Below are 64,497 nucleotides of genomic sequence, written 5' to 3'. Positions count from 1 at the left end.
GAAACTAGAAAATAATTGTTACGAACCTGAAACTCAATTGCGTTTAAACGCAACTCTAAAAATCAAATGCAAGTCCATCAAACCACACGCAACGATGTATTTAAACGCAAGAGCGTTGCAGAGAAGACTTGCGGTTTTTGTACGAAACTAGAAACTGCGTTTAAATAAATCTCTATACATCTACGGAAATGACGGAAGTGCGTTATTGTTGAAAAGACTTGCATTATTTTTTTCATTTCGTATAAGCAAAATTAAAAATTAAACGCAACTCTGAAAATCAAATGCAAGTCCATCAAAACACATGGCACGCTGAAAAGACTTGCGTTTGATAATCACACGAAACTAGAAAATTGTAGGAAACTTAAACTCAATTGCGTTTAAACGCAACACTAAAAATCAAATGCAAGTCCATCAAATCACACGGAACGCTGAAAGACTTGCGTTTGATAATCACACGATACTAGAAAATTGAAGGGAACTTTTTTTTTAAACTCAAGTGCGTTTAAACGCAACTCTAAAAATCAAATGCAAGTCCATCAAATCACGTAACGGTGTATTCAAACGTAAGAGCGTTGCAGAGAAGACTTGCGGTTTTTGTAAGAAACTATAAGAAATTGCGTTTAAACGCATCTCTAAACATCTACGGAAGTGTGTTATTGTTTAAAAGACTTATCGTAAGCAAAATTAAAAATTAAACACAATTCTGAAAATCAAATACAAGTCCATCAAAACGCTGAAAAGACTTGCGTTTGATAATAACACAAAACTAGAAAATTGTATGAAATTTAAACTCAATTGCGTTTAAACGCAACTCTAACAAGAGACCCGCGGGTCTAGCGCTCACCTGAGTATCGCAAGTTCACCTTTCACGCAGTCACTAATCGAAATTATTCACACCTCTACCAAAATTTGACCAGGCATTCTGAAGTAGAAGATGAAAATGTACAATAAGGGCCAAAATTTTTAAAGATTCCTTAATTTGGGGAATTGGGGGCCCCCTGGGGCCCTCTGGGTGGGGCATGGTGCCCATTTTGATAAATTGAGATCCTGACCCCCTAAGGATGCTACCTGCCAAGTTTGACGAAAATCTATCATGAGGTTTTCAGGAAGAAGATGACAATGTACGATTCAGGCCCCCATTTGGACCTTCCTAACCAACCCCCCCCCCCCCCCCCACCCCTGCCCCCAAGAGGGGCACCCCTGGATCTCCTATGAACAAACTCGAAACTACAGTCATTAATGTACTCACTCATAGTATTATCTTAGCTGTATAACTTCTGATTCTAGAGAAAATTTTTAACGATTCCTTCATTTGGGGGGTTTGGGCCCCCCTGGGGGCCCCCTGGGTGGGACATGGTGCCCATTTTAACAAATTGAGATCCTAACCCCTTAGGGATGCTACCTGCCAAGTTTGGTGAAAATGGGTGATGGGGTTCTAAAAAAGAAGATAAAAATGTACAATTTAGGCCCCATTAGGACCCCTCCTCACCTCCCTCCCCTGGGTCCCAAGGGGGGCACCCCTGATTCTGCCATGAACAAACTTGAAACTGCAGTCATCAATGTACTAACTCATAGTATTAACTTAGCTCCATCACTTCTGGTTCTAGAGAAGAAGATTTTTAAAGATTCCTTAATTTTGGGGGATTTGGGCCCCCTGGGGGTCCCCTGGGGGCCCCCTGGGTGGGGCATGGTGCCCATTTTAACAAATTGAGTTCCTAACCCCCTAGGGATGCTACCTGCCAACTTTGGTGAAAATGGGTCATGGGGTTCTCAAGAAGAAGATGAAAATGTACAATTTAGGCCCCATTAGAACCCCTCCCCACCCCCCCTCCCCTGGGTCCCAAGGGGGGCATCCCTGATTCTGCCATGAACAAACTTGAAACTACAGTCATCAATGAACTAACTCATAGTATTAACTTAGCTCTATCACTTCTGGTTCTAGAGAAGAAGATTTTTAAAGATTCCTTAATTTTGGGGGGTTTGGGCCCCCCTGGGGGCCCCCTGGGTGGGTCATGGTGCCCATTTTAACAAATTGAGTTCCTAACCCCCTAGGGATGCTACCTGCCAAGTTTGATGAAAATCGGTCTTGGGGTTTTCAAGAAGAAGATGAAAATGTAAAAAGTTTACGCACGACGCACGACGGACGACGGACGACGCACGACGCACGACGCACGACGGACGCCGGACGAAGGGCGATCGCAATAGCTCACTTGAGCCTTTGGCTCAGGTGAGCTAAAAATCAAATGCAAATCTGTTTTTAAAACGCAAGAGCGTTGCAGAAAAGACTTGCGGTTCTTGTCCGAAACTAGAAACTGCGTTTAAACGCATAAAAATGTACGGAAGTGCGTTATTGTTGAAAAGGCTCGCATTATTTCTTATTTCGTAACGGAACTTTCGCCGTGACCGAACTTAGTCTGCACTTGCAGAGGAAAGACATCGCAACATTTACACGTTTCAAACTATCGAAACGCATGCTGCTTCACAAAATGTCAATGAAAAAAATGATAACGAATTATTGTTAAAGTTCGCTATGCCGAAGTTTTAAATCTCAGTCCAAAGTTAAATTAGTCCGACAATGGTAAGAGGTTTGTTTTTACGGAGGTTATAGTAGTCCGAAAGATGTCGTTTTCGGATGAACAAACTTTTCTTCTTCTTATTTCAGACAGGCCCGCGCCGTACAGAGCGGTAGTTATAATGTTGCGAATCGGAGCAGAACAAATATGGCGACTTAGGGAAGGAAAATCACACATATTTCAACTCAGTCGGCACTGAAAAATAATCTCGACAGAATCATGCGAAATCACACGCATATCTTCCCAGCAACGCACTTGAATTTAAATCGCAAAGTTTAATTCAATTTTGGGGAATTTGCCTTTGATATTTCAAATCAAGTTTAAAACGTTAAGTGTCTAGAAACGGGCCTAGGTTTCCGATCCCGCTCTCTCAAAATCTCTCTAGAGATTTGGGAATTGTGCGTTGTCGTCGTTACTAACCCGCGCAAGATTTATGCATGAACTAAAACATCATTGTTGCTCATGTCAGTAGGCATGTTTTGGCGGCAAAAGGAGTAAGATATATGGGTAGCGATCTGCATCGTGATCCAAATCTTACTCTGTACAGAGGAAATTAATTTTCATTTATAAGTCGACAAAATGTCGACTTACGCGTAAGTCGACGTGTTTTGCTCAGTCCTGATTATGTCGACTTACGCGAGGTTGACTGTATATATATTATGTATTGGGGGGGGGGGGTTGTTGTTAGAATATGAAAAAAAAACAAATTCTTGCAACGTCGCAAAAATCACCCTTTAAAAAAACACCCAACATGCCCTTTTCAATGTGGCCTTGGTGCCCCTCTGACTGACCTAAGTGCCCTTTCATGGCTGGCCTCTTGGAAAAAGTGCCCTTTTCTAAATGGCCTTACCCCTCCAAAATCCTATTTCAAGGCCTGGAATAATAATGATAAAATAATAATAGTGGCTACTTGTATAGCGCACAGGTCCACTTTTCAGTGCTCGTGGCGCTTCAAAAATGAAAAGAATATTTTCAAATTATTATTTTTGTTGGCATAATGTAAGAACTGGCCATTATGGATTTATGCGTTACCAACATAATGATGGGGATATTTCTCATCCATGGTCACCCGAGTCCTGAAAAGGGACATTGGGTTTGATAGCCCTGAAAGGGCAGTTGCATGTTGATTTTTTTTCCCTTTATGCCTTTATGGAAAAATCTAGACTATTGAGCTGACCAACCCTTATTGACTGAGCTGTCAATGTGCACACATTTCAGGCATCCAAAAGAATCTGAATCTGTGATCGTTGGTCGCACTGGACAGGCGTACATAGCGAACAGGTTCTCAACTACACATTCCCTTTGTGGGGGATTTCCATGTGGTCACTATGGACAGGCAGTCATGCAACACAGGCGGTCACTAGAGCAGGTTTATAATATAACATGGATGCCAATACAAAAACACAAGCTGACAGGCTACACAACTACAATACACCTTGATACAAACTCTGAATGCAACTTCAGTTTCCAGCCCCCAGCCCATCATGCCTATGAAAAAAGCCCCCCCCCCCCAAAAAAAAAAAAAAAAAAGAAAAAAAAAAAAAAAAAGAGGAGAAAAAAAAAAAGAGGGTATCCTACAGGGCAAATACTCACCTTAAAGCTCTCTCCCCTGTCCAGGAACTTGGCACTGATGGCGAGGGCCTTACGACGAAAGGAGATGGAAGGGCGCAGCTGGGGAAACATCTTGCTGGTGATCCAGTCATGAAGGGTGAGCAGCTGGTGGAAAAAAAAACAAAAACACATGCCATGAAGTGTCCTTTATTTACTCCTCATTTTTTCCTTTAGTTTTGTTACGTTTGCAATGAATATAAAGTGAGTGAAAAGTGAAATGAACATACACTACAAACAAACAACCATCATTCCAGTCTATCAATGCACTTTAATATGTAATTCCATTTGCTAAGCAGTAATCGATTCATAATGAGACATACTAAGGGTTCTTGTCACTGCTACCAATATCTTTTCATTCACAATTGATTCAATCAGAGGTAGTGTGAGGCAATCGTAGTAAGGCTATATTACCACCACTGGTTTTAAATTTATAATCATACTCATTTTGGTGACTGGGCAATCTCCATATGAGAACTCTCATATGAATATTTGCCCCTAGATTTGTACCTTGAGCCACTCATGTTGGTGGTTGGCAGGGGCGGATCCAGGAATTCTGTAGAGGGGGCGCCTTAACAAAATAAAAGGGGGGCACACGCACCTCTCCCCCAATTTTTTCTTTTTATTTCTTTTGTTAAAGAAATGAAAAATGAAAATAAATAAAGGGGGGGGGGGCCCTGGATCCGCCACTGGTTGGGAATCTCCATACAAGAACTATCGCATGAATATTCACTGCTAGATTCATACTTTGAGCTACTAATTTTGGTGACTAGGCAATCTCTATATAAGAACTAACACATAAATATTTGCCACATGATTTATACTTTGAGCCACTCTTTTTGGTACTGGGCAATCTCCATACGAGAACTCTCACACAATATATGCCCCCAGATTTATACTTTCTCCTTGGAGCAAGCAAAGTGCTGTTTGTTTCTTCTTCCTTCTGTCCTCTGGGGAGAAAATACATGATAAAAACGGCAGCCTCATACTGTACCTCATTGTTCCAGCTGGCGATGAGGTCATAAAGAACCATCAAGCGCTCCTCCCGAGCCCCAAGCTCATCTGTCTCCAGACTCACTGCCCTCTCAAGGATGGAGTAGCCTGTCTCCAGCTGGGCAGCCTGCATCCTACAGTGTACAATACCATCAACAAACAAAAACTGTCAATAATGATAATAATCATAATAATAATCATAATAATCATAATCACAATCATATTAATCATAATAATAATCATAATAATCATAATCACAATCATAGTAATCATAATCATAATCATAATCATAATCATAATCATAATCATAATCATCATAATAACGAGAAAAGCACTCTGAGAGCACAGACCTCCGCCAAGCAGTTACTTTCCACCGATGATCTTGCTCTCCCATTAAGATCATTGATTTCCACCCACTGAAAAATCACCCGATTTCCCAATATACAAGCCTTTGTTACGTCATAAACCCTCAGTTGCGTGGCACGCCTTGACCCAGCAGAAACTAGAGCACGCACTTTAGTGCGTGCATGAAAATTTCAAAAATGCGCAGCTTGATCTCCCAAGTTCATTGACCCTACGTGGCAAAATATCGAAAATCCTTCATATTATCCACAATAATTACCAGATCACTACCAAAATTTAATCATCTGTTCTTTGTGTCATTCTCAACCTTTCCTGCAAGTTTCATCCAAATCCGTTAACTACTTTTTGAGTTATTTTGCACACGGACAAACAAACTAACTAACTAACAAACAAACCAAAGGTAATGAAAACACAACCTCCTCCCTTGGTGGAGGTAATAATGATAGTGGCCTCTTATAATGTGCTGAAGTCCATCAAGAATGATGCTCATGGCTCTCTTACATAACCAGCATGAACAACACATAATACAATGCTTTCCTACAGTTTCAATTTGACTTTTATAATCATCTATGTCTCTTCTTGTAAGCACAAGTGAAGATCTATGTCTACAAGACCTTTGTTCTGATTACAACTGACTTGAATGTATTTCTTCATGAAATAATGAAAAAAATTGACTTTAATGCATCAATGTCAAATGGCCACACATATGTACATGTGATATGATATGAGGTACATGAATTTAAAATGTTTTTCAAGTGTTTTTACAAACATAGATAACATCTGTATACTTATCATCATCTGGAGACATGTTTCTATATTTCTATGTTAAAAAAGGTGAAGCATCAATACATTTTAAACTTTGCATAAAGTTGACAAAAACATCTCAAGATATGGCAAACATGGTAAAAGCTTCCAAACTGCCACACATGTCAACATGTTTAAAGGCATTGCCTTTGTGTATTCACCTTCATCATCACTTTGGCATCAACACTTTGGCACTCATCCTAAATCACAAGACAGCTTACTAGAATCTTTCAATTATTAACGTCCTGCATATTTCTTAAATGAAACGTTCTGCATACAACTGCAATGCTCTGACAGTAACTGTCTTGTAAACAAAGTACAGAAACATGTCACCCTCCCAAAACAGTGCTGATGGAATGACCATTTCCCACTTACACAACACGGGCAACCTTCTCATAGCGAATGGCCAGCTCTTCCCTCGGAAATTCTGGGTCACTCTCCAAGCTCTCCAGGGCTTTCCTGTAGCGATCCTCCATGTTCTTAGGACCACCAGCCTGAAGTTAGCACAGGACATACATTAGTATTTAATATCCATGTAGATAAACTGGGAGTCAGTGCAAAGACATGCAATGCAAGGTTGCTCATGTATGTCCAAAAAAATAAAATAAAATAAACAGAAACAGAAACACAAATACACCATGAATATGTCAATGGAACACTTGTTGGCTTGACAATGAAATGCCATATTAAAATGATGGACTCAAAGTTTCCAAAGCACTTTAAAAACACACACACATGCGCACTATTAAACAGATTGATATGATATATTGATTTTCCAGAATGTATTCCAAACCCCTTATTGCTGTTTGCAGACCTTCCTAAACAGCACAAGGAAAATGAAAATGAGTTCTCTCATCAATTAATCATGCCAGCCATCACATCCAGTCATGCACACTAACGCACTCAAATAATGTCAGTCCATCTAATTTCTTTAGAACAAACAGCCCTGTAACAAGATGCTCACAGGTGTTACATTCAAAGAAAGACACTTTTCTTTGGTCCTACCTTCCTCCAGTACGCCAGCAGGTCAGCACTGAATTCCTGCTGGTAGAAGTTATCAAAGACAGGCCATTCCGTCAGGAAGTCAGCAAGTCGCTTCTCATCATTGATGACACTCAGGTGGAAGGGATACTCCTGGAGGTGATGAGTGAAAAAAGAACACAAGACAGAGATATGGTCAATTCACTAGCATGTGCTACAGTGGTCTTCCCTCTTAGTCTCAGTTTGAGACTACTGTAAAATGAGGAATGTTCGTGTGTACTTTAATTTTGCAAATTTCGCGAGTGCCAACATTCGCGAAATTAAAATGCATGCTTGCCTACACAATATTTACTGGATGTCAGTGGCAATTCGCGAAAATTTCATGCCGCGAGAAAGGTCATCGACTCCACTTTGCGAAATTTTCATGCCGTGCATATATCATGTTTTACAGTATCAGCACATGAAGATTACTATTGAAAGCTCACTTTTTTGGTCTACTGGCTTTATGTGTGATGTAGAATCTATCTCTCCAAAAAATCGGTCACTGAACAGTCTGTGTCACTAAATCCTCATGGCTAATCTTGTAACTGTCACTACATTGCTATATATTTTGTTTGGGTCCAAAAGAGAAAGACACTTAATGTGATAGTTACCACTCTAACACAGTGACTAGTGAACTAGCATGACTAAATTAATGTTTTTGGCCAATGTTCATGAGGCAAGAAAGAATGAAAAATAATGGTCTGTTACTATAAATTAATAGAATACCTTGATATTACTAGGAAATAGAAACAAAAACTTGCATGAGTTCAAGAATGCTGCTTGGCTTTGGGTTATTACACAACACACACAAGTAGTTATTTCACATATGGTGAATTTAACATGTGTCAATAAATTGCATCTGTATGTGAAGTTCACTTCTGAATTACCAACTTCTAAGTCAACCTGACGGAATAACTAAGAAGTCATAACATGTTTTCACGCAGAATATTGTGAAAACTTTGATATGAGGGAATCGCATAGGTATGGGGCAGAGCACTAGTATTCTTGAGGCAGAAAGGACAAAAACAAAATGTTGAACACACACTTGTTCAAATGTCAAACCAAATGAGCATTACAGTTATCTTCAGACATCGGTGAATGATGCTGTAGTCGCTTGATACAAGCACAAAAATAGCCCTAATTGTGGTGACACAGGTGTCTCACATTGGCACAGGCGCAAAACATAAAGAATGATGAAACAATGGCTGATAAGCTACACCATAAAACTGGGGACGGCAAGCAGTCTCTTGCAATATGTATTTATCCAGTGAAGACTAGTCCAGAGTAGGCAAGTGTCTATAGGAAATGCATGTTATAGCAAAATCATGCCATCCTCAATGGGTTAAAGTCCTGCATCCCTTACCTCACATTTACGCTCTATTGCTGTGGTTCGTTGGAAGTAATCGGCCAGTTTTGTATGCCACCAGTTATACTGCTTGTCATCATCAGCTCCAAGTGTGGTCTTGAAATACCTAGAGGAGACAAGTCAGTACATTAGGAGCATCGAAACATTGCAACAAAGTTTCAGTACTTGACTGCATTGGTTTTATCTATCTGTTTATATTATCAGTACACCTGCTAGAATAGAGAGATAGTATGATAACAATAAGATTGTGATATAATATATCAGGGCCCTGTTTTATGTAGAGTTAAAATTAATGGCAGCCTGTGTGGTGAGGAAATTTAAAATTGATATTATGTTTTGATAAAACGGGGCCCAGATGATATAGTTGCAAGCATAATGACAAGACTAGCAATTAGCAAAATATCAAAGTCAACGATTCAGATACTGGTACTATAGCAGTAGCAAAACAGTTTGGAGTTTGTGTTTTCCCTAAACAACTTTGTAAAACTCATGAATTAACTAGAAATGTCACTATGGCGACTGATGCCTCCGCCATAATGCATGATTCTCCCAATAGGTGTATGGTACAATGTCTTCACAATGTGTTATGACAGTTTCACAAAACTGACAAAATACTGAAATGACAGGTTTGTCAGAAATATCTTGAATGTTCACTTTCCTTGAAATAGGTTTGCTATAATTGTCTAAGAGTGCAGGTACCTGTATTTGGGGAATTGAGAATTTTTACTTAACTTCTGACCTACCCTTTTATAAGTTTATGCATTGAGTAATTTTCAACGTATGAAGAAAGAGTGTAATTACAGTATAAAATATATATATTTGCATTTAAACCCGACCTTTGACCCTCAACCTTTGACATCTGACCTTCTGGCTGGAAATTTCTCAGAGAATCTCCATTAGGGAATACATGTATATATCAAGTTTTAGTTGTAAAAATAATAATGTAAGCATTGCATATAATAGTATATGAGGGAAATAGTAAAATTTTGAGGAGTTGACCTTGACCTTTGACCCCCTGACTAGTGACCCATGACCCCTACATTCCCTAGAAAATCCCTGCCAGTCAGTACATGTGTATGTACCAAGTTCCATGAAGATACATTGAACCATTTGAAAGAAAAGTGAAATTGTAACATATTCACCTAACCTTTGACCTTTTGACCTTTGACCTTATGACATGAAACTCTCTCTGGAGAATCTTTATGCAGTAGTACATGTCTACACTAAGTTTTAAGATAATACCTTCGGGCATTGCATGGATATGAGGGAAATAGCAATGTTTTTAGCATTTGACCTTGACCTTATGACCTTTGACCTCTTGCCAATGTCACGAAAATCTACTCAACTAATTGCCTCATCATACATCATCCTTGGACCAAGTTTGGTGAAAGCTGCTTCATCCAGTTTTGAGTTATCACGTAAACAGATAAATTTTAGGATTTGACCTTGATCTTTGACCTTTGATCTCTGTCCAATTTCACTCAAAAACTAATCAAGTAATTGTCCCATCATACATCATCCTCAGACAAAGTTTGGTGAAATTTGCTGAATCTAGTCTTGAGTTATCGCGTAAACAGATACAATTTAATGATTTGACCTTGACCTTTGACCTTTGACCCAAAATCTAATCAATTAATTGCCCCATCATACTTTATACTTGGACCAAGTTTGGTAAAATTCCAGTCAATATTACTCAAGTTATCGCGCAAACGAATGCGGACGGACGTACGTACGGACGTACGGACGTACGTACGGACGGACGGACGGACGGACAACCCGAAAACATAATGCCTCCGGCACCACTTCGTGGCGGAGGCATAAAAAAATTGGATTGGCTTTCACATCAATTTACCTTCTAGTTTTGTCTTGTTGGAGACACAAAGGCACATTTACAAACAAAACTTGGTGATATGTAACAGATTGGTTATTGGATCATGCATAGATGAAAACAAAAACATTATGCCTCCGGCAACATCTTGTGGCAGAGGCACAGAGACAAACAATTAGAACTACATGTGTGACCCTGCATCACAAAACAAAACAAAAGTCGCCAGACATGGATTTTTAGTAAAGAGTAGATTCTGAAAGAGCAGTCTCTAAGCTTTAAAATGATGTATAACTCAATTCAAATGGACTCTCCTAACCTATCTAAATAATGGAAAGAAAGGACACACTCTGGAAAGTGTAAACTGAGAAAACAGGCTCTGAAGTACAGGGTGTATTCAGGCACTTAATCTTTACCAAGCTATGCTAGCTGTGGGGTGAATTGAACAAAAAACAGGATGTTGACCACCGGAGCCACAACAATGAAGGGATTATCAGATTAAGCTGAAATTAAGCATGCTTCATTAGCACATTCTGTACATGATTAATACCAACTTTCAATGCAGTAGCATCATTCTCTCCAAAGTTATTGCAGTTGAAAGTGAAGTGTATGGACAGGGTTTTTGAGAAATGGGAAGAGGGTTCTATGAGAAACAACTCATCACACTATTCCACCAAAAAGTGTTCCGAGAAAAACTGCTGAAAACACAATTTCCTGTTTGTTTTATGATCCCAAACTTTGATATAATATAGAAAAAGACTTGCTCTTTCAGAAAATATGAAAAACTCAAGATTGGTTAGGTTGACCCATTTCATCTATTTCTAGTCCTCACACAAAATCACTGTGTGCGACTTTTTGTTCGTTTTGTGGTGCACGGTCACATATGTTACGGTTTCTATTCGCAGAGCTCACTTTCTTCGAACCGCCTTGCTGAGGGAACGATGGTAGAAGTCCAGACGGCCCTCTCCACTCTCTCCAAATGGCCTGAGGAATGGCTTGAGGCCCCGGAACACACGTGACCACTTGTGGGCTGATAGAGGCCCAATATCACTTTCCTTCTTCTCTCTCTTGTCTGTTGGTTAGAAGAGCAGAATAAAGCAAAGACAGAAAGACTTAAGATTCCTCCACAGTTTCAGAAAAAAAAAAAAATGCTTAACCCTATTCCCACCGGTGGGGGGGCATTTTGCTCCCCCCCCCCCCCCCCCCCCCCCCGATGTTTCGCGTGATTACTCTGCAACGTGTGATGCTCTTGCTGCGACATTTTATGATTTTTTTTCTTTCAAGTATCGCGCAACTTTTGAGACCAAATTTGTCACTCCCGGGCATACCGTTTTGAAACCACGCACCTTTGAAAAAATATTTGTCGACCCAAACATTGCTCAAAAACATGATTTTGTGTACAAATCCAAGGTAAATTGTGTTTTTGCAATTAATTCATATAAAAATAAATATTTTTACTTTCAATGGCTGATAATGATTCATTTTAGCCTGATTATGCTTTAAGAAGCTTCTGCGACAAATTTTGACAAAAAACAACAAAAACAAAGAGTAAAAAATAGAAAGAAATACATAAGAAATTGAATAAACAATAAAATACATAAGAAATAATTATGAAGCTGAATTTTTGCTTCAACATTATTGTTGAGGATATTGAAAAGAATATGTTCAACAAAAATTAGAAGTCTTTGAGCTTTATTTTTTGATTTATAGGAAAAAAAAATTACTTTTGCATAAATTAATTAATATAAAATACATAAATTAAAGGGTGTACAGTTCTGGTTGAGGTGAGGATTTAGCTTTTAACGTTTTGCAAGATATTCAGAAACCAATCTATGAGATGTCAAAGAGCATGCAATTCTAAGGGGTATCAAAAGTTTATTTGATGAAAATCGGTTTTGAAATGGCTGAGATATCCAAAAACAAGGTGAAACAAAGAGATCCTAATAAAAGGCGTGGCCTGTCGCCTTTTATTATTATCACTTTTTTGGATATCTCATTCATTTGAAAAACAATTTTCATCAAATAAATGTTGAATCCTTCTTAAAATTACATGCACTTTCATATTTCATACGAGGTTTCTCATTATCTCACTTAGGAATGACAATGTTCATACCTGAATCCCCACCTCAACCAGTACTGTACAGTCCCTTTAAACTGTGAAAAATCTCACTATACAGTCTTGTAGATTACATTGGCCTCTACCTTAGTGCAAATTTTCGCGAGGATCGCATGATCCACGACCGAGATCTGAAGGCCCCCCCCCCCCCCCAACTTTACTCTGAAGCAGGAATCCCACTTTTTGATTTAGCATTTATATCCACCTAATAAAAGCCTGCTTCTTGTGTGTAAATCTCTCAATAACTTGCATAGTGTGACTGTACTAGACATCTTATTTTGCTTTGTTTTTACAATGAGTATGTGCTTTTACTTTCATTGCACATAATTATATTCGCTTCTTCATACGAGTGTAGAAAAACAGGCAAGCCTAAAAGCTTGAGGAAAGTTACAAGACTGGACAGGCTCTTTATAGGAGACTGCTTTCTGACAGGAAACTAACCTTTCTTCTCTGACCCATGGAAAAACTTCTTGGGCATGAGATGATCCTCATCACCAAGGATGGTAAGTAGTTCTGTCTCCAGGAGTCCAGTGTTGGAACACTCCAGCAGACACAAAGTAGCCACCAGAAGATTGCCTCCATTTTCCTCCTCAAAGCGGTCAAACACCTGGGCCAGGAGACTAGAGAAATACCCAGTCCAAAGTATAAGTTAGATTCACAAAGGCAACATCCACCCCCCCCCCCCCCCACAACAACAAAAAAGACATAAAATCACTAGGGAATAGTAAACTGTATTCAGTCTTCGTTTTTCCACAATCAAGTTACTTTGAGATAAATGAAAAATCATATTGAGAATCAATAAATGAAAGGGGGCACAAGGGTATGGTAATATGAACATACTAATTAAAGCCCAAACAAAGTTCTGGTACGCCTGCAAAAGTTGTCAAATTTCGCTCCCAAATGTGAACGTATGCCTAGGAAATGTGCAGGATAACGTTATAATAACAAGATATTCGATGGGTAACGACGAAAATGCAAAATATTAACCAAAAAGGTTCAGTCTCAGAACTTACCCGAACGAGGTCAGGGTAAACTCGGACTCAGGGATAACGCGGCCTCGCTTTGATGGCGGGCTGAGTTGTCTTGGTTGTCCCTCTGGATTGTACAGTGTTGTACTATGGGAGCGGCCTGTATAGCGCTTCGCGTTCTGGCTACTCGCAGTAATGGTCCGAGTTGTTACAATGCGCGCATCAAAAAACCTCTTTGGCGTGCATGCAAAATTAGTGTGCGCCTATCATGCACCTCTAAAAACAATCAAAGACGCTTGATAAACAACAACAAAAACTTCAATGACAGCGCGTCTCAGCAACTGAGGTGATGTGGGTACTAGTATATGCTTGAGGACCGCGCGCTGTCCATTTGTTTTGTACAAGATTAGCACGCACTTTCCTGTCTGTTCAGTTAGGCCAAGTTTGGTATTGGGCATTATACAGTAGAACATGGCGATCACGAACTGCGTGTAAATTGTCTGAAATAGGGTCGAATTTTCCCTGAGACCGAGTTAGTCTGGATCGTTCTGGAATAAAAGTCAGTTTTCTGACTTTTATTATTTTTCTTAAAATACTCCAAAACAACTCATCATCCCAGCAAATCGCGTCAGCCAGGTAAGTTTATTTGTAGACTCTTTCGATATATTGCAAGCAAATATGAAATGGTGCCAGATGGGTTCTCAAACCCTTACCAAAACTTTGTTTTCACTTTCAACATTCCCAGGTTATTAAGAGATACATTGCATATTGCATATCAGATCAGTTCTGAAAATGTTCATCTGGCTAGATGATTGAAGCTTGAGAAATATATTGATATTTGCTTTTCTGCTGACTGGAGTAGCATACCTGATCTCACTTGTGGATTGCAAAAATCTTATTTTATATGCAAACTGAAGTTAAAAATCTTACTTTCAGTCATATCTTCAGAAAATACACATGAAAGGTATATCTAAATATTTTTTTAAAATCTTATTTCTCTGACAGAAAATCTTATTTTGCTATTTTTAATGTAAAAAATCTTACTGAATCTGATAAAATCTTATCAGTTGGCAAGTATGGAGTAGGAGTTAGTTTAGCGTTATACTTATAACTAATAACCAAGACATAATATCTATTTTGACTAAGACGAGACACCTAAAATCTTTACTTCTCTTTCTAACAATCCCAAAGTCACTCTCATACATAGGTTTAACAATTCCAAGGACTACATGAGCTTTAACTGATCATCACTGCTTACTTCAAGAGTCCATCAGCGAGCTTGTTGATCTTGTCCGTGACCTTGGAGAAGAGGCCAAAGACACGGAGCTCCTCACACGCCACTGAGAGCCACAGGGGGTTCTGAGAGGACTCCTTACTCAGGAGGTTGGCCATTTGTTCATCATCCAACTTCTTGTTGTACTTCCCAAGTGTCTCCCTCACAATGGCCTGTATGGGAACAGAAAAGTGAATAGCATTTGGGTTTCTTTTTACCTCATCTCAGGCAATTTCTTTCAAAACAGAGTACATACTGCATCTAAATGAAAACCAAATTAATAAACTAAGTACTACTGTTTTGAGTGGCATTACTTAAGAATTGTAAAAAAGTTTTACTTCTACAATATTCTACTACATATTCATTTTTTTTAATGTACATATTTCAGTTTTGGACGTGTCTATCAAATTGAAGATTTTGCCATGAACTTGCCAGACTCAATATTCTTATCTTTATGTTTAAATATCATAAAGGTATGCTTCCTTCTGTATTTGAATAAAATGTGACCCGCTACAACGAAAGGATCTGAAAGTCGCTGATGGCAGAGCCAAGAATATCGAGTTTAAAGTCAAATCATCAAAATTTGTAAACTAGAAATGTCGCTATGGCGACTGATGCCTCCGCCATAATGCATGATTCTCCCAATAGGTGTATAGTACAATATCTTCACAATGTGTGATGACAGTTTCACATAACTGGCAAAATACTGAAATGACAGGTTTGTCAGAAATATCTTGAATATGTTCACTTTCCTTGAACTGGGTTTGCTATAATTGTCTTAGAGTGCAGGTACACATATTTAGGGAATTGAGAATTTTTACTTGATTTCTGACGGACCCTTTTATAAGTTTAATGCATTGAGTAATTTCCAAGGTAAGAAGAAAGAGTGTAATTACAGTACGAAATAATTTTTTTTTTTTTTTTTTTTTTTTTTTTTTTTTTTTTTGGGGGGGGGGGGGGGGCATTGAAACCTGGTCTTTGACCCTTAACCTTTGACCTTTTACCTTCTGGCTGGAAATTTTCCGGAGAATCTCCATTAGGTAATGTATGTGTTTGTTCAGTTTTTAAACTAATAATGCAAGCATTGCATATACTAGTATATGAGGGAAATAGTAAAATTTTGAGGATTTGACCTTGACCTTTGACCCCCTCACTATAGACCCATGACCCCTAAATTCCCTAGATAATCCCTGCTAGTCAGTACATGCATATGTACCAAGTTCCATGAAGATACATTGAACCATTTGCGAGAAAAGTGATATTGCAACATTTTCACCTAACCTCTGACCTTTTGACCTCATGACATGAAACTCTCTCTGGAGTATCTTAACGCAGTAGTACATGTCTACACTAAGTTTCAAGAAAATACCTTTGGGCATTGCATAGATATGGGGGAAATAGCAACATTTTTAGCATTTGATCTTGACCTTTTGACCTTTGACCTCTTGCCAATGTCACTAAAATCTACTCAACTAATTGTCCCATCATACATCATCCTTGGACCAAGTTTGGTGAAAGATGCTTCATCCAGTTTTGAGTTATCACGTAAACAGATAAATCTTATGATTTGACCTTGATATTTGACCTTTGACCTCTGTCCGATTTCACTCAAAAACTAATCAAGTAATTGCCCCATCACACATCATCCTCCGACAAAGTTTGGTGAAATTTGCTTGATCCGGTCTTGAGTTATCGCGTAAACGGATACAATTTCATGATTTGACCTTGACCTTTGGCCGATTTCACCCAAAATCTAATCAAATAATTGCCCTATCATACTTTATACTTTGACCAAGTTTGGTAAAATTCCAGTCAATATAACTCAAGTTATCGCGTAAACGAAAGCGGACGTACGTACAGACGTACGGACGGTACAGACGTACGGACGGACGGACGGACGGACGGACGGACAACCCGAAAACATAATGCCTCCGGCACCACTTCGTGGTGGAGGCATAAAAACCATTGAATTTCAGTTGTTGGCATAACATTGTACACGTGTAGGCTAATGTTTTGTCTGTCCTCTGCCGAAATATCGAAGCTAAATGATCAAAAGAGAGGCAAGAAATTAATGTTTTTCTGGGCCATGATTTTCCGACTTTCAACGGAACAGAAACGTGTCTGAAGATTTGGATTTAGTGCGCAGATAGACTCCACCCCGAGCGACAATTGGTCAGTGCTTGGCAATGTGCTTACTGATTGGTCATGCGTAGACCCTGGCGCTAAGCTTGAACGAACATCTTGGAAGTTGCTATGAGCGGACCTTCTATTGCCAAGAGGTGACCTCCCCTTGATCACGACTGCGTCAGATGAAAACTTTGAATGCGGTTTTCTCGAAATGCTGATTTCCTAAACCACTCAACATGGTCTCATAAAATCATCAATATCTCCACAATCGAGTACTTTTTTGAGTCGTGTTATATATGAAATTAAAGCGGAAGAGTAAGGGAACAATGTCATGTCATTTTCAGAAAACTGACCTCCCTCGACTTTCTGATCCTTTTGTTGTAGCGGGTCACTAATGTTCTGAATAACCTCTTGTTCTCAGACTAATTTACGGTGCCCTTTCACCCATTTGACTGTGTGTATGATCCAACTCTATAAGGTTTGCTGGTGTAAATGATGGAATTCAATAAGTACTGTGCTAAATGCACCACAACTCTTTATAGATTTAAATGCTTATTGAAGTTTTTTTTTTTTTAAAACAATAGCTATAGCTAAGAAGATATGTTCTCTTTTTCTATCCCTTTCTCTATCCTTTAATATGTACTGCATGTGTGTGTGAATTGTGTGTGTGTATCTAATATACATGTAACGTTTTTCTGCAAAGATGTCTAGTTCATTTGCTTGACCTCACACAAAATTATTACCTCCGCCAAGGAAGGAGGATGTTTTCATCGGCATTGATTTGTTTGTTTGTTTGTCCATTTGCAAAATAACTCAAAAAGATGTGAATGGATTTGAACGAAACTTGCAGGAAAAGTTGAAAATGACACAAGGACAAATAACTGAATTTTGGGGCTGATCAGGAAATTTCTTTGTATTTTTATCTTTCGGCTGATAGGGTTAATGAACTTGGGAATTCAAGTTGCACATATCTGAGGTTTGCATACGCACTCTACACTGCGTGCTCTGCCCGGGCGAGGTGCCGCACAGCTGGAAGCTGATGAGGTAAACAAAAGGCTTCTATATTGGAAAATTTGGCGATTTTCATCATGAGTGTATGGGTGGAAATGAGCTGTTTGGCAGAGGTCTGCAGTCTCTGAATACTTTTCTAATTTTTATATCATTGGTTGAGAAAGACAAGGGCGTTAAGGTGCCACTAATGCCATAGATTGTGGGAACCTTAATGCCCTTATCTTACTCAACGGATACGTTGGAATTGTAAAGTACAGCACTTTCTTGCATGGGCAACCTATAAACTGTAATACAAGCACAAGATGCTTCCAAGGCTACCTGGCTGTTAATGTAAATGCCAATGTGATATAACTTTGTGTTTTATTTTGCTAAATAAATGGCCTTAGTTGGTCTAAATCAATCAATCAATATACTGTAAAAGTGGATATTTTCGCGCGACTAATTTTTCGTACTTGGCCGGATAAGAAGAGTTTCGCGTGTTTTTAATTCCGCGGAATCAAGACATCACGCACAGGAACATATGGCAAGTAAAAATATTTGTGTGCTTTTATTTTCGCGCTTGTTTCTGGTTGCGCGAAATGCACGAAAATTTCAACACTGCGAAAATTTCCACTTTTACAGTATTGCTCTGGGCATTTGTTGTTGTTGTTGTTTTTCAGAACAGCCTGAATAATTGAACATTAAAATATCACAATATTCATTAGTAGCATCTCATTGTTATAACTTCATGTAAAAGCAGTCCACAGGCATCACCATTTCAAATTCCTCTGCACATCTTTATACTCTTTTTTTTTTTTGGGGGGGGGGGGGGGGAGATGGGAAATCATGACAACTCTTTCAATAATATCCAGTATAAGACTACCGTGAAAGAAAAGAAGAATTCAAGCCCTGTTTCTAATCTCACATCTCACAAAGTGTTTTCATTTTGGCTTTGTGCTTACCTCTCGAGATTCCATGTCAAGGGGTGTGACAAACACCTCAGTAGGAGCATTTGAGCGACTAGTGAGTGACTGGTGCTGGGGGGTGTCGTCTATCATGGAAAAGATGCAGCGAACTTGAGGAGCAAGTTTGTTGGGCAGCCAGGTGAGGACAGTGGATTCCTTGCTCTCATCAAACTAAAGAAAAGAGAGAATAGAGAAGAGATGAAAAAAAAAAAAACAGTTTGTGAAACATGCTCAGGAGAAAAGATCTATCATTAAATGAATCAAGAAAGTGGAATTAAACTCATTTGTTGCGACGTCACACTATATAAGGGCCGTTCCATCAATGGGAGCATCATTTGCCCAAAGAAGCCAATTGATAATTGGCGAAACGTCGCAACAAGTGAGTTTAACTCCAGTTTCTTGATTCAACTAACTGTTGATCTTATACTTCCACTGAATGAACGAGAAGAATTTACATCAGTCTATGCTCAGAAGAAATATACATTGAAGTTTAAATCTTTTATATTCTAATAATGGAATAACTTGATCAAAGTTAAAAAGTGAAGAGTGTCATACTACATATGAATATGCCCATAAAGTACATCTTGTAGTATCTTACTACAGTCATAACATCTGAGTGTGAAAAAACGAAAAATCTACAAAGATGACAGAGCAGTATATTTCATCTAGTCTTACAGTAAGAAGGTGCATAAGAGCAACTTACATGAACAGTGCTATAATATAGCTGAACCAGGTATGAAGATTTAACAACATAGGCCAGAGAATTAATCATGCTGCAAGTCAATGATATAGTTGGTGGATTACTGTGCCTATGATTTTACTGGAGTCATACCGACCTGATTGAGGGCATCAATGATGATGATGACTGGTCGGGTGTTGGGATTGGAGAGAGCAGCATAAGTCACCTGACATGTTTCCTCCAGGTCCTTTGGCATTTGGGTGTCCTAAAGTCACATGACAGAGGATGACAAATGAGTGAATATTACATCAGGAAAAACAAATCACAACAGTACGAACAAGTTCATTTTTATTATTAAACCCATTGACGAGTCCCGAGAATACTTGGGCAGGTGTCTATGGGAAATGCGTGTTATAGCAAAATCTGTCCGTCCTCAACGGGTTACTTACAAGTTAGCAGGCAGTGAAATGATTTATATGGCCTAATGTTTCATCGGAGCTGTACCTCTACAAATGGGGAGAAGAGATAGTTGCTCTCTTTTGTAGGCTCTTTCAGTCTCAATCAAATTTTGTCTAAAATTAGCATTTGGCATCAAAAGAATTAATAAACTTTAACAATTCATGACATCTGTACTCGCCACTTTGAATACAATGTTTACACAAGGTAGCCAAATAATGACAACTTGTCAGCATGAGCTATACATTAAATTTGCCTATTGATTAGTCAGGTATACCGCTGATAGGAAACTATGATCATAACAAACACATCTACTGCACTGCTCTGTGCTGGCACAAAAAGTTCTATGGGGAACTAGCTTTTTCCATTGATCATCCATCTGTGAGATGTTTAATTTCTCCCTACTTGAAAGAGGCCAATTTTGTTGATCATTTCAAATCACGTGAAAACCTTCCTTTTTTTTTAGAACTACTTTATTACAGAATAACTAACCATGTTGCATAAGATGTATGTTTCATGGTGTTGTTATATTTGTGAATCTCTGCTGACTTGTGAAACTTCCGATATTAAAATGCATTACATACTGCCATCATAACTTCAAATGCCCTGTATATCATACCAAGCCAGGAAATTAAACTAACAGAAAACTTTCCCCTGAAAATAGATAGCATTAATTTTTCATTCTGTAATTGCAATTCTCGTTCATAAATTCCACCACTAATGAAATTGTCTTGCATGTACCAATTCGCAAATCATTACAGTCACAAAATATAATATGAATACAGTATACACTGCTTCATTGCTATATGCTTCAAGGCTTACCAGGTAATGAAATGAATTGGAATTAGGGAAATGATTGAAAATATGTGAAATGAGTCAATTCATATACCACAGACATAAAGCCCCATACACAAAAATGTTTGCATGTGAGAGCTAAGGCTTATCAAATTGTGTGAATACCTTGACAACACCGATCTCTCTCAGAAGTCTCTTCAGTGTTACTTCAAGATTTGGTGAGCCTGGAACAGCCCCAACAAAGTGATAGAACACATGCCATCCAACATCAGGAGCACTGTGGTAGGACAAAATCATAGATAATGGTCAACATTTTGGCCTTTCTTTCCACCTTTCTCATTATCTTTCTTTGTCTATGTTATTCATGTCTTTCTCCCTGTTTTTTTTCTGCAATCCTTTCCCTCTTTCTCTCTTTCGTATATCTTGTTCTTAGAGAGTTGCATTATTTGCCCTTCTGTCTTACAACTGAGGTGCTTTAAGAATGACAATAAGAGAGAAAAATCATACATCAAGCACATTCATGTACAATTTGAAAAAGAGGACAACAGGATTAGATAGAATTGCACAGATTATGTAATCTAGGGACAGGAACAAGTACAAAACAGGAATAACATTTGCTTGATGCCATACAAATTTGAATTCATAGATGTCTAATATTGCCAATGAATTACAAAACATCACTGGTGGTCCATGCCACTTTCAAGAAAATATGGAGGTATGTGAGGCCATTTATATTGGAAAAGTGAAACAACCAAAACAGTAAATACCCAGGGCAACTATCAACATGAATATGATGACAATGATGATGATCCACAGCATTTGTATAGCGCCATATACATGTTGTAGAAACATTCAAAGGCACAGACTCCTCCAAGAGAGTTAGCAACTGGATGCCTGGTGAAAAATGTGAGTCTTGAGCGAGACTTTGAAGTGATCCAGTTTGTCAATTTCATGGAGGAAAGATGGGAGGGAGTTCCATAGGTGAGGAGCGATAGATGAAAATATGAGATAAATAAAGCTACTCACCCAGGTATCTCCCTGGTCAAGGCCTTAGAGACGGCCACTTCTGCTACACGTGCCATGATAGAGGACTTGCCAGTGCCTGGTCCACCAAGGAGGGCCAGAGGTGCCGTGCTGGAGGTGCACAGGACGTGGTCCTTCACCTGCTCCAGGATCGAGGTTCGGCCCAGGACACAGGCGCTGCGGTTCTTCATGAAGGATTCGTGTGCCTCCTTAGCCTGCTGGTAGGGGTCCATGGGGCGGTCATCCAGAGGGTACTGCTCAGCGATACGCTTCTGGAAGAAGTCAAACACCTGGGTAGGGGCAAGGTTGGTTGACACAGAATCAGATTGAGTGAGGAAGCAAAGAGGTTCCTATCAAGACGTACTATTCCAAAGTGCTGTTTCAACATACATTCATTGCTTGAAATAGTTAAGATGACAATTATTTGTACTTTTACCTCCACTTCAAAGATTACAATGGTTAGAGATGAATACGAACATATTCACATATTTATATTCATTTGAAGTGTATCTTTCATACAGAATGTCTTGGTTAGATAAATTTGACAGCAGGAACCCATTTAAATGCAACTGAAAGAGTTATTCACAATAAAGGCAATGTCAAGCAAAAGATAAACATGCTATACAAACTGTCCAGTAGAGGCTGCAATTTTTCTTTGGCATATTACATAATTCATATTTCATGACTTCAATACAAGAGAAAATTAATCTTGGTAATAAACTAGGTACAGCACCATCACATCGTGACATTACAAGTAAGAGCATCAATATAATGAACAGTTATAACTAGAATATGAATAATAATGTGTCACATGCACTGGACATCACATATTCTGCCATTCATGTCCATGCACAAAGTATGGCATCCCAATGTTAAAAAATGTCAGAATGTCACTCTATCTACTTGGTATATCTCTCTCCTTATTCGTCTCTGCCATCTCTCAGTCAGATTATCAACTCCACACAACACATCTTACCATATCTCTGAGTCTTTCTAATCCCTGAAACTGCACAACACCATTTTCGTCCAGCCCATTGTAACTGCACTCGTAGAAGTGTACCTGGTGCTCCTGCAAAGATGTCAGAAAATGGTACGAACATAATATGAATCTTGGTCCAATTGTATAGAGTGCAAAGCATATTTGTTGTGGTCTTTCAGATTCTCTACAAAGGACAAAACACAAAAAGACTCTTTTAATACTGGGACTGTTGCTGTAACCCACCAGATAAAACACAGGAATACTTACAGAGCCTGAAAAGCATGAGCTCACAAAATTTTATGCCAAGGTGTTCCATGGATTACAGAACTACACTTTATCAAAACTAAAAACTACAAAGAAATATAAAGCAATTAGAAGCACTGAAAAAAATGACATTTTGACTTTTAAACAAAATTATACAAGAGGCTGTTATGAAAAACTATGCCCAAAATAAGACAAGTGTCTCTTCTCTTCCTTTTATGGGGACGGAATTGTGATGCATGTGGTTCTATCATCTAAAGTCATCATTTTTCATGACTTACACTGTCATCCAAACATAATGGAAAATGCAGTGAAAGCAAAACGGACAAGAGGAAAAGCATAATAGGCTTACCCCAAATCTCTCTTTCAGCATCTGTTTGAGCATGCTCAGTTTTTGAGGTGCAACGGGGTTGACATCAACAAAATCCTTCTTTTGAGCTTCTGGAATATCACCCACAAAGCTTGAGTCTCTGATCATGAAGATTGCTGCACAAAAGAAAGAAAAATGAGTTGAAACAAAACAAGTGAAGAAAATCACCACTATTAATCTGACATTCACAATTCACACCAGCCATAAAGGGGCGGGGGTGGCAAAAATATGTTTTTGATCTAAACCATGGACTCTCCACATTAAAAAAAATAAAGTAATTTTTCTTGCCTCAAATTTCAATGTATCTCTGTATATATTGCTATGTTGCAAAACCCAGACATAGCAACATTTTAAAGTAACAAGGGGATTTCACAAGTTCCTAGATGGTTTTCACAATGAGAGTTCCCTGTATAGATACACAATACAGTGTGCCAATTCAATGAATTATATAACACAACAAATTCATCATAAAAAATCTCCCTCAGTATTGCACACATTTGCAAAAGGTGATCTTGAATATGCTTCCAAGTTTGAATAGCGCTATAGCCCTGCTATCAGATAAGCTCCTATCACGATAAACAAGATATCCTGAAGGTATACACTTTTAGTTAATCTACATGCAATGAAAGAAAATCATTGGAGCATTCAAATTCGTCTTGCTATCTTCATGTATCCTACTTTTCCTGATAGACAACACGAAAGTAATCACTCCTCATTTCCTTGAAAACAATTTAAGTGCCTTTTAAATAAAAATAGCAAATAATCTCAATATCAATCTCACCATCCTATTCATCACATAAAGATCATAAGTACTGTCAATGAGAGGGGAAAAATATACATTGTAATGCTACCGTATACATACTTCCTTTAAGCTATTAGATTATAAACAAAATTGTACCAAAAAGGAGTGAGGGCACATCATCTTAAATCAAGCCATTTCTGCAAAGTACAGTATGTTACATATGGACATTTTCCCAGAACACAGACCCTGTCAGTTTTTAAATGACTCACAATTAGGATTGTTCTTCCTGTATGCTGCGTGCATGATCTCCATCTCCGTCACAGACAATCCCATGATCCAACGGTACTCCTGCATGATAGATTCGGGCACTTCCATCTGGTTTGGAATCCAGCCACAGCGTTCGCTACAGAGCAAGTAGAGAAAAAACGACTGCCAATTAGACTACACCTCTTCATGGAAATTTTCTTGGTTTCATTAACAATACTTAAAAGAAAGAAGAAAAAACAGTAATTTACATGCATGCAGGTATGACATTCTGTCTCATCATTCTCTGGGAATATTGAAAAGGGTTTGTTCAGGATAAATATTGGGGGGGGGGGGGGTGGTGGGGTTGGGGTGGTCAGAATGGCATTGCAGAAACCTACTTGTAGATTAAAATAAGTGGTGTGCCCTGTAGTGCCTGTATTTAAATGGGCCTCTATGTGGACTCTCTCGTAATGAATATACCAATATATAAGTGTAGTCACATCCACATTTTCAGTCCTTAGAAATGAGTTATCTCATCTAAGTGTATGGTAAGCATTCATTTTGTCATTTCAAGCCTGCGAATCATGAAATACTCACACCTCTGTGAGTATACAATGTGAAACTTGTAGTTAAAGCTCCATTTCATTTTATGTTCAAGCTGACTTTGCTAAAGTCATACCAACAGAATTTTGTACAAGGTTCATCACCATCTGAAAAGAAAATTATGAAATTGCAAAGCTCCAACATGATTTCACAGAGTAGTGATACGAGTCCTAATCACATGAAGATGAGATGATGCCATCAACTTCTAAATCTCCAAATGATCAAAGCACAAACATGTACATTTGGGGTAGGCCCCTTAAACCCCTAGAATCGATATACAATGTATGCTCAGTTATTGTTCTACAATGTGCAATTTGCTGTAAAAGGGATTTAAGTTCTTGCTTTTAATGTCAGCAAAGATTTGTGTGCAGGTCAGGGCAAGACTTACCAGGCCATGACATCATCAGTTCATATCATTTGCTTTATAGTTGGTTTCTACGACTAGTATTGTCACTACAACTGTATCTAATGAAAGCATGTGGTCACCAGAGCAGGTAGAAGTATGCTTTGTGGCATACTTAGTTTAGCATCTCGCACTTCATTGCTTTTTTTCTTTGCTTTGCTTTGCAGCTCAATTTTTATAACATAAATTTGTCATTGGTCCAGTGCACAATTACATTTTGGCATGGTTACAATAGCTGTGCACGCTGCATGTACAACAACAAAACAAACACAAAAACAAAACAAACAAATAACAAAAAGAACTCTTGGCTGTCAATGTAAAGGGTAAAGTTACAAATTCATATCACTTTTAGCCTTGGGGGCTGCCCCTGGGTCCACATTGGGGCCACTTCTTTTTTTAATACACAATTTGAAAGGCTATATATTTATCTGCCTGTAAGAATGTTTCTTGCAAAGTTTGTTACAAATATCTGACCATGTGCTATGAAAAGAAGACAGTGATGTTTATATACTGACCATCAGGCCCTACAAAAAAATTTCACACCTTAACAGGCCACTACTTCCATTGTCTGTCAAGAACTTACTTACTTGTAAGAGTACATTGTATCTAAATTCGAAAGAACTTTGTATCTAAATTCGAAAGAACTTTGTTGTACCAATTCTTGGCCTTTGGGACCCCATCCCTGGGCTACCATCAGGCCCATCTAAACCAATTGAAACACCATGTAACCAATATTCTTGACAATGATTCCTGCCTAGATTGATTGAAATCTAGCCTTTGGCAAGGCCTTGAGCTACTAAAGCCTTGAAATAGACTACTGCACTAAAGTATTTACAACTGTGATCCATTGACTGAGTCATGTCAGGTGCTGGAGCATGGATCACAGTTGTGCTGTTAGTCTATGGATTCAGGTGCATTTAGGATGAGTCTATGGATTCTGGCACTTCAGAAAAACAACACCAAGCCTTGGCTTAAAGCTGGTTGAAGTCAGACTGTCACTTTTGAAGAAAAGAAAATGTTAAAGGAACTGTATAGTACTGGTTGAGGTGAGGATTCAGGTTTATAACATTCCTAAGTGAGATAATGAGAAACCTCTTATGAAATATGAAAGGGAATGTAATTGTAAAAAGGATATAATGCTTATTTGATGAAAATTGGCTTCCAAAGGCTAAGATATCCAAAAAAGTGATAATGATAAAAGGTGACAGGCCACGCCTTTTATTAGGATCTCTTTGTTTCATCTTGTGTTTTGATATCTCAGCCATTTCAAAACCGATTTTCATTAAATAAACTTTTGATTTCCCTTAGAATTGCATGCTCTTTGACACCTCATAGAGTGCTTTCTGAATATCTCGCAAAACATTAAAAGCTAAATCCCCACCTCAACCAGATCTGTACAGTCTCTTTAAAATATACAGACAAGGCATACACCTGGTGTTGTATACACACCCTTATTGTGAAATGTGAAGTGTGCATATGCTCCCTTTTCACAGATTTCATTAATATTCCTCTGTCTTATCTATTGCAACAATTAATGCCATACTACAACTAATAATTGTATAAGAATAGAAATACAAGTACAGTGTTCTTTGTTAGTCAGAGTAAAAATGAATGTGACTGTCACAGCCCAACCTACTTGAAAAAGAGTGTCAATGAGCATAGAAACAAGACTTGCCACCTTACAACATATATACCAAGATCACCTCAACTGTTACAGTCATAAATATTTGTACAATGAATCACAAGCCACTATTACCAGAGAGACATGCGGTTGCATTGTACCAAAAATGATAAAAACAAAAAATTTAAAGTGATAATACACCAAAAAAAGTTACTCATAATCCCAAATGGAGATGGAATGGATGGTTGCACATTGCACATGGTATGATAGTAGCAGAGTGACCATGAACTATTATTAACGCAAGAGTTTGACAATTGTGCTGAATGACAATGTTATTCAATTAAAGCAATGCTGGTGAATCAGCATATAAATGAATCTTATCCAGGGCTCGACATTAGAAGCGAGTCAACAAACTTGATGATGGGCCACAACATTTCCAAATAGGCTATCAATTGGTGGCCCATTCTGGCACTTTATATTTATGTTTCTTTTACAGGCAACCAAAATTTCAGATTTATAGATTTTAGTGGGCCACCAGAAAACAAGCTTTGTCTTATCCATTGGACTTATCTTGGTCAAAGAGCAAATAACACAAAGAATGAATCTTTTATTTTCAACAAGGTTACATCATGTCAGTGCTACTAAGACTGCAGTATAAATAAAGTTCACTGCACTCTTAAAAAATGCACTGCTCGCATCTTGGTTGTCATTCCTCGAGATCGCTAGTGTATTTGTTCATTAAATATTGTTTTTGATATGAATAGAAGTGAGGGGGTAGTGTTTAAAACACTGACACTTCCTTTTCTCACTACTGATAGTCTGCGTATCAAGTCTTATGCTGACAAGCACAACATGCAGTTGACAATCACACTATCTGTACAAGTTTGGTAGCAAAGTGAAATGCCAATAAATGTTCAAGTTGACTAACAATGATGTAGATAAAGTCAAACAAACACAATGTTAAAAAGTTTCACTGGAATCAAAAGAAACTTAAATGGAATTCTTAATATTTTACATGTTTTTATGAAAAGGTCGCAATGGTTGTTAAGTTGTGCAAAATCAAATAAGTCAACCCTCCCAGTCCTTTTATTGCTTTGCCCATCACAAACACTGTAAAACATGTTTTGGTAGATATAATTGCTGCCTCCTCTCCCTTGAAATTCAATACAGCTGTACTATTAAGACATTACAATTCTATACTCTTTTATTGTAAATGATATCAAATATTCTTTATCTCATTATAATAGGGAAACTAGTGAAGATTTTAAACAGGTTCTATTAAATTAAATCAAAGACTTATGAGGCAATGTCATTGCCATGATTAATTTGTGCACGTGATTTAGATCTATGTTATCAATGTTTCATGAAAATAATCTCTCTTACGGTATGTCTTATCTTAAAAACAACTTGTAAATCTCTGTTCATTTGACTTTAATCAATTCATAATTGTCATCAGAAAGCAGTTTCAATGACAGACCAAAGAAAATTAAGATACAAAAATTACATCACAGCACTTGCTTATGAAGAAAATTATATGACCAATAGAAACAAGAAGCAAAGCGAATTAAAGCTGTCTAAAGAATCCTTTTCCTGCTGCAACTTCAAAGGTGTCATACTGTACAGGTTGTACCTATGTCATCTTTACAGGCAAGCACCTCTTTGCAAATGCTGTGTCTGCCCCTTGCTGAGGGACAATCAAAAGAATGGCTCACATGTGACTTGCCTCAGACCTTTTCTGTACTTATTTGTTATGTGTATACTGGTCTGAAAGGATCCCATAGAAGCTACATTGTTTATTGTGAGGCCTTTCCTGTCCAGCATCAAGCATATTTACTTTGTACTGCTTACTGCAGTAAACTGTAGGAAAATTGGTAAGTGGCTCACTTTGCCACTACAAAATGCTCTCTCAATAGTCTCTCTCCCTCCCTCTCCCTCTCTTTACATATTGGGGGCAGTGTGTTCCTGCAAATGTTTGCTGAGAATGAGCAAACTTCTTGACTTTATTTATGATAAACATGCCATGTACACAACATTGATGTTTTAACCGTTTTAAGGAATATAGATTATTTGTGTGCACACGATATGATGCTTGATGTCTTTTTCATGCAAATCATGAATATGCAACAAAAAGCAAACAAACAACTGAAGCAACTTGACTGCAGCAAAGATCAAGCTATGAAATTGACTGATCTTGACTACTCACCTTGAGGACTGTTGTTTTATCCTCACTGCACAGAGGCTTATTTGCTAAAATGTATTTCTATCCACTACACCAAATGAATTATCACTGGACATTCTTGGTGGAATTTACAGCAAAAATTTACTTTTTTATCACTAAACATTCCTTGCTTAACAAATGGCTGGAAAATAGCAGTTTGGAGAGCAGGGTCCTGATATGTCAAATGATATAATCGATTTTGAATTTCCTTCTAACATAAAGGCTGCCATAGACTTAAAATAGAAATCAACTCTATAATCAATTTTAACTATTCATAAATTAGGGCCCAGGTTTAGTGACCACTGACCATTCACCTCAAGAGATTTTGCCCAAATTCAAATGACCTCCTCCACATCATGTTCAGTTATGTAGTTCAAATATCATTAAAATCCACCCTGGGATTTTCTTGTAATACATAGGAAGATCTCAATGCAATGTAAAGTGATATATCGCTGGCTCCAGCATGCACTTAGTCACAACCAAGGCATGTGCATGTACCGTCTACTATGCATGTGTGTACATGGTCAATGCTCTACTATTGTTGATGCAGTGGGCCCAATAATTTAGAAGCAATAAGCACTAAACACATGCATATTATCATTAAAATGCTCAAACAGACAAAAGTTGTGATTGACATTTTATATCTGATAAATTTTTATAAATGCCATTAATAATTTTTTTGTTTTCTATCCATAAGAAACAAAAGGAAAGCTAGTGATACTTCACTGGTATATCTTTTTTTTTAATGCAATAAAAGATTAACTAAAGTCTTCCTTAATTTGATTTGATTTGATTTGATTTATTTGGCAGTCCTCTGTAACAAGTACAGACAGAGCAATATTTGGTGATCTTGCTGCATGCAAATAAAAGATCAAACAAAACATGATTAAGTATTCCAGCTCAACAACACAGCTGCACAAGGAACACAACAAAATAACATGATGACATACTGCACCGTTCCAGAACATGCTGATTAATGCTTGTACATGCTCAGAGCATTCCACTGCCTTTCAACGACTATTTCATTTCACTACTTATTGGAAAATCCAAGTTTATGATTACTTGCATTACATGTATGACTATTTTGAGCAGTAATGTGACTACATGTAATGTGTCTGTCCATGCAGGGGTCACCTACAATTTCTTTGCAGTGAAATGTTTGGCATGCTATTTGATAGTATGTTATTTTAAGAAATGAACATGTCACATGTCACAATTAGAATGAACTGCATGTAGAGAAAAGAAAGGACAAGACAGAAAGAGAACAGAAAGAGGAAGGGCATGGAGGGATTCCAGCACCATACAAACAGAAAAACAAAAAAGACAGAACGGGCTGTGAAATATTTGGTTGTCTGCCAAACAATGCGGGGTAGAGCATATTCATACCCAGAAGCTTCTGGCGACTGAGAAAATATTGGTAACATCTTCATCATGAGATCAGGACTGAAAAGAAGAAAGAAACGACAGAACATGAAAGACATACGATACAGGAGAATAAAAGTCACAAGAAAGTAAAATCAGTTAAAGGTGCACCTGTGCACAGACAAATACTCCCAATTTCTTTACTGGCATAGCACTGGGATATGGTGAGCCACAGCATTGACATTAGGCTAATTTGCTAGGAAGTCAATACAGCAAACCAGAATTTGCTTTGAATAGGGAAAGTTCCAGATCACCATTACATGGTTTTTTGAAAAGGGAGAGCTACAGTGAATGCTATTGAGCCTTCATAGCTTTAAAACAATATCAACAAAATACATTTCACTAATCGTAAAGTCCTGTTTTGTTATATAAATCAGACATCCTCCTGACTGAGGAAACTGAGTCTTCTAGCTTAAAATTTAGTACTGACTTCAAATCAAATCTTTGCTTCCAGCAGCCAGATTCAAGTAGCAAGATTCATAATAGTCCCATGTGTTCCATTGTACTGTCTTTAGAAAGCTTTGCGTTCAACCTAAAATAAAGATGTCACTCAGAAATACGAATCCAGCAAATCAATAAATAAATGTGTTGACAGTTTCAAGCACTTCCCCTCCATACGAGATCATCCAAGAAAAGTACAAATTCAATTAGAGAGAACATGTATTTTGTATAGTCCCTTCCATGAGTTACTATCACAATCAATATTTGTCTTCTTTCAATTTTGGTCTATCTCTGGTCTATTTCAATGCCTACAATTCTGATGGAACAAACTACTGAAGGAATTGAACCAATTACGTTTTGTAATAGAAAGAGAATAAAGCACAAGTGCACCACAGTTTATGACACATTTGAAACAGACTCCATTTAAAAGTTTCTATACATTCAGGTGAAGGAAAACTATTGATATTATGGGTTACCTGGTCAAATTTAGAAAGAAAGGCATGATATTGTCTTGGTAGCAGCGATCGATTTCACTGAGACATGTACGCAAGGTTTCTTCTGTTGTTGTATCTTTTGGAACACCCTGTAGCAATGAAAGGGATAAGATGATTCCAAGTCACTATTACAATTATGGAAGCAAGAGGCTGGATAAGACAAATTAATCCTTGATAATCATACTTAATATGTAGTAATGTACATTGTACAACACAAGTTAAGCATGTCTATCAAAACTGTCATCAATACACACTTGCAGTGGCATCTACATCAATTACACCAGTAGTGCAACAGCTCTAGAATAAGTGCAATACCTACATCAGTATATCTCATGAAGTTGTCCTTGACCTTTGACCCATGCAAGATGTATCCCTACATCACATCAGTACATTGTTTTGTTTGTACTTTCCACATGTCTGGTTTCATTTTAGCAACCCTTCATCAAGGTTTGTCTAGTTTTTCTTCTGACCAAACATATTGTACATACTTTTGGAATACTAAAATCTTTCTCCAAAGCTGACCAAATATCAAATATCATATGCAATGGGTCCTAACAGAGCTGATTATTGCATCAAGAATTTCTCACCATGCCTCTGGATTTATTGCTTGGAATGTGACATATCATCTTTAATTCTGAACCACTTATACATGATCTCTGCGTCCGACCACAATATTCTCTCCTAATTTTCATTAGATTCATGATGTATGACAAATTTCATTTCAACAATGCAAGTAGTACAAAAAGTATCATGGTAATAAATAGATTAATCATCCATAAGGAGAAAAGTAACACAATTAACTTTTAACAAAATTGTTTCAAGAAATACTATATATCACAGCCATAAAGATTAGGATGCATGTTGAAGACAAAGGTCAGTGAGACCACATAACATGTTCTAATACATGATTACAGATATGATGTGAACAATTGGCAGACTTTAGATTTAATGCCCTTGTGGTCTGATACTAACAAATATGTTCATTTTTTGTTTCAGCATGTCAAGTTTACAGTCTCAATGATGTCAATGATTAAAGCCTAATCAGTTGAACTTGAAAAAAAAGTTTCTGTACCATTTTCATAACAGTAAAATACATAATTAAGAAGTATGGTATTGCAAAGATCTCGTGTTACATTTTGTGTCTCTTACCCATCTGAGGTCACAGTCAACAAGATGAAGCCGGCGCTTCTCACACCACATCCGAAGTTCAGGAAAGACCTGTTACAAGAGAATCACAAGATAACAAGATACAAAATTTACTTTCAAATAACTCTCAGGTTGCAAGCTTTGCAGCATTCTCTGATAAACACACATACACAGTACATACATCTGTATATCTATTTCTTTTTAAATCTTTCCAATACTGTGATATTATAAATTGTTGTAGCCGTCTTATCCAGCAATGACAGCACTATGCATTTTCATCAAAACTTAAAAAACTAAAATACATGTTCTCTAGGAGTAAATTCTCCTTAATATAGAACTTTCTCTCAGGAGTACCAGTAAACCCTCCTTTAGTGAGTGCATACAGTGCTCACATGTGTGTGTGTGCGTGTTATGTGTGGTATAGCAGCTGTACAATTTCTTTCAAGACACTATATGGCATTTGAATGCAATATGTACTAGTACGCTGTTACAGCACATTGACCCATTATCGACATACCATGCACATTTATAGATCTTTTGATCTCAAGATTCCAGTCACACAGACATCTACCATACAATAACCAGTGTAAAAGTACTGTACTTCAAATAACAGTATAACCTACAATGTACTTCTGGTATGTCTCCGTAAATTAATATGATATTCTCTATCATATCATACCTCTTTGATGAAAAGTTCTCTTTCTGCATGAAAGTCTCTGAAGGTTGACGATACAAAAATGCGAATAGTCTTCCATCCTGAACGCCTGACGATGAGCTTGTCCTGCCCACTGCGTTTGGCTTCCACAGTTCGTGAGACCTGTTCCCAGACTGACGAGACCTCATAGGTCTGGTACTGAGCCTGTGAAACACCCTGTGAGGATCCACAACCCATGGTTGGACTGTACTTGTAATATGGTCGCTAGTTGTTGATACACCAGGAGATGATGTTGTCGTTGTTGCCTGTCTTTTGTTTTTGCTGGATAGGGGCTGCAGGGAAACATCAAAGTGTCAGAATAATGTGATAGCTTGTATTGCATTTTTGGTTCAAAGCACTCAACAAATAAAACTCAGGGGACTACAGTATCATTTGGGAAAACGTTTACAAAACTGAAGCAAGGAAAAAAATTCTCCTCTACTGAAAGTGTGATACCTCACTGGTCATCATATTTCATCAATATCATTCAAATAGGAGGGTCAATTGTGTTACCGGACACTTATTTAAATTCATTGCTCTGAATTCCGTCCTCAGAGGCTGAAATTCAAGCAAAATACAACCAGTGAGTAGCACTAGATCGTGCCAGTTATTCATAAAGTCCTGAAAATTATAAATTTTGCAAAATTACAGGTGTATGTGAATTATTCTAATTTTTGAAAAACATACTTCAAGCTAACCCCTCCACAAAAAGTTATCTTTTTCCCATTTTACACACATTGTTTCAGAGTAAACATGGACAGTAGGCCTAATGGTAGACGACATGAATTTCTTACCATTATTAAAGCAACATTACATGCAAATCCACAAGCATCCACTTCAGTAATTACTAATTTTGTGACACAAGATTTGTCATAATTTGAGGTTTGCTGCTCCCTATCATTGCCGATTTTCCAAAGGCAGTTAAGTCTGAAAAGGCACCTCAGGGAAATAAAAATGGAAATGAGGGAAAGGGTTCTATTGTCAGTGACGATGCAAGATTACACAATCGTCATTGTCCAAACATCTGAATGTATGGGCAGGTATCCTATTAGAATGTAGAATGCTTTTTACACGCATGGGACTAGAATCTATGCGCTGTTATTTCACAGCAGTCACAGGGGAAACCAAACTGGAAAACCGCTGAAATGCGGCAAAAAAACGTAAGTAAATACAAATTTACCGCAAATTCATACTAGTTGGTCTATTACACTTTCAAAATAACGAAAATAATATGTTCGTTACCCAGCGTTAAATCACACTAACCGAAAATACAATGTATGAATTTCCCCATTAGAGGGCGCACGTTCGGTAATACAATACGATTTGCGTCTGTAAAAAGAAGCAGCTTTTTAGGAAGGAAGGATCATCTCAAATTTGGATTTTGCTTTAAGAGTACATCAAGGAGTATTATTACAGCTAGAATGATCAACATTTCGATTATATACTGGCAGATTTTTAGCTGATTTAATTCAGAATGAAGCCTGCTGGGAGCAATTGAATAAAAATTGTTCGGTAACACTAATAGGATACACTACCATACTCAACGAGATGCACATAATTATAATTAGGTGGCGTGTGATGAAGATCGGATCAAACTTCAAAGAAAGACCTCCTCCGTTCATAGTCCATGTGTGTAGTACGTCCATGATAAAACATAATGAAATCAACATGTGCACCCTAGCCTGACACTATGCTATGTCACTAGCCTTGCCCTGTCCTGGGCCTGGCTGAGCTGTGTGACCCAACCAATTCGAACTGAACAGTTCAAGGCATCAAGCCTTGTCACCACACGCGCGGTACGCATCAACAACAATCTAAATCCATGATCACTGATGATCACGACACACAGTAGACAGAAAGATCCGTCTGTCCAGGGCCGGGGAGTCTTTTATTTTTTTGACGTTATCGCTCTCCTCTGTAGACGGAGGGGGATCCATGATGCCAGACGCAGTCTCCGCGGAACATTTCCCCGACGACCAGATATAGACCGATCTTTCGGTCAAGACAGAGAGTAAACAATGACCATTACTAGCATTCATTGATTAGTACGGCCTGGCATTGACCGAAAGATCGGTCTGTATCTGTCCGTCGGGGAATGTTCCGCGGAGACTGCGTCTGGCTTCACGGATCCCCTCCGTATACACGGAGGACGGCGTTAATGGCAAAATACAAAAGAGTCCTCTGGACAGAGGGATCTTTCTGTCTAGGCCTGGCGTAGCATCCTGTTCAATATAGAGAAATAGAGTCTAACGTTAGTCTAGTAATTTACATGTAGAACCCTCGGCCTCTAACTAGACGAGTGTACAAGTGCATAGATTGTGAAGTAATATGTCAGATCTAACTAACGTTAAACATGGTTAGAAAGAATCTAATGTAGATTCTATGATAGACTGACATATCATAAACGTGTTACGGCGGTGGAAAACATTAAATCATTGTTATCATGGTTATTGCGGCGCAAAGATAGACTGACATATCATAAACGTGTTACGGCGGTGGAAAACATTAAATCATTGTTATCATGGTTATTGCGGCGCAAAGCCAAAGGCTCGGAAATGCTTGAAATCCACTGCACCGGTCTCTTACATTTCAGCAGAGCAGAGCGCTACCACCCACGAAAAACTCAGGTTATAGCACTCTTGATCGCGGCCCGGTTGTGAGGTTCAGCATAGTCGTCGATCACGTAGTTTGCAGGTTCAAGTCTATGAGAAAATATTTCGGCGAGTTTTCAGCCGGCCGATGGCGAAACCGTACCCGACCCTTTCAGCAACTGTTCCTGATCGATGACGACAAGCTTGCTTTTTGCATGTCACATACACACACACAACTAACTAGCACTCTGTAAAAAAACGTACAATACTGTACACTTGCACTGCACAGTGCACACAACCTATGGTTTCACGACACTGACTGCGCATGCAAAGCTGTCGTGAGCGCCATACCACAGTCAGTACATAAGAGCACACACTCTCAGCGCGCGAGGTGCGGGAAACCCTGCGAATATCGAGAAAGGCCCGGGGGAAGCTTACGGAGGCTGGCGATCGCTAGCTCGATCGAAAACAATAGAATGCTGGGTCTTGCTATGGCAACAGTAACGCTTTTTCGTCGTACTGAATAAAAGCGAAAGAGTTCCAGCAAACATCCTGCATTACATCTTTGGTCTCTTCCCACCTCCCTCGTTCCACCAACAAAGCTCGGTGGTCAGCAGTGATTAGTTTTTCATTATATCGTGTATTGTAGCATTTGGAAAGCAATTTTGAGTATACTCCGGAGCTATAGTAGTGGACGGTATGATATCGAGAAATTGTACAAAACAACTTTAATTAACAAGCAAGCTCAGGCGAGGGGCCGCTGCTAATCTAAAATGCTTTAAATTTACATCCAGCAAGAAAATTACATACTTTTCAAGCTCATCTTTCTCATAGATTATTTGGCTAATATTAATATTTTATACACCCCCGTTAAAAATTTGATTGTCTGTCAACCTAGTAGGTCAATAAGGGAAACTTTGCGCATGAGTGAACACATTCGTTTTTCTCTTCCAAGACACAAAAGTAAAAAATTGCACACATACAGAAAAAAAAAAAATGGACAAGATTGTTCTTCAAGCTTATCTTCCATATACATGTCTATACAAAAGACAAATTCAACACAATAAGAAATGCAAATAAATCTGCAAAAATATACATATGATCTCTTCAATGTCTCTGTAACAATCCCGAAAGATAAAGGGAAAAAAAATGGAGGAAAACGAAGATTCTTCTGTCACATCCATATTCTACGGAAGCTTAAAAGTGCCAACCAGATGACGAGATAAGAAGACGAGAAGACAAGTTAAATACCGAGAAGCCGAGTTTCTGGGACTCGGCAAGTCGACTTATTTAGGTCAAGAAGACATGATAATGAGTTGTTGGAACTCGGCAAGTCGACTTATTCGGGACAAGAAGTCAAAATGACAAGTTCTTGAATCTCGGCAAATCGACTTCTTTAGAACAAGAAAACAAGATGCCGAGTTGTTGAAACTCGGCAAGTCAACTTATTTTGGACAAGAAGACAAGATATTGACTTTTAGGAACTTGGAAAGTTGACTTGTTTGGGACAAGAAGGCATGATGATGAGTTTTTGAAACTCGGCAAGCCGACTTGTTTGGGACAAGAAGTCAAGATGACAAGTTGTTAAAACTCGGCAAGTCGCTTTGTTTAGACCAAGAAAATGAGATGCCGAGTTGTTGAAACTCGGCAAGTCAACTTATTTTGGACAAGAAGACAAGATGTGGAGTTGCTGGAACTTGGCAAGTGGACTTGTTTTGGGATAAGAAGACATGATAATAAGTTGTTGAAACTGAGATAGTCAACTTGTTTGGGACGAGAAGTCAAGATGACAATTTGTTGTTGAAACTCGGCAAGTCGACTTGTTCAGAACAAGATGAAGAGTTGTTAGAACTCGATCAGAGAGTCGACTTGTTTGGCTGGAAAGTTGACTTGTTTGGGACAAGAAGACAAAGATTTCGATTTCTTTGAACTCGGCAAGTGGTCTTGGTTGGTACGGAAGCTTTAAAGTGCCATTCGACTTGGAGACTTGGCGAGATAATTTATCTTGTTAAGTCAACATAATAGCTCTATCATGTCGACTTATCAACTTTATAAGTTGACATGATGGAGACCAAAATTATCATGTCAAGTCGATTTCTAAAAATTTAAATGTCGTCATGGCAACATAACATATCTTGCCAAGTCACATCTAAAAAGTTACATGTCGTCGTGGTGAGATAAGGTATCTTGCCAAGTCGACATCTAAAAAGTTACATGTCGTCATGGTGTGATAATGTATCTTGCCAAGTCGACATCTAAAAAGTTACATGTCATCATGGTGACATAATGTATCTTGCCAAGTCGACATCTAAAAAGTTACATGTCGTCATGGTGAGATAAGGTATCTTGCCAAGTCAACATCGAAAAAAGTTACTTGTCGTCATGGTGACATAATGTTATATCTTGCCAAGTCGACATCTAAAAAGTTACATGTCATCATGGTGACATAAGGTATCTTGCCAAGCCGACATCTGAAAAAGTTACATGTCGTCATGCCTACATAACGTATCTTGCCAAGTCGACATCTGAAAAGTTAGATGTCATCATGATGGTGACATAAGTTATCTATCCAAGCTGAATAATTTGCATGAATTAGCATAATTAATGAATTTCACTATTTCGTGTAGAAGTTTGGAAGCCCTCATCAAGCCCTATCAGATAAAACAATCAAAATCAAAATCGGCCATGAAATGACGGAGAAATAGCATTTTCTAACATTTGAGCACACACGGACAGACGCACGGACGCATGGACGAACACACACACACGCATTCACTTGTTATATTTGATGGCTTTGATTTAATTTTTTGGTAAAATATACACCATGGTATTAATTTTGATCATCTTCCTCCTCATCTTCTCTCACCCTTTTTTATAGGTCCTGATCAAGCAAGAATCACAAGGATTGTGTGGGATATAATGCTGTGATAGAAAGAAAGACAGCTTTTTCATTCCATGTGGGCACACACTCTGCCTTCCATGCAGCACATTCTTTGAAGAGAATGAAGGAAGAGATTGCCCATTTTGCAAGCAGAAAATACAGTCTGTTCGCAGTTTGTATTATTAGCTACCTTAGACCCTTAGTTTGTGTCTGAAAGGGGTGCATTAATGCATAATGATCTCCCAATTCATGCCTATGTGGCAGTCCTCGATAAAAAGGGGAATTCCACCCAAGTCAGCCCAGTGTTTCTGCAGTGTGTTCCTAAAAAAGGGAAACCAAACCTCAAAGGTAAATTATATCACAAATGCATAGTTTGTTTGTTTGTTTTTTGTAATTTGTGTGCTGGATTAAAAAGTAGCTCATTAAGTTAAATTTGACACCTTGCTTGCGTCAACATTGCCATGGGTTTTGTTACAGATCGAGTAAGGTTTCTTTGAAGGAAAATGATACATCTACTTTTTTCCAAGTTTCAAAGAACCCTAACTCTCTAACTCATGTAAACGTTGACGCAAGCAAGGTGTCAAATTAAAGCTGGAGAGCTACTTTTTATTCCATTATACAAATTACAAGAAAAAAAAAACTATGTATTGTTCAGTTGACTTTTGAACTTGCCTTTCCTTTTTAGGAACACACTGTATGGAAGACGATGAATTAAAAAAAAATAATTGATCCAATCATGAGTGAATAAGGAAACTACAATCATTAACATTATCTAGTACTTCATTGTCAGTTATGCAAAATGGCAATGCTGATGAAATCACAGAATTTTTAGGAGTAGTTCTCCATTCACATTTTACACAAAATTTCTCATTTTCCAGAGTATGTATTTTCACATCTTAAACTCTGAGTATATTTAGAACAGTTGTCACTCTTTGTCAAACAACTCCTTAGAGTATAGGGTAGAAAAAATGTAGCTTTCAAGAAAATTTAGAAAATGGGAAATTCTTATGTACAGAGAATGCAATGGAGACTTGACCCATGCACCATGACGACATGTAATTTTTTGTATGTCAACTTGGCAAGATACCTTATGTCACCATGACGACATGTAACTTTTTAGATGTCGACTTGGCAAGATACCTTATGTCATCATGACGACATGTAACTTTTTAGATATCAGCTTGGATAGATAACTTATGTCGCCATGATGACATGTAACTTTTCAGATGTCGACTTGGCAAGATACCTTATGCACCATGATGACATGTAACTTTTTAGATGTCGACTTGGCAAGATACATTATGTCACTATGACGACATGTAACTTTTTTCGATGTTGACCTGGTAAGATACCTTATCTCACCATGACGACATGTAACTTTTTAGATGTCGACTTGACATGATAATTTTTGTCTCCATGTCAACTTATAAAGTCGATAAGTCGACATGATAGAGCTATTATGTTGACTTGACAAGATAAATTATCTCGCCAAGTCTCCAAGTCGAATGGCACTTTAAAGCTTCCGTAGGTTGGAACAAGAAGTCAAGATGATGAGTTGTTGGAACGTGGCAAGTCGACTTGTTAAGTTCCAACAACTCATCATTTTGTCTTCTTGTCCCATACAAGTCGACTTGTCGAGTTCCAACAACTTGTTATCATGTCTTCTTGTCCCAAACAAGTCGACTTACCGAGTTTCAACAACTCGTTATCATGTCTTCTTGTCCCAAACAAATCGACTTCCCGAGTTTCAACAACTCGTTATCATGTCTTTTTGTCCCAAACAAGTCGACTTCCTGAATTTCAACAACCTGTCATCTTGACTTTTTGTCCCAAGCAAGTCGATATTCCGAGTTTCAACAACACGTTACCATGTCTTCTTGTCCCAAACAAGTCGACTTTCCGAGCTCCAAGAACTCGTCATCTTGTATTTTTGTCCAAAGCAAGTCGACTTGCCGAGTTTCGGCAGCTCATCATCTCGTCTTCTCGTCCAAAACAAATCCACTCAACAACTCGGCTTCTTGTCTTCTTGACCTAAACAAGTCGACTTGCCGAGTTCCAATAACTCGGCTTCTCGGTATTTAGCCTGTCTTCTCATCTTCTTATCTCGTCATCTGGTTGGCACTTTTAAGCTTCCGTAATATTCAAAAGACATAAGGGAAGAAGAAATGGTAACAAAATGGGTAGAAATTTGAAATGTTATTCCAAATTAAGGAAACTTTGAATTATGTTTAGTTCTTGAATATATCTCATGAATTCTTAATTTCCTCATTCAAAATATGAGATAAAGAAATTCTGTCCATTTTATCACCTTTTCGGTTACTCCCCATCTTTTACAATTTGAGCAGACATAAAATTTTCATGTCCCCCTTCAGTTTCCCCACTATTTTGTTGTTTGAGAATATAAAGAGAAACCGTAGGGAACGAAAACTTATTTCGGCTATTTCATTCATGTCCCTCATTGCGCGTTAGGTCTTCAAGCTGTAATATCTTGGAGGGCATATGCAAATGAATTTCGATGACAATCTCTGCAATTTTTACTTTAGTTTTGTGCCTTGGAGGACAAAAATTAACGTGTTCCCTCATGCGTACAATTTCCTTTTGTATAAGTCTACTGCAGCTGATAGCCAATTAAATAACATTTAGTATTTAAATTTCAATTCTATTTCAATTCAATTCACTTTATTGATAATCATGAAAATAAAAATATATACAGAGTTCACAAAGAAAGCCAAAGGCTTAACCGAGACAAGTGATCCCCTTTGTAGAGTTGGATACAAGAATATACATGCAAATGCAGATTCAGTGTTATGCTATTACATTACACAAATAAAACAAACAGACAGAACAAAACTAACAAAGAAGGACTGATATACCAGATATTCAAAAGATATTTTTATACCTATATAAGACTTAAAAGCATTTTGAGTGGATACATTCTTAAAAATTGAATCTAAATCATTCCAGAACTTTAGCACATTTGTATAAAGTAGAATATTTTGTTTTTTACTCAAACGACATAATGGCAACACAATATTATCCCTATTTCGAGTTTCAATGTTGTGTAATGTTATACGATTCAGTGTAACGATAAAACAACCATCAGAAACATCAGGTAAAATTGCATTCGAATATTTATACATAAAAATACCAAGTTTGACTGAGACAGTAGGCGTTTTCACATTAGCCCGATAAAAATCCAAGCTCGAGATATTTTTTAATTTCCCAAGTCAGAAAATAGCGCGCTATTTCGAAACATCGGGCTAATGTGAAAACGCCTAATGTCAGACAGTGTGAGAGTATTCATTTTTTTTTTTTTATGAAGCGGTGTGGTCAAGAGGGTTGGCTTCTGAACAAATTCAAATTGCTTTTTTTCTGTAAAACAAATAAACGACGCAAATTAGTTAAGCTGGTTCCAGACCATAAAAGACTATAATCAATATTAGGCAAGATAAATTTAAGGCATTATATGACATAAAAAGAGTATATGTAACGGCAGTATTGAACGGAGCTTATGCATTATACCGATAGAGATACTAATCTTCCCATGAATACGATTCACATGTCTAGTCCAAGTCAATTAATCATCTATAATAACTCCGAGATAATTAATACTATCAACTTGATCAATAATTCTATTATAGATCTATCTTATTTCTGAATACGAAATCAATGAAACATCGTGTCGAAAACTTCTGTTGGGGCGAAATATCATATATTTTGTCTTATCAACATTCATTTGTATAGCTTATTGACTCGGAGCCAGTCAAAAACGTACATCTTCAGTGTTAACAGTAGAGTATTTATATCTCTATGTGAAAACATATTTGTGACACAATGATTTTACCAAAATCTTCTATGAAAATATGAACTGGAAAAAGTGTTTACTTTTTTTTTTGCTGAGCGTATCTTATGACAGATAACTGCTGATAATCATTGCTGATAATCAAGAACTTTTAAATTTCCATTTCACACCGATATAATAATGCGACTTGAAGGTGGTTCCCGAGAACTGGTTACAAGAAGATAATTTACTCCCTAAATCCCGTGCATATCAGGTTGGTATAGGAACAAACACAGAAAGAAGATTTTCTCTGTGTGTTTCGACTACCAAAGGCTGTCCAACATAATCAATGACAATAAGGGTTATGAGTTCCGGGAGGAACTCACCTGCGATGTCCATATACTCTCCTCACACCATGTGCATGAATTAAAGACTCTTGTTTTTACATGGCATCTCTTATGGTTTAAGATTTTGTGATCCCATTTTGTTTCTTTTTTTTTCAAAGAACTTTGGAAGGAGGAGCTAACTAGGGCAGAGAGGTCATGAGGGGGAGAGTTAGGAAAACGAGGGAAGTACGCCTACTGTCAGGTCGAGCGAAGGGTACAATATAGGCCGGCAGGAAGGATCATAGATCGAGGGCGAAAAGGGCAGTTTGTCAAAGATTGTAAAAATGATACAAACTAGAGGTTTTTGCATCCCGATTAAACTTTTTTTTTAATTACTATTATTATCATTATTTGGTACTCAACAACCAGCTCACAAAAAACATAGTATATACACGTTTATATAAATCCATATAGCACCATAGGCCTAACAAAATAATATAGGCCTACAAATTTTTGAAAATGCATGTTGTCTATAAGTGTTATCATGCTTTTAATATATAGCAGGAATAACGAATTCATACTTCACTTTAAAAAGAAATAAGAGATCGAAAATTGGGCTTCTATTTTCTAAACTTACAGCGATGAATGTAAAAGTTGTTAAACAAAAGAAAAGCATTTACAAAGATATAGTTGTGATGGTCTTTGCTACAACCAAATAGTTGAAAAGATGACAAAAGTTATACTCCTCTCTTAAGTTTTGAGCTCAAGTATATAGGTCACCTATATACTTATCTAAACATTAACTCCGGCCATAAAGGGATAACGGCACACTCAACCAAAATAATGATGTTCAATGGAATCCGACATCTGATTGCATTTTATAAGCAATAGGTCATTGTCTGATCTCTTTATCTTGGACACACACACAGACACACAGACACTTTTTTTTTGTTTTTCAACGATGTTTATTCTGTTCCATTCAAAGTAATAGAAAAAAAATAACAATTTTCATTTGCTACAATTGAAATGACGAAAATATACATTTGTGATCATAATAGCAAATTTGCTATTGCTGTACATAATGACATAACAAAAATTACATTTTCATGAACAATTATCAATTTACATACAGTCACTTCCCCTATGCTCTCAAAAAAAATTGCTTGTAACAGTGTTAATTCAATTCTTCTAGCATTAATCTTAATAATCATCCAAATGAATTATGCAGCAAAATTATACAGTAATAAATAATGGAACCATATTGTTCATCAACCAATACCCGCCCACCTACTAACTCATATCCCTTCCTGAGTCCCTATGACCACCCCCACCAGTTCCCTCCCTTCCTGTTTCCTCCCCCACCCCTATCTGTACACATGCAACACACAAACACACACAAACACACCCATACACACACATACACATGCACCTAATTTGGTTAACTGCTCTTGCCTACACATCACAATATAGTAAATATAGTTATATAATCAGCCCGCCAACAGGCTGACATGAACGCATGGGAAAGGAGGGGGAGAAAATACAAAACAACACAAGAGAAAAAGAAGAAGAAGAAGAGGAGGAGGAGGAGGAGGAATGAAGGAAAGGAAAAAATGAAGAAAAGAAAGAGTGGAATACTATGGAAACATTACTATTTTCATAAAAGTCACAGACGTTGCACGTAGCTTCAGACTGGTTTATTCAACGAAGTCTCAAAATATTCCCATTTTTGTAAATGTACATGTAGCTTCCCAGCCTTGGTCGCAAGGATTTTTTCCTCATTTATTAATTCAACAATAATCTTTTGCATCTTTTCTCCAGTGGGTAACTTATTTTCCGTTCTAGATTTAAAAATGATGTATTTTATTAAGATAATCAAAGTATTTACACATTTTGATCTATTTGAATAACCCGAAATTCCCCCAAATATATCTCTCCAATCCATATTCCTTAACTCATTTATATCAAAATAATTAATTATGAATTCCATAACGGTTTCACTTTAACACAGTGTAAAAATAAGTGCAGATAAGTTTCAGGCTCATGTTGGCAGAAGGAACAAAGGCTGTCTGTTACAAAACCAAACTTCATTAAACGCTCCTCAGTGTAAACTACGCCATGTAACATCATAAATTGAAATTCTCTATATTTTCTTATCAATGTACACTTACTCGGTTTCATAAAAAGATCTTTTATTTCTTTATTTGTATAATCATAGCTACTGTGGTCATCTTTAATTTGTAAAACATAAGATGACTGTAAATCTTCCACCATAGCCTCATATATTTTCTCGATTTTAAAACTTGCAAATTTACTCTCTGACCAAAAAAAAAAAAAATCAATTTTAAGTCAAAGTTTGTGGAATCAACTTGCTGAAGTGTACCTGGTCTCATAGAGTCCTTCCATTTCTTGGGTATAGCATTAAATATATCATTCAGTTTAAGCAATTCTTCTACCTTAAAACCAAGACCCAAGCTTTGAAAATGTGACTGAGATCTCAAATGACCGTTATCTAATATATCTTGTATTGCAATTATTCCTGCATCAAATAAATCTCTATGAAAAAACATCCTACCTGCTATGCGTACACTCCTATTATTAAATATTATTGGATTTACAACCTCATTTTCCAATTGTCTATATTTATAGATATCGAGCCAAACCTTCAATATTTCCGAATAAAAAGGTGGTACATTATCTGTCATAATAGATGAATCAAAGTCACACATAAACAGGAATCTACCTCCTACTGTACTAAAACAGAAGTCAAAAAATAATTTCCACCCAACTTCTTTTTCTCCATATAGAAGGCGTTTTAGCCACATAATACGTTGTGCCTTAACAAATAACCGAAAGTTTGTCATTCTTAAACCCCCAAACTCATAATCTTGATACATAATATTTCTCTTTATACGGTCTTTGCCATGCCATAAGAAATCAAAGGTAATTTTTTCGACTTCTGAAAATACCCACTGAGGAACAACAATAAGTGATGCTACATAATTTAATTTTGACAAGGCGAATGTTTTCATAAGATGTATTTTTCCCATAAGTGTTAAATCTCTTTCTTTCCACCATCCTAAAAGACTTTTTATCTTACTTAATATTTCTTTAAAATTTAAATTCTCTTTTGCCTTAACATCTAAGGAAAAATAAATTCCTAATATTTTGATTTCATGGAGAAAATTCCCAAACAAATGAATATTTGGCCTATCTTTTTCCTCCCCAAGCCATAAGAAATTAGTCTTCCCTTTATTTATTTTGAGACCACTTATTTTCCCAAATTCATCAAATAAAAATTGTAACCTTTTAATTGAACCCTCATCTTTGACAAACAGAGAAATATCATCCGCGTATAAAATTTGTTTTATTTCATTTTGACCAAATTTAATTCCATTAATATCCTTATCTTTTCTAATAGCTCCAGCTAAAGTTTCCATAGCTAATAAAAATATATATGGAGACAGAGGATCACCCTGCCTCACACCCCGTTTGATATTAAAGTACCCCGTTGAGTTTCCACCGTTCATAACACAGCTACTGATATCCGTGTACAAGTCTTTAACCCAAAATTGAAATGAATTCCCGAAACCAAATAATTGCAGAATTTTAAATAAAAAGATATGCGCTACCGAATCAAATGCTTTCTCAAAATCCACCGCAACTAGATAACCGCAAGGATGTTCCAATGCATGAAAAAGAATGTCATCTATTATTCTTACAGCTGCTCCGATATTTCTGTTTTTCATATAGCCTACTTGATCATGATGAATAATTTCCGGTAACACCTTTTGAATCCTTTTGGCTAATATTTTTGATAAAATCTTATAGTCAACATTTAACAAAGTAATAGGTCTATAATTTTGAACATACATACCATCTTTACCTTCCTTCTCTATAAGTGTAATTACTCCTTGCTTTTGAGATGTAGACAGTTCCCCCCTATTATATGCCTCATTTAGCGTTTCAACTAAAATATCTCCTAAAACTGGCCAAAAAGTATTATAGAACTCCACAGTAAATCCATCATTTCCCGGAGACTTATTAACTTTCATTTCCTTCAAAACTTCATAACATTCATTTTTAGTTACTTCACCTTCACATAAATTTCTACTTTCTTCATTTAATTTGGGAATACCAGATAGAAACATCAACTTTTCATCTTCACGAGTACCACAAGCAGAATACAATTTTTCATAAAATGTTCTAATAATTTTCAAAATCTCATTTTTATCTGACACTATTTCTTTCTTTTCATTGTATACTTCTTTGATAACACTTTTCCTTTTCTTAGATTTCAACAACTGTTCAAAATACTGTGTTTTCTGTTCTCCCTGTTCATACCACTCTGCTCTTGACCTGATTCTCAGACCTTGGCGAGAATAATCATACAAATTGTTTAGTGCTGTTTTTTTCTCTTCAATTTCATCCGTTATGAATTTTGCAGGTAAAGTCAATAATTGAGTTTGTAAATGACTTATTTCTGATTCTAACTTTTCTATATCCTTTCTCCTTTGTTTTGCCTTCTCCTTCGAATAATTGATTATAATATTTCTCATTTTCATCTTTAAAAAATCCCAAAAAAGTAATTTATCCTGGATTTCTGGAATCAATTGTTCCCTTAATTGATAAATTTTCTCATTCAACATATTAACAAACTCAAGATCTGCACATAAACTATTATTAAATTTCCAATAAGATTTACCAAATGAAAATTTATCTGCTAGATTCTTAAGTTGTAACAAAATACAAGAATGATCAGGTGTAATTGACGTAATGATATCGCACTTATTAACCAAATTAATTAAGTGCATTAGAGGAAAAAAACCAATAGTCTAAACGACTTTGAACGATTGGCCACTTTTGCCTAAAAGTAAATTCCCTTTTATCCGGGTTTCTTTTTCGCCACACATCTTCTAGCTCATACCTTCTCAAAAATTCTTCCAATTTCTCATTAAACTTAGTTTTTATGATATTCTTTTGCCCCATATAATCTAATTTTCCATTCATAAGTATATTGAAATCTCCCCCTAAAACTACGAGCTGAGAAGGATCATACAATTCCGCTATCTTAGTATTTAGCTTATCCAAAAATTCAAACTGTGTTTTTTTCTTTATCTCTAGTTGGGAAATATCAATTACCTACTAATATTTTCACGCTTCTCAGTTCTCCCTCCAGTAATATATAACGCCCATCTTTATCTAATAAAACATTCTCAAATTTAAACTTTAAATTTGGGGATAACAAAACTAAAGTTCCCCTACTATGGTTTGATCCATGGCTGAAAAACATTGAGCCATCCCACTCTGAGCTCCACCTTTCCTCTACATCAACAGTACTATAAATTTCTTGAAGAAAAACAATGTCACTTCCTTTGCTTTTACACCATGCAAAAATGTTATTCCTCTTAGCCCTATTCCTTATTCCCCGAACATTCAAAGAAATTAACGTAAGATGCTCATTTGTTTCCATTATATAACAAGATTCTCATTATGAATGATAAAGCGTGCATTGGCACAAGACATGAATAATACAAAGACCTCTCCCATGCGTTCCCGTTCAGGCCTCTTCAAGAATTTCCAACGAGTTGTGAGTACAAAGAGAGCACAGCTGATTTGTATAAACATGTAATTAGTTTGAGTGCGAGCAAATAGCAGAACCATCACAGAAAAGGAACCTATGTCTCCTTCCAACTGAACATGTGGTACAAACATTCCAAACACACAACATCTAACATACCTCAACCACGCCCTATCCATATCCCTAGATACCGATCCCTAACCCAGCCAATAAATTGAGGAAAAAAACAAAAGTGAAAAAAACTATATGTAGCTGGCGAGTGGCGATATATGCAGACTTGCATTGACATTCAGCCTACACGCCCCAACAAAATTTTCATTTTTATGAGTATCTTGCCTATAGCCTAGATAGCTTATGACAGTTGCAAAAGTAAACCTCATAAAATCTTAGATAATAGAAAAAAGTCGAAACCCGCATAGTAGTGAAGGACATGGTAATGACATAGTTTATATACCGCAATGAAGTAAATCTCATTATGATATTCAAGTACGTCATCCCTTTCCAATAGCAAATATTTTTAAAAACAATACATGTATTTCAACCAGCAGAACAAAGGAGAAACTAATTATTTTATAATGTCCTTCCAATCGAAATAAATCGCAATAAATAAAATATGTGACCCTGCACCTCAAAACAAAAACAAAAAGTCGCGAACATGAATTTCCACATATAAAGACCCCACTCTGAAAGAGCAGACCCTAAGCCTTAAAGATGTACAACTCAAATCAAATGGACTTTGTTCTGTTATGTTAGATGTTAAATGAAAAAGGGATTCCAAAAACACACCCAATCACATCACTCTACCAAAAATGTTCGAGACAAACCGCTAAAAAACACACCCTCCTGCCCTTCCCACGATACCAAATTTTAGCATATCAATGCAAAAGAAGACCCGCTCCCTCATGAAAAAATCAAGTCCGGCCAAGCCGACCCACCCCACTCACTTTCAGTCCCCACGCAAAATCAGCGTGTGCGACCCCACGTTCACCCCGAGGTGCACGGTCACATATATACCAGATGCACTACAAATTCCGCCCAGTACCGCACTGAGTAAACGGGGGTATGAGTATTATACAGAAAGGGGCAAACAACTGCAGAGTCAACCATTGGGTGTGTGCCGCTTTGAAATGCAAAATGTAAAATTCATTAAATATCTGCCCTCTATAAAAAAGAAAACCAACATGCAATACAAAATCATAATTACACAAACACACTCTCATCGGTGAGGTACACCCAGTGAGCTTGTGTTTTATACATAACCTGGGTTATCAAGAATGACACCCAGCCGCACTGTCATTACCATTTTCTTTTTAAAATCTAAACAATAGCTACATTTTTATGGTTGCCCATTATACATCAGTTCAATATTAATGTATAATACACTTTCAGGCACAAGTTGGTTGAATACAAACAAAAAAAAAAGAAGAAAAGAAAAAAAAAAGGTAAAAAATCCACCCGCCATCCCTGTGCCAAGAATTACAGTTGCAATACCTTTGCACACATACACTGATGTAGTTCATGATGCATCAATCTTTTCATGCACATTTTCACCCAAAGGATGCACACTAATAAAAGGTTGACAGAGATATGTGCGTTTCCAGGGTCTCAAATTTACCAATTGAACCTTTCTAGTCGGGCTGGAGTCATTCGACCGACCCATCTCCCAAATACATTCAGGCATGCACCTGGGACCTACATTGTAACCAGCACGTATTTGTACCTACTAAATAGGACCAAATCACTTTGCTCCTACACATATAACAACTTATAACTTTTGTTATGTTAAACATGATTTCATTTGAATATCAATTGTCCTGATGGGTAACCATTCCACTTCCAAGAATGTGCACTTACATAAACATGCAAAGTATATTATAGTCGCTTTCTTTGGCCAAACAGCTTCTGTCTATAGGTCCTTCAAATACATGCCACTATGGTCTAAAGTGCCAATTTGAATCAAAAGCATTATACAAAGTATCAGATTCTATACAATTTTGTCAAAAAAAGCACATATTTTATCAAGGTCCTGGAAAAACAATGATAAGGAACGTAGAGATTATGTCTCAGTATTCTAACGAAATTTGGTATTATAAACAGATATCTATAAAAGTGTTTCAGGACAAGCATTTAGAATGCAGTTAAAGTAAGGATGCAGATTGGAGCGCCGGAGCGTGGCAACAATGCTTTCAACAATGCTATCAACATTCCAATGCAAAGTCCTGCATCGCTCGCATCCCAACATGGATCCCAAATGATCGACCTATTGAAATAAAGACCAGTCAAGTATGAGTCAAACCTGAATTTTCCCGAGGCGAAGTGTGAATCAAAGAAAAAAAAAAAGAAGAAGAAAAAACCCAGAAAGGTTTTTTTTTCTTTTCTTTTGAAATAGACATATTGACACAGTCTAGCTACCAATATCATTATTTGGCCATTTTGGTGACAGTTCAGAGTATAATAAAGACCTCATGCAGGATGCATGTTATGCAGCCCAATTTAATACAGAAAAGTGATCATATAATTATCAACATATTTCTTCGCCTTCTCTCAAGAGGAAGAATAATCAGCATACGCACTTAGTTGCTTGCTATACACACAAATAAAATCAGTCGAAGATGGTTATGTCAAAAAGGTACTCCATGAAACTGTGTGTTTTCAAAGCTTCCACAAAGCAAAAACTATAATTCAATGACCTAATTTACTTTGGAGATCCATTTTTGTATTCATATATTCATGAACTCATTCAAAATAGCTCCTTGGGTACAAAAATTGGAGATTTACCAACAAAATATACTTAATAACGGTTATGCCCGCAAACCAACTGCTCGTCTATCAAAAAAAATATATCTCATTACATCCTATCAGAATATTTACGGTCTTGATCCTCGCTCAAATCCAGACTTCTCTATTCCACACCTTTTATAATAGTTATAGATTTAATTAAGGCATAACCAGGTTTGTAGAATAAGTCGGCCTAAATTACAGAACTCATTGTTGGTAGTAGAAATAAGGATACATACATGCAGACCAGGCGCGCCGGAAGCAGTTTTGGATTGGGGGGGGGGGGGGGGGCAAACATTGGAGGGGGCTCAGGATTAGACCATGCATATGTGACACAATATACACATACACACACACACACACACACACACGCACACACATCTATTATATATATATATATATATATATATATATATATATATATATATATATGTAAAGCGGCGTACGGTGGGTCGAAACATGGGGGGAACCATAAAGTAATTTTGACGGTCTGTATGCTTGTGCGTGTGCGCGAGAGCAATAATGGGACTACAATACATTACGGAATGTGATACATTCAACAACGCAGTCATTGAGGAACATTGTAAGTTTTCCTTACATGGATTATGGAATGACGGTGTGAAACGATCGACAAATTATATACTGTCAGCCAGGCGCGCCGGAAGCAGTTTTGGCTTGGGGGGGGCAAACATTGGAGGGGGCTCAAGATTAGACCATACATATGTTACACAATATACACATACACACACACACACACACACACACACACACACGCACACACATCTATTATATATATATATATATATATATATATATATATATATATATATAGAAAGTGGCGTACGGTGGGTCGAAACATGGGGGGAACCACAAAGTAATTTTGACGGTCTGTATGCTTGTGTGTGTGTGCGTGAGCAATAACGGGACTACAATACATTACGGAATGTGATATACATTCAACAACGCAGTCATTGAGGAACATTGTAAGTTTTCCTTACATGGATTATGAAATGACGGTGTGAAACGATCGACAAATTATATACTGTCAGCAACATAAGGTGAATGGCATAACAATAAAAATGCGAGCGAGCGAAGCGAGCGAGCTTGAAAATTTTGATATTCTACAGTTCCAAAACTGGAGTTTTAATTGTATAGCTATATATTTCGCTTTGGAAATAAATGGGGGCGCATCGGGCGCAACAGCTGGCAATTATTGGCAGCAACATAAGGAGAACGGCATAACGATTGAATGCGAGCGAGCAAAGTGAGCGAGCTTGAAAATTTTGACATTCTACAGTCCCAAAACTGGGGTTTGCAGCTATATCTTTCACTTTGGAAATTAATGGGGCGACGCATCGGGCGCAACTGCTGGCAATTACTGGCAGCAACATTAGGAGAATGGCATAACGATTCAATGCGAGCGAGCAAAGTGAGCGAGCTTGAAAATTTTGACATGTTACAGTTAAAAAACTCCCGCTTGTAGCTATATCTTTCGCTTTGGAAATTAAGGGGGGGCATCGGGCGCAACTGCTGGCAATTACTGGCAGCAACGTTAGGAGAGTGGCATAACGATTCAATGCGAGCGAGCGAAGCGAGCGAGCTTGAAAAATTTTGACATGTTACAGTCCCAAAACTCCCGTTTGTAACTATACCTTTCGCTTTGGAAATTAAGGGGGGGGGGGGCATCGGGCGCAACTGCTGGCAATTACTGGCAGCAACATTAGGAGAGTGGCATAACGATTCAATGCGAGCGAGCGAAGCGAGCGAGCTTGAAAATTTTGACATTTTACAGTCCCCAAACTCCCGTTTATTTATAGCTAATATTTATCTTTCGCTTTGGAAATTAAGGGGTGGGGGCATCGGGCGCAACTACTGGCAATTACTGTCAGCAACATTAGGAGAATGGCATAAAGATTCAATGCGAGCGAGCGAAGCGAGCGAGCTTGAAAATTTTGACATTCTAGAGTCCAACAACTGCCGTCGTAGCTATGTTTTTCGCTTTAGAAATTAAGGGGGAGGCGCACCGGGCTCAACTGCTGCGAGCGAGCGAAGCGAGCGAGCTTGAAAATTTTGACATGTTTACAGTCCAAAAGCTGCCGTTTGTAGCCATATTTTTCCCTTTTATTCATATATATACATATTCATTTTATTTTCTTTGTTTTATTATTTTTATTATTATTATTTTTTTATTTTTTTTTTGGGGGGGGGGGCTTTTTGGGGGGGCAAAAATGCGTTTTGCCCCCCCACTTTTTGGATTGGGGGGGCGGCCGCCCCCCCTGCCCCCCCACTTCCGGCGCCTATGCAGTGTCAGCAACATAAGGTAAATGGCATAACAATAAAATGCGAGCGAGTGAAACGAGCGAGCTTGAAAATTTTGATATTCTATAGTTCCAAAACTGGAGTTTTAATTGTAGCTATATATATTTCGCTTTGGAAATAAATGGGGGCGCATCGGGCGCAACTGCTGGCAATTATTGTCAGCAACATTAGGAGAATGGCATAATGATTCAATGCGAGCGAGCGAAGCGAGAGAGCTTGAAAATTTTTACATTCTAGAGTCCAACAACTGCCGTCGTAGCTATGTTTTTCGCGTTAGAAATTAAGGGGGAGGCGCACCGGGCTCAACTGCTGGATGCGAGCGAGCGAAGCGAGCGAGCTTGAAAATTTTGACATTTTACAGTCCAAAAGCTGCCGTTTGTAGCCATATTTTTCCCTTTTATTCATATATATACATATTTATTTTATTTTCTTTGTTTATTCATTTGTTCTTATTATTATTATTATTATCATTTTTTTGGGGGGGGGGCTTTTTGGGGGGGCAAAAATGCGTTTTGGCCCCCCCCCCCACTTTTTGGATTTGGGGGGGGGGGGGGCGGCCGCCCCCCCCCCCCCCCTGCCCCCCCCCCCCCCCACTTCCGGCGCCTATGATGCAGACTCTCAAAGTGAGTCTGTGGCAGTGGGGTTTACCAGTCTGGCGCTGTCATGACTCGGCAAATTGTAGTTAAACTTTGTGTCAAAATTAAATAAAATAAAGCAACACCATAATATATCTGAAAAAAAAAATGCAAATTTCGACAGGCACCTATTCAATAGTAGATGGTGACTCCCAACTTGGTTTCTATGTATAGTCTTTTTTTTAATCTCTGCATATATCCACATCAAATTCACTGCCATTTTAATCCAATTAATAAAAATCAATTTTTAGTCATATTCATGATGAAATTTTCAGATCATACTAACTACTATTCATAGGGATTAAGCCTCACTTGCAATGCCTTATTCCTTCCAAGTGTAAAGTTTGCTTTCAAGTTTCAGTAATTCAGTTACAACGCAATAATATGAACTATGGAAAGCTGCATGAAAATGAATGTTCCAATTGGTGCTAAAGATGTTATCTACTCACACATTGATGTAATTAATCCGTAAAATCATTCCATCTGGTTGTTCCTCTTTCCTTCCACTGCAGGATGACACTTACTCCCTTCACAAAAATCTTGGTTGCGAGGCCTTTTTCCTTACGGAGCTTGTACGCTTCTTTGGCGAGCACTGCGCGACGGGCTTTCATACTGGGCGGCAGGTCCGTCCGAACGGTGACCCGCGGTTGGGGGTTGGGGGCTGGGGGTTGGGGTTTAGCGGACGTTCCAGGCTGGGCGGTATCCCTCGTGCGCCTCCTCTGCTTGTCTTCAAAGGCCGCTAAGATTCGGTTTCTGTCGTGCATAAAAGCGAATCGGGCGATGATAGGAACGGGCGCCTGCCGGGCAGCTTGGGAACCATCCTCCCTCCTCGGCAGCCTATGGGCGTTGGCTAACGCTATTCCGGAAGCCGCTGAGGCATCAACTCCAAGGGCCACGAAAGCCTTTTGAAGCACGTCAAACACATTTTCTCCTTCCGTTTGTTCTAATCCATAAAATAGCAGGTTAGATTTCCTATTATGGATTTCCATTAAGATGATTTTCTCCTCTAATGACGCAATCTTTGTCTGAAGCGATTTTTCTAACTCCGGCAACTTTTTCTTCTCAATGTCTGAGATTTGGTTTGAGTTAAAATCCACAGTGGTTTTAAGTTCTTCAAACTTCTGATTGATGGCTACCACATCAGCCGAAATCTTGTCTAATTTCGTGGTAAGAAAGTTCTTGAAATCCACGATACTGTGATGCAGGTCTCTTACACACACAGACACACACACACACATACACACACACAAATCGTTCGTGGCTATATAGCCTTGTGAAAAGTCTTGAAATAAAAGGATTTTATCGTACACTTAAAATCATTCTTGTGGATAAGGGACCATTCTAAAATTTTCATTGTACAGTCCACATCTTTATAAGTTATTACAGGGTAAAAGAAATGTAATAAACACTGAATAGAAGAATATTGAAAGGTTATTAGAACGTAAGTCATATGGGTCTCTCTCATCGTTCGACCACAAATCCAGTCCAAATATAAGTTAGTCTGATAAGAAAGAGTATTACGAGTTCAAAGGTATAAATTTGATCGAAATCGGATCAAAAACAAGGAAGTTATGACATTTTGAAGTTTCGCTATTTTTTTTTTTGGGGGGGGGAACAGTTCTTGGACAGTAAAATGAACACGCAAATGGCAAAGTGAGCATGTCATTCCCTCACAACTTACCATATAGTTTGTACATAAAATTCTGAAATTTCCTATTTTTCATTCAAACGCAATTATGCCCGAGGCTCGAATCCTCGTATATCTAACTGATCACTATTGTGAAGTTATTCAACCAGCAATAACGTCACGTTACAGACTTCAATGACAGAAACAATGAATTTTCGTCTTTTTTTTTTTTTTTTTGGTGTACACGATCAATGCAAAATTGTGAGGGGTATCACATGGTTAGCTCACTCATTTGCATATTCATACCCACTGTACAAGAACTGTTTTGGAGAAATTATGGAAACTTCAAATTTTCATGACTTCCTTATTTTTCTTCCAATTTCAGTCAAATTTTTACCGTTGAACTCGTAAAATTATACTCTTTTTTATCAGACTAACTTACATTTGGACTGGATTTCCTCTTTAAGGATTGCCTTTATTAAAGAAGTGTAGGCCTACTTCTTATTAGGCTTATAGACAATCCTATGGAGGAACTTTTGTAAGTGAAAGATCTGTTGCACACTCTTTGATGAAAATTAAAAAAAAATATTAAGAACAATTTGCAGATGGTCCCAGTCGCGCGCGTCATATAGCATGTATACATGTCGGCCTATATTATTTCACGTTTTCAACATCTGAACCATGCCTTATGTCGATATTACTATTTTCGCGAGCAAATTATGTTTACATCCATATATATGTATCCTAAAAGATAGAATACTGTTAAGCTCTCTTTAGCTCTCTGAAGGCGGGCGTAAGAATAATAATAATAATAATGAAATTTTTATAGCGCCCTATGCGCTTTACAATCTCATCACAAAACATACATGTACTGCAAGTAACAATTTACTTTCAATACACACACACACACATGTACAAAAAAATATCAATTCACAAATAAATAAGTCTTTAAAGAAGATTTGAATGAGACCAATGAAGACGACTGACGGATATGTTGTGGTATAATGAATTCCACAATCTTGGGGCAGCAACTGAAAAAGACCTGTCACCATAAAACTTTTTATCAACTTTAGGAATGCGGAGAAGGGATTGATGTTGTGATCTACGACTACGTGTGGGGACAGGTGAGGTAATCAATTCCTTGAGATATTGTGGACTGATATTATTCTGAACTTTATAAACTAACGGGAAAATCTTAAATATGAGACGCTTTTCAATGGGGAGCCACACTGCAAAAAATGCGGTGTTAAAAGTGTAACACCAACCGGGTGTCAAACTGTGGGTGTTAAATTTGGTGTTAAATTGACACAATTTGACACCCTTCGGTGTTAATTTAACACCAACATTCTCTCATTCATTGGGTGTTAGATTCTCGGTGTTAAAATGACACCCAAGTGGTGTTACAGTTTTGTCATGAAAAGGGGGTTTTCACTAATAACACCGTATCGGTGTTAGTTGTCCACCAGAGAAAGTCACGTGTTCGCAGTCCGATGATCTCATTGGTTACACATGCCAATGCCTGAAATTTGTTGCTGTGGCGCGGAGTCGTCAACGTCTGTCATCGCGATAGTCAGGTTTTCGATGTCGTCTGGGGCTAAAAATGACATTGAATCTATGATGGTGACTTTGCTAAGTCTGTCAGCGGGGATAAGTATCTTTTAAGGTAATTATTTCCTGGACCAGTTATTTTCTATCATAAACGATGTGCATGATTTTCGTGGATTTCATCGCATATTATAGACAACTTTGTCTTTGCACGCACATAATACTATAGTATACTATGTAGCGCAGTATACTAAGTACATGTAGCCTATACTGTTTGCCATACATAATAGACCATAACACCAACGCGCTGCAGTGGTGCATTGAGTCCGAATTTCGCTGAGGGTTCCTTTGTCCAATAATTGCATTTTAAAAATATCATCAAATTTTAAATATAAAAGGTTCCGTGGCATTTTGTATTGTTATTGATGTAGTTTTCTTACCTCTGAGGCTCTGGTGCGGATCTTTGTTAGCGCGCAAATCATTACCCGCTACTGACGTGCACGAAGATGAAGTTCGAACAATGTTTGTGTGTACATGTTCGTAGGTTTGTACATGTTCGTAGGTATACTGGTACAAGTGTAGGCCCCTAGGCCTACTTTTTTGTAGGGCCTACTGTAACTGATCTAGGTCCAAACTGTTAGGTTTAAATTAGTACTAGGTACTAGTAGCAAATATCGCTCTAAAAAGAGCGTAAATACCCGATTAAAGGGGCTGGGTGGGGGGTTCTCCCGACCCGATTTTTGTTTATCACAACAGGTTACGTGATGTTTTCAGTAGCTACACGTAGGAACGTAGGGGCCTATATAGGACGCTAGTGTTTGCGCGTGGATGTTACGTTAGAATCTACTAACTAGTTTCTAATATGAGTACTACTATTTATGAGTTTGCTAACCGCTTACCGTAAAACGGGGTGAATAGGGACAAATTTAAAGTTCTAATGATTGTATTTTTTTTCATGCAGCCCAGAGATTCAATCTTATGTGGGGATTTTATGTCCACCTAAAATACCTTTAATTTGGTATTGTGAAAGAAAATAAATATTTGGGGGAAAAGTATGTTTTTTGATAAAATGATGCTGTCCCTGTTGACCCCAAATTTGGGGTCAACAGGGACAACACTAATTTTGATCAAAAAAAAGCTGCTTGGAGGCATTTTTTTTTCAATCCATCCAGTGAATTGGATTAAGGGAACAACTACAGAATTTAGAAATGCAATACAAACATTTAAGAGCAATCTATTCCATTGTTAAATCAATCTTTAACAAAAATTTCAACAGCCCAACAAAATGAGCTGATATTAAAAAATGTGACCCATCAGGTCAAAGGTTAAGATTGAAAAGTAAGTCAAAACTTTACTAATCCATTGAATTGCACTCAAATATTAACCCATTTCTTCTTCAAGTGGCAAATCATGATGTACAATCTTATTCATACACTCTAAATTCAGTGTAACTTGACTCTTATGATGTCGGGGATATTTTGGGAGTTCTTACAGCAATTATAAGCTGGCACCTATAGTATGGGTCTGACCCAAACAGATGTGTTATTGGCATTAAAACATGCAGAAGACAGAGAAAAGGGTCATGAAATACAAGTGGAAAAGTCCTAGCCTGCCTTAGGCAGTTAAAAAAATTCCCAAGAGGGTGGGTGGGGCCGGGGTTCCCAGACCCTTCCTCCCCAAGTTAGGGTTAAGACAGCAAAGTTCACTTTCATCTATGTATACAAAAGTGAAGCCACATATCCAAAGATCTTTTGCTCTCTTGTCAAGAGATTTAGAATAAGAATTCACACTTTTGGAAATAGCTGGACATAACAAACATTTCAGAGCAATTTATGGCAATATAATAGTTAATCATACAGAATATTTAAAGGGCCAGTCAAACGACACCATGGTGTCCCTATTCACCCCAGTTTAACTGATTTTTTGCCCAAGAGAAGTAAAAATGTGCTGTCACAAATTCCTGTTGAAATAATTATTTCAAATTTAACGGTGTGTTGTAGGACCTAATAGGCTAGATTCATGAACCTTTTTAGAGAATTTCATTTATCAATGGCAACAGGAACAGAAAAGTTTTGACCGCCCTGATTTTTTTGTGATTTTTTGAAAACTCTTTATTTGGACCTCCAGTACCCTTTAAAAAAATTTTCACATCAGGAGGACCACTTTCTGGGCACTGTTGGATGGTCCTTCCATCCTGTGATAAAAATAAGAAAAAAAGTTCAAGCAAATTTGAAACATGCACATTCAAAAAACTTTTCTCGGTTTTGTCCCTATTCACCTCGCCGTCCCTTTTCACCCCGTTTTACGGTACAAATTTACATTATATAAGAATATGCTCTTATAAAGTTGATGACGTCACATGCATGTAAAACCGGTATTTCCTCCGAGTCCATGTTAAGACTCTAGACTCTAGATCTAAGGTATTTGTAAGGTGCGAGTTCATGGGTAGCGAGAAACAGAATCACAGCCCATATTAATAACTGGCAGTTGTTCTCTGTCTGAGAACTGATCCTAAATTTCACAAATGAGTCAAAATGGAATACATGAAGCATCATCGCTTTTTTCATGATTCAGGTGAGGGAATATACGTCTACTTTGATGGTAGTATTTGTTGAAATAATCTCTTGAAAAAAAAAAATCCATTCTGGAATATGCCTCTTCCCCATACTTATGTTATTGCCACACTTAATGATATTGGCAATAGTGCACTTGAGAATCTTGAAAATGACAGAATTGCAAAAAGACCTTTTATTATATATCTAAAAAACCTTGAAAATGAGAGTAGATCAATTGCAAAATGGCATTTGATTTTTCCATTTCTCCTCAAATAATATTTGCATAAATGTACACTGCATAAAGATGATGAATACCTGGAAGCAGGATATTATTGCCCCCCCCCCCCCCCCCCCCTGGTGGCTAATTAAAACGAACTTGAAATTATGAGCATATCTCAAGTAGGTATATATGATAGAATCACCGACTGAATTCATCTGAAGCCACCTGAACAAAACCCTTTGTTTTCTGCAGTTCTGATCAAATCTTTCATGCACACAAGATAAATCTGTTTCATGCACTTGTATACAGTAAATACACTAGTGCAGTTATGTGGATGTTCAGTACTTTGAATCCTAAGCCAGTGCATCACACTTTGCGCACCAGTTTGATAGTTTGCGGACTTGTAGCCACTTGATAATTATGTATGTTCATGGTCCTTACACTTGCAGGTTGAACAGTACTTCTCACTCCTTCTCCCAGGCAACGATGCCAAGCTTTTTTGAGCAGTGGCCAGTTTTTGGTGGAAGGTCTTGTCAAGCTAGCAAGAGGAAAGCCTTCAGAAACCACAGTCAAGCTGTTGAGTTTGCTGGGAGAACACATGCGGAAAACTGATGTGGATTCATGAGACTTGGAGCAATCATCAAATAGTGTACCACCAGACCTGGTAGCAGTCAGGGTATGCACAATACAAGCCCCTTTTTTATGTTCGAGATGTCTATCCATCCAATATCGTTTCTTGTGTATCATGCCGCAAGTTGAAAACAATCATCTGTGAATGAAACTTAGTAAGGCTATGTAAATCCAGGGGGCGTTCCACAAAACTTGTCATTGGTGACAACTGTTATAAGTAGCTGAAATCTTTGCATCTGACAATACATTTTATCAAACGTTTCCCTGGAGTCGATGAGGGTCATGAGGTCAATAATCAAGGGTCAGGAGCCCTTCATTATGCAAAAAAAAAAAAAAAATGCAGGAAATATCTTGTGACTTTGATTTTTCAAAGGCAGATGAATGGATTTCACCAAACTCAATTGTAATATAAAAGTTCACAGTCACAAATTTTGTAATTTTGTTATTTTGGAGATGCTGATGAAATAAAGAAGAGGTTTTTTTTCTTGTTTTTTTCTTTAAGAAGTCACAACAACCCATGGGTTCATCCTACATGAAGGATCATATGTTTTACTTAATGCTCCCTGATTATGCAGTGCAATTCACTGATAATTTCTGTTGATGCCTGGATACTTTGTTAATGAGTCGTAGAATATATTGTATATAACATGCATTTCTTACAACACAGCATAGAATGTAAGTAACCTGCAAATCCTTCTTGTACTCTATCTGCTTCCACCTGTGAACCAGGGCGCAAGGATTGTGCAAGATTGCTGTGGCTTTGGCTATAGACTACAATTGTACCTTATCCGATTTCAAAAGGTAAGTCTACATGACTATAAGGTTTGTTCAAATATGATGCGACAAACCCCCTGACATTTTTAGTGTTCAGATATGGCGCGCCGAACCACGCCACTTTCATTATGTTAATGAAGGCACATGACTAAAAAAAAAAAAAAATACGATAAAGATAAACTCATGACATTGTATCTTCACTTACTTTTGAGCTTGATTGCACCATAACTTCTTGCCACTGTGTGGCAAAATATATTCCTCTTGCCTCAGTGTTTTTGTTTTGTTTTGTTGCATTTTGATCTGTTTATTTGTTTGTTTTTTACCATCTCATATCGCATTGATTTGTGCACTAAAATGTTGCTGGAGTTTGACTCATCATAATCTGAACAAGCCTTTATGAGTCATTTTGGACAGGCAATTAGAACTCACAGTACTTTGGTATTCTGAAAATGAAATTGATTTTTACGAGTTTAATTGATTTTGCATTTTCTACTTTCTATGATCTGTTTTTGTATTAGAAAAGAAATTAGAGGTCAAGGGAAATTTTCTGATTTTTTTTTTTGTGTTGTTGGACTATGTAATTTATTAAGATCACTTGCTTTTCAATGTTTCACAGGTTAACTTTTTTTTGGGGGGGATGTTGTGAATATTTTTGCGCACTGTCAGGGTTATGTCCTGATGTCGACGAGAACTTTACTCGTGAATGCTTCAAAGTCGATCCTTGAACTTTAAAGATTGTCTTCCCCATATGTAGGCTAAAATTTTGAAGTTGCTTTTTGATCAGTCACGAATAAGAGAAAAGTGATAAATTTCAAAGCTTCTTTAAGAAAAAATAGGTATAAGTGAGTTTTAGTTGTGAAATTATAGTGATCTTTAAGTAAAATGGAATAAGATCCATTTATTATCCTCTGCCAAGAAGTGGTGCCTGAATTGTTATGGTTTGAGTAGTCCATCCCTCCGTGTGTGTGATAGCTTGAAATCTGTTAAAATAATCATAAATGTGACTACATGTAAAATGTGTTAAGCCTATGTATGACTGAGTCTATCAAATTGCATAATGGAATCGAAATAAAGGTCACAGTCAAATTTGTCTAGTTTTTATTTGTAATAGATTCATACAATGTCTGTTTGTTTTTCATTGTTTCCTTACATTTTCAGCCTGATGCTAGTTTTGATCACCACTTGAAGAGGGAAAGCAGAAGAAGATGCAGCTCTTGATGCAGCTTGCTTGATTGAAGATCAGAAGATGCAGCTTGCTTGACAGAGGACGTCAGAAGGATAACATACATGTGTACCAATATTACTTCATTGTTGACCACTTGGTACTACCCTGCCCTGGTGATATCATTCAGAGTGCCTTCGACACATTGTTCAAAGCACATTAAATATGTGTTTTGTCTACGGTATGCAAAACCTCTCATCAACCTTTGGACATTTGGAATTACCCCGAGTTCGTGAACCGAGATCTAAACTTTAAAATAGATAATGAAGTGATGCATTCTTTAGGAGTTCCCACTGAAACTGCTTTTTTTTCACTGTTTGCCATATGAACATGGACTGAGTGATGGACAAACAATAAATTGCGCCCAGGGGGCCTGTGTACGGACATAATTTGATTCGTTCAATGGTTTTAGAAGACACTTGAAGAATCATCATTGTGACAATGAAACAGTGAAGATACTCCAAGTCCAGTTCTATGGAGGAACCGAGATAGAGACTGATGATATACAGTTGATGAAGCAGTACTCTCCATTAGTCGATGACAGTTTTTGATGAGGAGGTGATTACCTTTAGTCCAGGGGACATTGAACAACGACCTTGTAATTTTTACATGTCCTAGTTTACATGTGTCAGTATGGAGTAATGCATTACCATGGTAACATCAAATTTTCATAAAGATTACAAATACAGAATGTGGATCAAGCTACTCAGTTTTAAATCAATTCTGTTGAAATTTGATTGTCCAGAAATCTGTTGCCATGGCAATTGCAGTTTTTAAACAAATCATACAAAATTGTGTGGATCACGCTGCTTACTTAGTTTCTTTTTTTTTAGCATTTAAATTTGAATTTGATACATATGGTCACTATGATAATATGTTATCGTGCAAGACACTTTTTGTGGGGGTCATAAATCCGTTTCCATGGCAACAGCATCTTCATACAAATCATCCACAAGTACGATGTGGATTCAGCTGACTTCCTCAGATTTTGAGCATTTGACTTTAAATTTGGCACATGTGACCACTGTATTATGTACCTCTGGAAATTTTATTTTTCGTCATTGTCAATTAATAGTATGTTGTCAAGTTAATGGTATTTTGTAATGAGAATCGTATAAACTACAAGTGGATTGAGCTTACTCTCTCAATTTTTAGCAATAACCTTGAGATATGACCCCTATATATTGTGACAAGATAAATTCTAGATGTGCAAAACACTTTCTCGTCAATGTTAAACAATGCGTTGCCATGCTAACTTATTTTTTTATTTTTAATACAAAGCAATCGAAGTTATTGTGATTGACTCATAACTCCCTCATGTTTTAGGCATTTGACTTGAAATTTGGCACGTGACCACTGTAGTGCGCTAATGTGCAAATGTCATCTTTTGTATCGGTCAAAGAAAGTGTTATCATGGCAGTGACATTTTCAAATTAAAAACTTACACA

General features: G+C 37.5%; 1 protein-coding gene across 1 annotated transcript; it reads right to left on the bottom strand.

Moving 5' to 3' along the window:
* Positions 1 to 4,166: 4,166 nt before the first annotated feature.
* LOC139712529 (TPR repeat-containing protein DDB_G0287407-like) lies at positions 4,167 to 36,366 on the bottom strand (the record flags this gene model as incomplete). Its single annotated transcript, XM_071624343.1, has 20 exons — positions 36,174 to 36,366; positions 33,573 to 33,880; positions 32,897 to 32,965; positions 31,730 to 31,836; positions 30,777 to 30,833; positions 24,569 to 24,702; positions 23,540 to 23,673; positions 22,924 to 23,016; positions 21,951 to 22,237; positions 21,090 to 21,201; positions 19,831 to 19,938; positions 18,992 to 19,165; positions 14,898 to 15,085; positions 13,113 to 13,291; positions 11,468 to 11,627; positions 8,728 to 8,836; positions 7,347 to 7,475; positions 6,717 to 6,835; positions 5,176 to 5,308; positions 4,167 to 4,289 (listed from the first exon to the last, which is right to left on the bottom strand). Coding segments are annotated over exons 2-20 (2,628 nt in total), but the record flags the coding sequence as incomplete, so codon positions are not given.
* Positions 36,367 to 64,497: the final 28,131 nt, after the last annotated feature.

This window comes from Diadema antillarum, unplaced genomic scaffold, assembly GCF_040938485.1.
Source record: "Diadema antillarum isolate AM-2024a unplaced genomic scaffold, OU_Dant_1.0 seq00001816_RagTag, whole genome shotgun sequence".
Taxonomy (NCBI): domain Eukaryota; kingdom Metazoa; phylum Echinodermata; class Echinoidea; order Diadematoida; family Diadematidae; genus Diadema; species Diadema antillarum.
This window is presented reverse-complemented; position numbering and strand designations above follow the sequence as displayed.